General features: G+C 46.3%; 2 protein-coding genes and 1 pseudogene across 3 annotated transcripts; 2 read left to right on the top strand and 1 right to left on the bottom strand.

Moving 5' to 3' along the window:
• Positions 1 to 19,073: 19,073 nt before the first annotated feature.
• Positions 19,074 to 33,960, top strand: ANHX (anomalous homeobox). Of its 2 annotated transcripts, XM_040251515.1 has the most exons (9): positions 19,074 to 19,322; positions 21,523 to 21,650; positions 24,979 to 25,102; positions 25,847 to 26,063; positions 26,462 to 26,582; positions 27,716 to 28,008; positions 31,452 to 31,599; positions 33,519 to 33,603; positions 33,874 to 33,960. In XM_040251515.1, exons 1-9 carry the CDS (start codon positions 19,074 to 19,076, stop codon positions 33,958 to 33,960), a joined length of 1,452 nt encoding a protein of 483 aa, XP_040107449.1. The 2 variants fall into 2 exon arrangements, with proteins under 2 accessions (XP_040107449.1, XP_040107450.1); XM_040251516.1 differs by lacking the exon at positions 27,716 to 28,008 and having other exon boundaries at positions 31,471 to 31,599.
• A 4,141-nt stretch (positions 33,961 to 38,101) lies between these two features.
• On the top strand, positions 38,102 to 44,078 carry LOC120871381 (annotated as a pseudogene).
• Positions 44,079 to 57,345: 13,267 nt separating this feature from the next.
• On the bottom strand, positions 57,346 to 57,897 carry MBD3L1 (methyl-CpG binding domain protein 3 like 1). Its single transcript, XM_040251520.1, has one exon. The coding sequence runs from the start codon at positions 57,895 to 57,897 to the stop codon at positions 57,346 to 57,348; it is 552 nt and encodes a 183-aa protein (XP_040107454.1).
• Positions 57,898 to 71,149: the final 13,252 nt, after the last annotated feature.

Raw genomic sequence — 71,149 nt, 5'->3', positions numbered from 1 at the left:
AGGCAGGTCAGGTGGTCTGGTATTCCCATCTCTTTCAGAATTTTCCACAGTTTACTGTGATCCATACAGTCAAAGGCTTTGGCATAGTCAATAAAGCAGAAACAGATGTTTTTCTGGAACTCTTGCTTTTTCCATGATCCAGCGGATGTTGGCAATTTGATCTCTGGTTCCTCTGCCTTTTCCAAAACCAGCTTGAACATCTGGAAGTTCATGGTTCACGTATTACTGAAGCCTGGCTTGGAGAATTTTGAGCATTACTTTACTAGCATGTGAGATGAGTGCAATTGTTCGGTTGTTTGAGCATTCTTTGGAATTGCCTTTCTTTGGAATTGGAATGAAAACTGACCTTTTCCAGTCCTGTGGCCACTGCTTAGTTTTCCAAATTTGCTGGCATATTGAGGGCAGCACTTTCACAGCATCATCTTTCAGGATTTGAAATAACTCAACTGGAATTCCATCACCTCCACTAGCTTTGTTCTTAGTGATGCTTTCTAAGGCCCACTTGACTTCACATTCCAGGATGTCTGGCTCTAGATGAGTGATCACACCATCGTGCTTATCTGGGTGGTGAAGATCTTTTTTGTACAGTTCTTCTGTGTATTCTTGCCACCTCTTCTTATTATCTTCTGCTTCTGTTAGGTCCATACCATTTCTGTCCTTTATCGAGCCCAACTTTGCATGAACTGTTCCCTTGGTATCTCTAATTTTCTTGAAGAGACCTGTTCAGTTCAGTTCAGTTGCTCAGTCGTGTCCAACTCTTTGTGACCCCATGAATCGCAGCACGCCAGTCCTCCCTGTTCATCACCATCTCCCTCAGACTCACGTCCATCGAGTCTGTGATGCCATCCAGCCATCTCATCCTCAGTCATCCCCTTCTCCTCCTGCCCCCAACCCCTCCCAGCATCAGAGTCTTTTCCAATGAGTCAACTCTTCTCATGAGGTGGCCTAAGTACTGGAGTTTCAGGTTCAGCATCATTCTTTCCAAAGAAATCCCAGGGTTGATCTTCAGAATGGACTGGGTGGATCTCCTTGCAATCCAAGGGACTCTCAAGAGTCTTCTCCAACACCACAGTTCAAAAGCATCAATTCTAAAGCGCTTAGCCTTCTTCACAGTCCAACTCTCACATCCATACATGACCACAGGAAAAACCATAGCCTTGACTAGACGGACCTTAGTCGGCAAAGTAATGTCTCTGTTTGTGAATATGCTATCTAGGTTGGTCATAACTTTTCTTCCAAGGAGTAAGCGTCTTTTAATTTCATGGCTGCAGTCATCATCTGCAGTGATTTTGGAGCCCCCAAAATAAAGTCTGACACTGTTTCCACTGTTTCCCCATCTATTTCCCATGAAGTGATGGGACCAGATGCCATGATCTTTGTTTTCTGAATGTTGAACTTTAAGCCAACTTTTTCGCTCTCCTCTTTCACCTTCATCAAGAGGCTTTTTAGTTCCTCTTCACTTTCTGCAATAAGGGTGGTGTCATCTGCATATCTGAGGTTATTGATATTTCTCCCGGCAATCTTGATTCCAGCTTGTGTTTCTTCCAGTCCAGCATTTCTCATGACGTACTCTGCATATAAGTTAAATAAGCAGGGTGACAATATACAGCCTTGACGTACTCCTTTTCCTATTTGGAACCAGTCTGTTGTTCCATGTCCAGTTCTAACTGTTGCTTCCTGGGCTGCATGCAGATTTCTTAAGAGGCAGGTCAGGTGGTCTGGTATTCCCATCTCTTTCAGAATTTTCCACAGTTTATTGTGATCCACACTTTCAAAGGCTTTGGCATGGTCAATAAAGCAGAAATAGATATCTTTCTGGAACTCTCTTGCTTTTTCCATGATCCAGTGGATGTTGGCAATTTGATCCCTGGTTCCTCTGCCTTTTCTAAAACCAACTTGAACATCAGGGAGTTCACGGTTCACGTGTTGCTGAAGCCTGGCTTGGAGAATTTTGAGCATTACTTTACTAGCATGTGAGATGAGTGCAATTGTGCAGTAGTTTGAGCATTCTTTGGCATTGCCTTTGTTTGAGATTGGAATGAAAACTGACCTTTTCCAATCCTGTGGCCACTGCTGAGTTTTCCAAATTTGCTGGCATATTGAGGGCAGCACTTTCACAGCATCATCTTTCAGGATTTGAAACAGCTCAACTGGAATTCCATCACCTCCACTAGCTTTGTTAGTAGTGATGCTTTCTAAGGCCCACTTGACTTCACATTCCAGGATGTCTGGCTCTAGATGAGTGATCACACCATCGTGCTTATCTGGGTCGTGAAGATCTCTTTTGTACAGTTCTTCTGTGTATTCTTGCCACCTCTTCTTAATATCTTCTGCTTCTGTTAGGTCCATACCATTTCTGTCCTTTATCGAGCCCATCTTTGCATGAACTGTTCCCTTGGCATCTCTAATTTTCTCGAAGAGATCTCTAGTCTTTCCCATTCTGTTGTTTTCCTCTATTTCTTTGCATTGATCGCTGAAGAAGGCTTTCTTGTCTCTTCTTGCTATTCTTTAGAAGTCTGCATTTAGATGCCTATATCTTTTCTTTTCCCCTTTGCTTTTCACCTCTCTTCTCTTCACAGCTATTTGTAAGGCCTCCCCAGACAGCCATTTTGCTTTTTTGCATTTCTTTTCCATGGAGATGATCTTGATCCCTGTCTCCTGCACAATGTCACGAACTTCATTCCACAGTTCATCAGGCACTCTGTCTATCAGATCTAGGCCCTTAAATCTATTTCTCACTTCCACTGTAGAATCATAAGGGATTTGATTTAGGTCATACCTGAATGGTCTAGCGGTTTTCCCTGCTTTCTTCAATTTCAGTCTGAATTGGTAATAAGAAGTTCATGATCTGAGCCACAGTCAGCTCCTGGTCTTGTTTTTGTTGACTGTATAGAGCTTCTCCATCTTTGGCTGCATAGAAGATAATCAATCTGATTTCGGTGTTGACCATCTGGTGATGTCCATGTGTAGAGTCTTCTCTTGTGTTGTTGGAAGAGGGTGTTTGCTATGACCAGTGCATTTTCTTGGCAAAACTCTATTAGTCTTTGCCCTGCTTCATTCTGCATTCCAAGGCCAAATTTGCCTGTTATTCCAGGTGTTTCTTGACTTCCTACTTTTGCATTCCAGTCCCCTATAATGAAAAGGACATCTTTTGTCTTTCCCATTCTGTTCTTTTCCTCTATTTCTTTGCATTGATCGCTTAAGAAGGCCTTCTTATCTCTTCTTGCTATATGCAGAAGACCTGGGTTCAATTCCTGGATCAGGAAGATCCTCTGGAGAAGGAAATGGCAACCCAATCCAGTATTCTTGCCTGGAAAATCCCATGGACAGAGGTGCCTCGCAGGCTATATGGTCCATGGGGTCACAAGAGTGAGACACGACTTAGCGGCTAAGCCACCACCAATGTACGGAAGTTGATGGAGTGGGAGGACATAGAATCTGCATCTCCTCACCACAAAGGTACCTAACCAGGCACTGTTGGGGGACCTTGATACCCACATGCATGGGAGCAACCCCCAAGTGATGGGGGTCAGACATAGGTGGGTGGGAAAGGGCAGGAGAAGTGGAAATATGACAGGTGCCATGTGGATCCTGGGGGTATGAGAGGGAGTTGGGAAGGAAGAGTGCAGCTAGACAGGGAGGGATCCTCAGGGACTGGAGGATCAAGGAGAATGCATCTACCATTTCCCCCCACTCTCTCTGCCTTGGGAGCCTGCTGAGGTCCCTCGCCTGATCCTCTGTACTTTGAAGCAGCAGGTACTCGGGTCCCCTCTGGGCTGTGTTGGGCATAGGCCCTGCCCCCAGGCCCTGCCCCCACCATTCCGAGGGCTTTTTCTGGCTGTACAGATCATGAGCCTACACCCTGCCCCTAAGCTCTGCTCCCTACAGCCAAGGTTTTTTTCCAGTAATTTTTTTTCTTTTGTGGTTCTGTTATAATTTCTGCTGGTTGTTTCATTTATAGTTTTGTTTTTCTAATATATCAGTTAATTTCCTAAATTTATTTCATTTTTTATGCTTTGATGTTGTCCCCCCCCTTTTTTTGTTTTGTTTGTTTTTATTTCTGTTTCATTTTGCCATGCTTAGTTCATGGGCCAGAGGTCAGGCCTGAACTTCTATGATTGGAGCACTGAGTCTGAACTGCTGAACTAACAGAACCTTAGACCACAGGGACTGTTAATTGAAGTGAGGTCTTCCAGAAGTATGCATCTCAATCCCTAGACCTGGTTCTGCCCAACTGCCTACAAACTCTAGTTCTGGAAACCTCAGGCCAAGGAACAGTAAGACAGGAACACAGACCCACTCAAAAAAAAAAAGAAAAAAGACAACAGAAAAGTATGTTACAGATGAAGGAACAAGGTAAAATCCTGTAAGACCAAATAAATGAAGAGGAAATAAGCAACGTACCTGAAAAAGAATTTATAATAATAATGATCCAAAATCTTGGAAATAAAATAGAGGCACAGATAGAGAAAATACAAGAAATGTTTAACAAAGACCTAGAGGAACTAAAGGACAAACAGAGATGAACAAGACAATAACTGAAAGAAAAATACACTAGAATGAATCAATAGCAGAATAATTGAGGCAGAAGAACAAATAAGTGAACTGGAAGATAGAATGGTGGGAATAATTGCTGAGGAGCAGAATAAGGAAAAAAGAATAAAAAGAATTGAAGACAGTCTCAGAGACCTCACTAAGGTCACTAACATTCAAATTATAGAGGTCCCAGAAGAAGAAGAGAAAAAGTAGGAGTCTGAGAAAATATTTGAAGAGATTATAGTTGAAAACTTCCTAATCATGGGAAAGGAAATAGCCTTCCAAGTTCAGGAAGTGCAAAGAGTCCCACAAATGATTAACCCTAAGACAAACACACCAACACACATATTAATCAAACTAACAAATGTTAAGCCCAAAAAAGTATTAAAAGCACCAAGGATAAAACAAAAAATAACATACAAGAGAATTCCCATAAGGCTACAAGCTGACTTTTCAGCAGAAACTCTGTAGGCCATAACGGGGTGGCAGGATATGTTTAAAGTGATGAATGGGAAAAACCCATAACAGATACTACTATATTCAGCAAGGATCTCATTCAGACTTGATCAAAAACCCAAAAGCTTTACAGACAAGCAAAAAAGAGAATTCAGCACTACCAAGCCAGCTTTACAACAAAAGCTAAAGGAAATTCTCTAGGCAGGAAACAAGAAAGAGATACACAAAAACCCAAAACAATTAAGAAAATGGTGATAGGAACATTCATATCAATAACTACCTTAAATATAAATAGATTAAATGCCCCAACAGACACAGACTGGTTGAATGGATACAAAAACAAGATCTGTATGTATGTTGTCTACAAGAGACTTCAGACCTACGGATACTGAAAATGAGGGGATGTACAGATATTCCATGTAAATGGAAATTTTAAAAAAGTTGCAGTAGCAATACTTGTATCAGATAAAATAGATTTGAAAAGAAATACTGTTGCAAGAGATAAGTAAGGACTAATAATGGTCAAGGGATTAATCCAGAAAGAAGATATAACAATTATTGATATAAACATTTATGCACCCAAGGTGGCACTAGTGGTAAAGAATCCACCTGCCAGTGCAGAAGATGCAAGAGATGCAGGTTGATCCCTGGGTCAGGAAGATCCCCTGGAAAAGGAAACAGCAACCCACTCCAGTTTTCTTGCCTGGAAAATTCCAAAGACAGAGGAGCCTGGCAGGCTACAGTCCACTGGGTTGCTAAGAGTCAGATGCAACTGAGCACAGCCAATAGTAGCACATCAATACATAAGGCAAATGCTAATAACCATAAAAGGGGAAATGGATAGTAATACAATAATAGTGGGGGACCTTAACATCCCTCTCATCAGTGGACAGATTATCAAACAGAAAATGAGTTAAAAAACACCAGCTTTAAATAACAAAATAGATCAGACACACTTAACTGATATTTATAGTATATTTTACCCCAAAATGGCAGAATACACTTTTTTTCTCAATTGTACATGGAACATCCTCCAAGATAGACCACATTTTGGGTCACAAAACATGCCTTGTAAAATTTAAGAAAACTGAATTTATGTCAAGCATCTTTCCTGACCACAATACAACACTATGAAATTAGAAATCAATTACAGAGGGGAAAAAAAAAAAAACTGTAAAAATGCAAACACATGGAGACTAAACAGCGTGCTGCTAAATAATCACTGAAGACATTAAACAGGAAATAAAAAATACATAGAAACAGATGACAACAAAAACATAACAACCCAAAACCAATGGACCACAGCAAAAGCAGTTCTAATAAGTTTATAGTAATTAAATCTAATCTCAAGAAACAAAAAATACCTCAAACAATGTAATCTTACACCTAAATCAATTAAAGAAAGAAGCATGAAGAAAATCCAAAGTTAATAGAATGAAATAAATCATAAAGATCAGAGCAGAAATAAATGAAACAGAAATGAAGAAAACAATAAAAACATCAACAAAAGTAAAAGTTGGTTCTTTGAGAAGATAAACAAAATTGATGAATCTTTATTTAGCCAGACTATCAGGAAAGAAAAGGGAGAGGACTCAAATTGATAAAATTAGGAATGGAAAATTTCTAATAAAGGGAAAATTCCTAAAATTTCTAAAAGGAGAAATTACAACTGACACCACAGAAATATGAAGGATCTTAAGAGACTACTATAAGCAACAATAGCCAATAAAACGGAACACCTGGAAGAAATCTACAAATTCTTGGAAAGGTACAACTTTCCAAGACTGAACCAGGAAGAAGTAGGAAATATAAACAGACCAATCCTAAGTAATGAAATTGAAACTGTAATTGAAAGTCCTCCAATAAACAATAGCCCAGGACCAGATGACTTCCCATGTGAATTCTATTAAACATTTAGAGGAGCACTAACACTGATCCTCCACAAACTTTTCCAAAAATTGTGGATGGAGGAACACTCCCAAATTTGTTCTATGAGGCCACCATCATCCTGATACCAAAACCACACAAAGATAAAACAAAAAAAGAAAATTATAGATCAATATCACTGATGAACACAACCAAAAATTCTCAACAAAGTATTAGCAAAGAGAATCCATTAAATTAGCAAAGAGAACACATTAAAAGCATCCTACACTATGATCAAGTGGGGTTTATACCAGGAATGCAAAGGTTCTTCAATATATGCAAATCAATCAATGTGATACACCATAGTAACAAAAAATAAAACCAATGTGTTCATCTCAATAGATGCAGAAAAATCTTTTGACAAAATTCAACATCCATTTATGATAAAGTGGGCACAGAGGGAAACTACCTTAACATAATAAAGGCCATATATGACAAACCCACAGCAAACATCATTCTCTAGCAAACATCATTCTCAAAGCTGTAAGCATTTCCTCTATGATCAGAACAGAGACAAGGATGTCCATTCTTGCCACTCTTATTTGATATAGTTTTGGAAGTCCTAGCCACAGCAATCCGAGAGAAAAAAAGGAATACAAATTGCAAAAGAAGTAAAACTGTCACTGTTTGCAGATGATATGATACTATACATAGAAATCCTAAAGATACCACCAGAATACTACTGGAGCTAATCAATGAATTTGGTAAAGTTGCAGGATAAAAAATTAGTGCACAGAAATCTCTTGCATACCTATATACTAACAACAAAAGAACAGGAATTGAAATTAATGAAACAATCCCATTTACTATTGCAACAAAAAGAAAATTCCGGGGAATAAACCTACATAAGGAGGCAAAAGACATGCACTCAGAAAACTATAAAACATTGATGAAAAAAATAAAAAATGACACAAACAGATGGAGAAATATACCATGTTCTTAGATTGGAAGAATCAATATTGTGAAAATGAATATACTACCCAAAGCAAACTACATATTCAATGCAATTCCTATCAAGTTACCAGCGGTATTCTTCACAGAATTAGAACAAAAAAATCTTACAATTTGTATGGAAACACAGAAGACTCCAAATAGCCAGAGTAATTTTGAGAAAGAAAAACCAAAGTTGGAGGAATCAGGCTCCCTGACTTTATACTACAAAGCTACAGTAATCAAGACAGTATGCTACTGGTACAAAAACAGAAATATACACCAATGGTATGGGACAGAAAGCCCAGAGATAAGCCTATACACCTATGGTCACCTAATATATGACAAAGGAGGCAAGAATATACAATGGAAAAAAGACAGCCTCTTCAATAAATGGTTCTGGGAAAGCTGGACAGCTACATTTAAAAGAATGAGTTTAGAACACTAACATCATACTCAAAAGTAAACTCAAAATGGATTAAAGACCTAAATGTAATAAGACTGGTCACTATAAAAACTCTTAGAGGAAAACATAGGAAAAGCACTCTTCAACATAAACCACAGTAAGATCTTTTTTGACTCACTTCCCAGAGTAATGAGAATAAAATCTAAACAAATGGGACCTAATTAAGCTTAGAAGCTTTTGCACAGCAAAGGAAACCATAAATAAGACTAAAAGACCACCCTCAGACTGGGAGAAAATATTTGCAAATGAAGCAATGGAGAAAGGATTAATCTCTAAAATATACAAAGAGCTCATTATCAAAAAAACAAACAATCCAATCAAAAAATAGATGGAAGACCTAAATAGGCATCTCCCCCCAAAAGACATACAAATAGCCAAAAGACACATGATAAAATACTGAACATTGCTAATTATGATAATTATATTTCTATCTTATGTTACTATAATTAGTATTATAATATACTAATTATAATTATTAGAGAAATGCAAATCAAAACTGTAATGAGGTATCACCTCACACAGGTCAGAACGGCCGTCATAAAAAAAACTACAAATAATAAATGCTGGAGAAGATGTGGAGAAAAGGGAAACTTTTTGCATTGTTGGTGAGATTATGAATTGATACAGCTACTGTGGAGAACAGTATGGAGGTTCCTTAGGAAGCTAAAAGTAGAATTACCATATGATCCAGTAATCTCACTACTGGGCATATACCTTGTGAAAACCATAATTCAAAAGGACACATGTATCCCAACGTTCACTGCAGCACTATCTACAGTAGCCAGCCACAGAAACAATCTAAATGTCCAATGGTAGGTGAATGGATAAAGAAGATGTGGTACATATATACAATGGAGTGTTACTTAGCTACTAAATGGAATGAAGCAGGGTCATTTTTAGAGATGTGGGTGTACCTAGAGTCTGTCATACAGAGTGAAGTAAGCCAGAAAGAGAAAAATAGATATCATGTAACAATGCATATATGTGAAATCTAGAAAAATGGTACAGATGAACCTATTTCCAAGTCAGGAGGAGAGACAGATGTAGAGAATGAACATGTGGACCCAGGGGAGGAAGGGGAGTATGGGAATAACTGAGAGATTAGGATTGATATATACATTGTGCTATGCAGTGCTTAGTTGCTCGTCAGTCATGTCTGACTCTTTGCGACCCTATGGACTATAGCCCTCCAGGCTTCTCTGTCCATGGGGATTCTCCAGGCAAGAATAGTGGAATGGTTGCCATGCCCTTCTCCAGGGGATCTTCCCAACCCAGGGATCGAACCTGGGTCTCTCACATTGCAGGCGATTTCTTTACTATCTAAACCACCAGGGAAGCCCAAGAACACTGGACTGGGTGACCTACCCCTTCTCCAGGGAAACTTCCTGACCCAGGAATCAAACCAGCATCTCGTCTCCTGCATTGAAGGCAGGTTCTTTACCAGCTGAGCTACCTGGGAAGCATTATATATACACTACCATGTATAAAGTAGATAGCTAGTGGGAACCTGCTACAAAGCACAGGAAGCTCAGCTCAGTGCTCTGTGATGGTTGGGGTGTGGGAAAGAGGTCCAAAGAGGGAGGAGATATATGTATGCATATGGCTGACCACTTCATTGTACAGCAGACACTAACACAACATTGTAAAGCAATTTTATTCCAATAAAAAACCAATGTAGAAGAGAATAAATACTACTGAAAATTGATCCTTTGATTAGTAAAACTCACTTCTGGTCAAGAAGAAGCAAGAAAGAGGAAAAAAGAGCCTTCTTGGTGGCTCAGTGGTAAAGCAACTGCCTGCAAATGCAGGAGACATGAGTTTGATCCCTGACTTGGGAAGATCTCACATGTCAAGGAACAGCTAAGCCCGCGCATGACAACTGCTGAGCCTGTGCTCTAGAGGCTGGGAGCTGCAACTGCTGAAGCCCACGTGCCCTACAGCCCATACTCTACAACCAGAGAAGCCACCACAATGAGAAGCCTGGGCATCACAACTAGAGTGTAGCCCCGGCTCACTGTAACTAGAGAAAAGCTTGCAGAGTAAAGACCCAGCATAGCCAGAAATAAACAAATAAAATTTTTAAGAAAAGAAAGAGGAAAAAATATATTTCCAATATCCAGAATGAAAATGGGGATATCACAATAGAATTTACATCAAAGTAAATGAATAAATAAATAAATTAATATAAAATATAAATGAAAGTAAAAGAAGGTTTTGTAATAGGCAAACACAATTGACAGTTTAGATATTATGGACAAATTCCTTAAAAATCACAAGTCAAAATGGACACAATAAGAAAAAAAACTAATTCAGTCCTAAATCTATGGAAGAAATTGGTTCTAAAAATAAAAACCTTTCCACAAGAAAAGCTTGATGCCTAGATGACTTCATCAGTGAATTCTTCTGACATTTAAAGAAGAAATAATTCCAATTCTATAAGCACTGGAGTTATTATTCCAGAAAATAGAAAAAGTTAGAGAGTACTTTCCCCAAATATTTGAGACCTGCATAACTTTGGTGCCAAATCCAAACAAGCACATTAGAAAAAATGAAAACGTGGACATTTCTTTTTTTATGAAGAGAGACTCAAAAGTCATAAACAGGTGTAATCTAGTGATATTTAAAAATTATATCATGAGAGATTCTTACAGGACATGGTAGGACCCTCTGGCTATTTGAACACTATAACCCAAAACACAGATATCACACCAAATCATCCAATTTACATTAACAATATGAATGACAAAAAAGAAGAAACCTCTGTATGCTCTGTTTTCTCAGTTTGGCCACGTGGTAGATACTGTGTTTTTAAAGACCGTGAAGATGAGGGGGCAATGATAGACAGGCTGGAGCTGCCAGAGATGCTCCACAGGGATTTAAGATCACATTGTCCCATGCCATGACGATAACCTATGCCAAGAAATAACATTTGGGATAACTGTCTCAGTTCAGTCACTCAGTCGTGTCCGACTCTTTGCGACCCCATGAATCGCAGCACGCCAGGCCTCCCTGTCCATTACCAACTCCCGGAGTTCACTCAGCCTCACGTCCATCGAGTCAGTGATGCCATCCAGCCATCTCATCCTTGGTCGTCCCCTTCTCCTCCTGCCCCAATCCCTCCCAGCATCAGAGTCTTTTCCAATGAGTCAACTCTTCTCATGAGGTGGCCAAAGTACTGGAGTTTCAGCTTTAGCATCATTCTTTCCAAAGAAATCCCAGGGTTGATCTCCTTCAGAATGGACTGGTTGGATCTCCTTGCAGTCCAAGGGACCCTCAAGAGTCTTCTCCAACACCACAGTTCAAAAGCATCAGTTCTTCGGTGCTCAGCCTTCTTCACAGTCCAACTCTCACATCCATACATGACCACAGGAAAAACCATAGGCTTGACTAGACGGACCTTTGTTGGCAAAATAATGTCTCTGCTTTTGAATATACTGTCTAGGTTGGTCCTAACTTTTCTTCCAAGGAGTAAGTGTCTTTTAATTTCATGGCTGCAGTCATCATCTGCAGTGATTTTGGAGCCCCCCAAAATAAAGTCTGACACTGTCTTTAAAGGACTGGTATTATTTATAGTTTTTGTTTTGATAACATTTGGCCAGGCCATTTTAATAGTTGGGGGGAGAGGGGAAGTGTATGTGAAATTGTTGAAAGGATTTTAAAAAAATTACATGGTCTTTGTTTAGCCTTAGTGAACTATGGACTGCAAAGGCCTTAATTTTGTACAATAAAACTTTTATTTGTATTCTGTAAAAAAACTATATCATGATCAAGTATGGTTTATACTCTCTATTCAAGGATGGTTTAATGTTAAAAAAAAAAAAAACACCACACAATCACTGTGATTCACCACATTTACAGAAGAAAGGAGAAAAAGCAACTCAAAATATGCAAAAAAAAGTTGATGAAATTAAACAGGTATTTAAAGCAAAAGTTCTTAAAACTATTAATAGGAACTTCTTTAATCTGATAAACTATATCTATAAAAAAAATCTTTCAGAGACACTTCATGATGCAAACACATAATTTAATTTTAGATGAAAATATGTACTATTCTCTTCTTACATATAAGAATAGAGAAAATTACAACTATTATCTCTTTAATTCAACAAGGAATATTGGTGTTCCTAACCAGTGCAATAAATTTTTTTTAAAGTGTGAGGATTAGAAAGAATGAAAGAAAACTAGTCATTCTTACACACTATATTTATGTACTTAGAAAACCCCAAAGAATCTACAAATAAACTCTTGGAATTAAGTGAATTTAGCAGAGCTGTTAGGTATTGACATAATGTCAATATACAAAAGTCAACAGTATTTCCATATCTTACAAAACAATTAGATAATGGAACTAACAGTATCATTGACAATAGCATCAAAAAAATTAGAAAAAAGTCTAAAGAAAGGTGAAAAGCCTCTATATACAAAACTACAAAATATTACTTGAAATTAAATAAATGAGATCTATTTTGTATTTGTGGATTGGAAGACTCAATATTTTTCTTAAACATTTCCCAAATTGATTGATACATTCAATGCCATCTCAGAGTCATAGTAGATGCATTTTTGTCCATAAGCTTATCCTGAAAATCATGTGAAAATGCAAAGGTTGAAGCATAGCAAAGATAAACAGGAGGAAAATTGAAGGATACACACTGAATGTCAACTTATCCCGTGATTAAAATTGTATAATTTTGTATAAAGCTAGACAAACAGAGCAATGAATGACGTATCTTTTGAGAATCCAGGAGACCCACACATGTACCATCGTCTGATTTCAGACAAAAAGTGCCACTTCAATGCAGTGGTGAAGACACCCTTTTTAATAAATGAGCTAGACCAACTGGGTTTTCTGTGGAGGGGAGTTGACACCTCTGTATATCATACCATAAACTAAAATTATTTCCAAGTGAATAGCACACCTAAATATAAAGGGGAAAAAGAGACCTTCTAGAAGGTTAAAGAGGGGAAACTTGTAGCTTTTGAGAAGGCAGGCCAAGTGCAAAAACAGGAAAAGCTAATGTTTGGTGACTTAAGTCAATGGTGTTTACTGTGGAGGGATAGTGACTGGACATGGGCATGAAAGAGCCTTCAAGCGTGCTGGAAGTGGTGAGGACAGTGCACATGAAAAACTCAGAGGTAAACTCTAAAGATCCACGCACTTTATGTAAGTTGTAAAGACAGAGAATCAAAAGATCAAGAACATTCACAATATGCTTTCATTTTCTTGGACTTGTATGTCTGTTCAACTTTTCACATGTAATATTATGTAAATCTAAAACTTTTTTGTTAAATAGGCTGTTTTTAAACAACAGAAATAAACAGATTGATTTCTTCATGCTCTACACAGAGTAGGGAATCAGCAACTCCTGAGAAGATGGGTTCCTCAAACACAGGGACATTCATTCGTCTGTGACGTCAGAGTCCAGTGTGGACCTGGAGCGTGACCAGCATCGGGAAGGGGGACTGAGTGGGAAGGATGCAGGTTACACCACGACTCCCCTCCTCCTCTCCCACCCTCCCGTTCAGGGTGCTGCCAGGTGACAGGACAACCACACACCTCAAACCCACCCTCTGCCAGTTCTGTGACTGTAGACCAGTGACTTAACCTTCTGATGGGTACCTTGTTTGGGCACAGCACCACTGCCCAGCCACCTCTGAGCCTGAAGCACAAGAAAATCAGTTCTATTCATCTTTAGAATTGTTTAAAAAATATCTTGCTCATCATGGATTCTCTGGCGAAAGTTGTGGTTTTTAAAAATACTGTGTTAAAATACTATTTATCTTGATGACTGAGTTGTTTGGTTCCTCACTTGCCTCCCCCTGGTGCAGGCATTATTTGGACAGTAAAGTTCTCCAGCCTGGGCCTTACAGATCCAGACTCCAGGGAGTGTCAGGCACCCACATGCTGGTCATGGCCCTGAGTGGTGATGCTGGCACCCAGGGTGATGAAGGAGGTACACTGCGGGGGCCCTGCACAGGACCCAGAGGAGGAGGATGTATAGCTTTGACCCCCTGAAAGACCTGTGGCAGCAGTGCAACTCTTCTGAGCTTGAAGGAGAACAGGGTCTAATCCCCTAGCAGAGTTGGCAGCCTCAACTGCGTTTGGCTCAGTGTGTGGGGAGGGTCTTCCTGTTCCCTGCCCCCATCTGCACCGGCCTTCTTCCAAGAAAGGAAGGGCAGCTCAGTCACTCTTGGAAGCTCCTGTTTACACTCTCTGTCCTTCACAGCATTTTACCCAGGATGTCAAGTAACCTCTCTCTGTCCAGCATTGCTTTCCCAGGTTGTTCCCCAGACGGCCTGCTCCCTGGACTTCTGTGAACCAAAGAACTGGTCTCCAACAGCTGCAAGCACTCAATATGCAGACAGACATTTAACAAATCTATACCTCCAGCCTACCCACTGGAGGTAGTTACTCTGGGGCCTTCTAGAAGGCATCCTAGGGCAGTGAGGGTAGGACAGGAACTCCATCAGGGGGACCCTGGGGATGAAGGTAATTCCCTGGATGGAAGAGAGGGGTTCAGGGTGAAGAAGAGGTTGTTAGGAGGTTGTATCTAGGTGGGCTTCCAGCCTTCTGTGAATCAGGGATTTTATTTGTTGCTGATTTGTTTTTGGCTGCACTGGGTCTTTGCTGGTACATGCAGACCCTCTCTAGTTGTGGTGAGTCAGGGCTACTCTCTGGATGTGTGCAAGGTCTTATCATTGCAGTGGCTTCTCTTATTGCAGAGCATGGGCTCGAGGTGTACAGGTTCAGGAGTTATGCCTTGCAGGCTTAGTTACTCCATGGCCTGTGAGATCTTCCCAGACTAGGGACTGAACCCATGTCCCCTGTATTGGCAGGTGGATTCTTTACCTGTGGACCACCAAGGGAGTCCCTGGATCAGAAATTTTAAAAAATTACTCAGGTAATCATTATGGGGAAAGTACATGGATGACCACAAAATTTCTGAACAGAAGTCATAAGAGGGAGGTTACCTAACCAGACTTTGAAATGTTAAAAATCAACAGTGTAGGTAAGAAACAAAATGATGAAGAAAATAGCACATGAGAGTATTGGCTCATTTAAGTTTTTCAATCCAATGAGCAAAGAAGGCCTGTTATTATTTCAAATAATAAACTTCACCAAAGAGAAGAGAAGAGAAGGTATAGATAGGGTTAAAGTCACACAACTTTAAGCTACTGAACTGGCAGTCCAACCCAAGTAGCCTGGGTCCAGAAGAGAACAGAAAATCTGGAAACAGCTGGTCATTATGCTTTAGAATGCATTATGTGGTAATGATTGCATTTCATACTAGAGAGCATGGAAGAAGGGAGGCAGCATCTATTTACACTGGATGTTGGATACTTCACACATTTTGGCCTACTTTTTGTTGGAAGGTCAGACCTCTATTAAAAATGAAACTTATGAAGAGTTTGCCCTGATTTAGAATGCTTAAAATTATGTGCTTAAGTTAAGAATGTAAGCTTTTGAGTCTTACATTTAAAGGAGGTCACTTATAGGTGGAAACTATTTTAAAATTCACTGGACCCATACTAAGAGAACATAAGAAGAGAACATAACTCTCACTCAGAGCGGGGTTGGGAGGCTCAAATAAGACAATGTTTATAAATAGTAACTTCTTATCTGGCAGCCAACAACAAAAACAACTGACTTTATAGAAACGAATTAGAATCATAACATTTGTTGAATTACATTTAAGTTTAATTTTATAATGTAGTTAGGTGGACATTTTGGGTTCCACTGACATTTTAACTCACTGGTGCTTAATGGGTGGATGGCAACCAGGAATGGTGTCATTGAGCTCTCAGCTGGCCCTGGAGAAAGGACCTGGGAACGCATTCCCACAGCAGCAGAGTTTCCTGCGGCAAGCCTCTTATTGCCTCTGTTCACCAGTGTCTGCTCTAGTATACTGCGAGGGTGGAGGTTGCTTCCTCCAACCCTGTTATCTGTGTTTTTTCTTTCACTTCTTGAAAAGAACCTTAAAAGGAGAAAAACCCATTATCTTTTTATAAAAAGTAGAAAACATGAATAAGCAAAAAGAAGAAAATTTAAAAGCCAAATAAAAATGATAAATTATTTGTCACCAGGTGGCAACCAATGTTTAACAATGTGGCATGTATCATTTCATGTCTGTACTTTTCAGATGGGCTCATAGCACTCACCTTGTTTTGTAACAGACAGTTTTTGAGAAACAATGTATCACTAGTAGAGGTCAGGAGGCACTCTTTCTCTGCACAACTACTAATTAACCTTCCTGAGCCCACCTTCTTTCTGAAGTTTGATGTATTTACCAAAAACTTCCACCAGATCTTGAATTGTTTCCAGATTGTGAACAAACACTGAAATGTTTCTCTTTCTGCCAAAGTCTTGCCCATAAGCTCTGGCGTCAGAGAATTTGTGCCTCCACCACCATTTAAAAACCAACTTACAGGACTTCTCTATTGGTCCAATGGTTAAGGATCCGGTTTGCAATGCAGGGGACACAGGTTCTATTCCTGGTTGGAGAATTTATATCCCACATGACGCAAAGCAACTAAGCCTGCCCTCAGCAACTACTCAGCCCACCTGCTCTAGAGCCTGCAGCACACTCTGAAGCCCTGGCGTCACAATGAGAGAATTGTTGTGCCAATAAATAAAAATTAATTAAAAAAAAAAACAAAACAAAACCTCGTGGGACTTCCCTGTCAGTCAGTCCAGTGGTTAAGACCTTGCCTTCTAATGCAGGGGCTGCAGTCCAATCTCTGGTAGGGGAGGTAAGATCTCACCTGCTTTGGGAGGCCAAAAAACCGAAACTTAAAACAGAAGCAATATTATAACAAATGCACTAAAGACTTTAAAACTGGAAAAAGAAAGAAAAATCAACATAAAGTCTTCCTGGTCTCATCTCTAGGGCGCCTTCCAGCTTGCTGTGCAAAATTCACAAGACTGTAACCTGTACTGGGCAGACGCCAGGGCAGGGATGGAGGCAGTTCAGTGATTTCCCCTGCCTGTGGACCAGGGGCGTGGAGAACTCGGGTCCTGAGGCCCCCAGGATCACAGGAGGTGGGCTCTACAGGGGCCTCCCCAACGATCCCAACTCATTAATCCCCCTCCCGCGCGACCCAGGCTGGAGTGCGGATCCCTCCGGGCACGAGGGGGAGGAGGGGAGTGTCTGTCCCATGGGCTTTGGCTCCGCAGAGCTTCAGGGGTTGCTTGGGGTCAGCCCAGGGTCACAGCTTCCTCCTGCTGCAGGGGTTGGGCGTCGTGACACCTTCTCCTCCAACTCGACCCTGCTGCTCTGGGGCCTCCAATGCCAGCTCCTCCCAAGATCTTGGCTTCCGTGCAGCCCCTCGCCCCCCCAATCCCATGGACCCTCGAGAACTTCTAGGCTAAGAACTGCCAGAACCACTAGAACCCCCGGCACCCAGGCTGATCCCCAGGCCCCCTGGATTTAGGAGGAGAGGGCGAGGCCAGGGTCGTCGGGTCAGGTACTCAGGGATTGGCCAAGGCCTCGATACTTTGTAGCAACCGCACCTCGGAACCACCTCCGGGTATTTGCGTGCTGAGCCTGGAAGCTGGGAACCCGGGCCTGGCTAGGGGGTGAGTTGGGGGCGTCTGGATGAAGGTGGGTGAAGAGGGCGTTCAGGAGGGAGTTTATTGGATACGGTGACTGAGTTCGCGGTCCTGGGTGGGGGCCCGGGAAGGCCTCTTGGCCCCCACGGGGAACAGGGCACCTGGAGAGGTGGGGCAGCGCAGGGCCACAGCCAGGCAGAGGGTGTCCAGGCAGAATGGCGCGATAGAGCCATCTATCCCCGCGCAGCCGGGTGCCCTTGGTGTTCCGGGTACACCTCCCCAACCCCAGGATCCTCTTCATGTGGGTTTGGCTCTTAGCCTCCTCCCTGCTCTTCCTGGAGCCCGGTGGGGGGTGGAATGGGGCAGTCGGCCCCAGAGGAAACCTGGGTCCCTCGAAGGATGCGAGGGCTCGGACCTCCTGCCCATCGTGCCCGGAAGAAAGGTGAGGCCCTGGGACAGGAGCTGGTGACAAGGCGCTGAGGTCCGGGAGCGGCGACGAGAGTGCGTTTTGCGTCCCTTTCGCGCGCGTTCCTGTAGGTGGTACAGGGCGGCAAGAGCTGGAAACAGGCCAGACCCTTTGCCAGGGAGCGTGGCAAGTCTGTTCAGATTCTCACAGCGTGTGTGGAAAGTGGTTTGGTAGCATCTGCTAAGTACACACCCTTTAATTTGGCTGCCATAGCCCTCAGGTAGTTGGAACACAGGTCTGGACCTTATGTTTGAGAAAGTGCTCACTAGTGTGGGGCTGGGGAGGTGGTTACAGTTCCTCCTTCCGCCGGGTCCTTTTCAGAACCCAGTGGAGACTAGCGGTCCTTCCTGCAGTGCTGCCAGACTAAGTATTGCCATAAGGAAGCTCTCTCCATTTGGTGTATATGCACACAGTCAGACTGTAGTTTTAAAATGTGAGAAACAGAGAGCTGGTGATGTGGGCAAGGGGCACAAAGGGAACAGAGGTTCTGGGAGTGAGGAGCGAGGAGGACTCTTGCAGCCACAACACACAGCCAGGATCTGGACTGTTGTGGGGACTCGTGGGAAGCTCTGCGGGTCCCTGATGCCCCTGCCTTCGCTCGCTGTTGCCACATTACAAGTACCTGTGACAGGAGAGGCCCGGCAGACTTGGCTGAATATAGACGTGCGGTCAGCTGATCAGCATGGGCAGGCTGTGGTCCTGACTTGTCGTCTTGTTTGCAGAGGGGCCCAACCCACCTGGCGATGCAGAGCTTCCTGCAACTGCTGAGGGGAAACGGGGGCTCCAGCCTGCCCTTGCCGGAGCTGGTGACCCTCGCAGGCAGGCTGTGCCGGGACCTCCAGGATGACCCCACCCAGGTGCAGCCCTTGGTCACAGCCGTGCTGGACAGCCAGTTCCGCCTGTACCTCTTGGACAATGCGGATGTGGCCCTGGTGTGCGCCAGCGTGCTGGCCCAGCGAGAGCAGCACCAGGCCGCTTGCCGGCTGTTGGAGGTAGAGCTGGTCTGTGAGATGGGGTTGGGGGATGGGGGTGTGAAGAGAGGGGAAGCGGCCACCACTGTCCTAAACACGACACAAATGCCCAGAGTCAGCAGGAGCTTGTGGAGCGGTGCCATAAACCAAGCTGGGATGGTCCACTCTCTCTCTACTAAGTTTTAACTGGCCTGGTAACTGAAGATGAGACTGTCCAGTTTTGGAATCTTCGTGGTCCTGGCTTGGAAAGTTGGCATCCCAGTTAGTGAGACAAGCAAACAGACCCAGTCTCTCAGTCCCCTGGCTGTGGGTCTGCATTCGGGAGCTCTGAAATCACAAGGATGTTTGTCAGTCCTCTGGTGACACTTTGAACCTCAAGTCATTTGGCATGAAAACCTGAGCTATGTCCACATGAAGCCAGTGATGTCTTCATCCTCTTTTATGTTACTGTGGTACATTTTACTACCCAAATATTGGTATGTTTGGTTGCACGATGCTGCCTGCCCAGATCATACTGGAGTGGTGCAAATTCTGTAGTGTATACCTGTGTCACTTCTTAACACATATGAAATTCTGAATTCCAAACTATGTGTGGCTCGAAAGGTTTCAATAAGAGGTTTGGGGGCCAGTGTTTCCCTTTTCCACTCCATAGGCATGTTGCCTGTACATCTATGCATAAGTCATACTGAGTTTACTTTCAAGATACTCAGTTCTTTCAGTTCTTTCTATTTCTGCTCTCTCTCCCCCAAGCCCTGTGGCATCCACCTTTCTTTCTCCCTTCCCTGCCAGCACCCCACCATGTTCTCTCTTGCTCCCTCCATCTGTTCCTCACCTAGCAGCCAGAGGGAGTTTTAAAACTGCAGATGGGACCATGGTGTGTGCTGAGGCGGTGGCCCCAGAGCCTGCCATCACTGCTGGCTTGCTCTCCAGCCTTTGGACCCCTCCTCCCCCGCTTTGTCATGCTGGCTTTCTTGCTGTTTCTGGAACTCCTGAGATCCTCTTCTTTTGAATTTTGCAGGTGTCATTTCCTCTGCCAGAGGCTGGAGCCCCGTTCTGTGTGGCTGGAGCTTTCCTACGTGTCTGGTCTCTGCTTTAAATGTCACCCTGTACAGCTAGTGCCTCCTTTATTGTCAAGGGTATAAAGGAGCTCTCAGCCCCCTCTATGGCTCCTTCCTCGGCTCATAAGTAGAAATCTGTTTATTTTTCAACCTGTGTTTTGTCTGCCTCCCCTCCTGCACTGCAGGCCCCAGGAGCAGGGGGCGCATCAATTCTGCTCATTAAAGGATCCCCAACACCTGAAACATAAGAGAACTCAGATTTCCAGCGATGTCAGACGAAATGGATGAACACACAGAGTTGTCATAGCTGCTGTGTAGGCAGTCAAGGATGAAATGTGATGCAAAACTCCCAGGAGAGGGACTATAACTCACTCGGGATTGTCTAGAAATGCCTCTGAGAAAGTGATGTGTTCTGAGACCTGAGAGAAGCCATGGGGCCACCACCTCAGAAAAGGGCGTTTCCTGCCCAGGGCCACTCATGCAGGTGGGAAGGTCCCAGGTGGTTTCTCTGCCCATAGGTTGTGCCCTGGGTCTGCTGCTTTATCCTGGGAGGAGACTGCAGGCTTCGACCCAGCAAAATGGGCTTTTTGTTGCTGTGGAGAGAAAGCTAAACGATTCTCAGCACCTCCCTCACCAACAAGGCCCTGAGAACACTGGGGTTAAAGCTCAGGGGCTGTGTCAGGCGAGGCCTGCCCTCCGCATCCTTGGCCATCTCAAAAGTCTGGCCACATGACCACGTCCCACTGGGTCTGGGAGCCATTAGTGGTGTGACCAAGGCCCCTTCATCCCCTTCAGCTCAGAATGTGCTCTCTGAGACCCAGGGACCCACCCAGCTGGTGGGAAAGGCCTCTCAAACAAGGCAAGGGTCACGCCTCAGGCCATTCAAATCTGATCTTTCATATGGTCCTTAGCGCAGCTCTGCCTCCTGTGTGATGTGGTCATAGCCCAGAGGTGGCTTTCCCCTTGCCTGCCCCTCACCTGTAGGGGGTAGAGGAGAACTGTGCCCCCCCCGGGGGCTCCCTGGTGGGGACTGGAGCCCAGCCATGGAGCTCATGCCCTCACCATTGGGCGCCAGTGAGTGGCTGGTCTTAGGGCTCAGGCAAGTGGACGACGGGGCTCCGGGGCAGGGGAGGGTGCGGATCTCAGAAGACTCTTGTCCGCAGGGGTGTCAGGTGCCAGGCGGCAGCCCCAAGCTGGTGCAGCTCTGGAATGACATCCACTACCGTCTGACCATGAAGAGGCTCGGTGTGTCCACGCTGACGCCGGTGCAGAAGTTCCGGTGCAGGAAGAGGTATGCGCTGGTCTTGGCGCTTATTCCAAGGGGCTCATGAGGGATTTGCCTTCCAGAACCATAGAAGGGCTGAGGTGAAGTAGAAGGAGGAAGGTGAGATGAAACAGTGATGTCAGTGCCCAACACTGAGCCACCTCTTCGCCTGCTCGGCTGTGGGAACACTGTCCCACCTCTGCCCATAGGGCAGGACAGAGAGCCGTTCCCAAGACCCAGACCAGGAGCTGCTGCCTGTCAGTGAGGACCTTGCAGGGAGGGAGTCAGCAGGTTGGCACCCTGACCTCACTTTCCTCCTGTGGGAGGAGGGATGGCCCTCATGTCAGCTAGTCCCCATGGTCAGGCTCTGCCAGTGGCATGGCTGAGATTTCAGCACAGCTCCTCAGGGCTGCTGCTGCTGCTAAGTCACTTCAGTCGTGTCCGACTCTGTGTGACCCCATAGATGGCAGCCCACCAGGCTCCCCTGTCCTTGGGATTCTCCAGGCAAGAACACTGGAGTGGGCTGCCATTTCCTTCTCCAATGCATGAAAGTGAAAAGTGAAAGGGAAGTCGCTCAGTCGTGTCCGACTCTTTGCGACCCCACAGACTGCAGCCTACCAGGCTCCTCCATCCATGGGACTTTCCAGGCAAGAGTACTGGAGTGGGATGCCATCGCCTTCTCTGCCTCAGGCCTGCAGGACCTTTTGAAGACAGATAAGTTGGAGAAGGCGATGGCACCCCACTCCAGTACTCTTGCCTGGAAAATCCCATGGATGGAGGAGCCTGGTAGGCTGCAGTCCATGGGGTCGGTAAGAGTCAGACACGACTGACAGGCTTCTTGCACTTTTCACTTTCATGCATTGGAGAAGGAGATGGCAACCCACTCCAGTGTTCTTGCCTGGAGAATCCCAGGGACGGGGGAGGCTGTTAGGCTGCCGTCTATGGGGGTGCACAGAGTCGGACACGACTGAAGTGACTTAGCAGCAGCAGCAGAGATGAGGGTGCTATAAGCACCATGTGAGATGTATGTAGTGCTTAGAACAGTGGTCCCAATCTTTTTGGCACAAGCGGCGGGTTTTGTGGAAGACAGTTTTTCCATGGACCAGTGCATGTGCAGGGGCAAGGGTGATGGTTTCGGGATGATTCAAGTATATTACAGCTATTGTGCACTTTACTTTTATTTACTTCTATTTACTTCTGATTCTATTGTGCACTTTACATCAGCTTTACCTCAGATCATCAGACTAAATTAGATCCCAGAGATCATCAGATGGGGACCCCTGGTTAGAAGACAGTCTGGCACATGATAGCTGCTGAACAGATGTTGATTAACAATCACCACCATGACCATAATCAGGACTAAGTAAACATTACTACTACCAGTTATAACCATCACCATTATCACCATTCATGAATGAGGACACCGAGACACAGACAAATTAGTGACTCACGTGGTTACACACTAGAGAGACGCAAAGGTAGGATTCCAGCTTAGACGTTGAGGCTGCAGAGCCTTAGTTCCTTATTTGGGTGTTCACCGGCCAGAAGGGGCTGCAGGTCTCGCTCTGAGCTCCTGAAAGCCCAAGTGACAGGCGTTGCTGAGCCAAGGGCCTGGTTGATGGAGGAAGAGATGGATGGATTCCTTTTGGATCAGACAGAATTTTTCTCACAGTGCCCACCAAATACGTCCTCAAAGCCCAGAAGTTAATCAGCCTTGAGGCTGTCAAGGGTTGCAGTCAGTCCCCTCCCTATAGGTTTTTAGGGCCTGCCTGAGGGTGGTTCAGCAAAGTGACTTGGGGAGCAGTGTGCCGTGTTTGTGAAGAGGCCCCTGGGGCTCTCCTGGAGCTGCACTTGCATGTAGATGACGGACCGGAGACCGGGGAACAAAGCAGATCCCCTAATTCAGAGCAAGGAATGCCAGACAGGACAAGCTCGGTAGAGGGCTGTGGCTCAGTGGTCCTTTGTTGTGGTGGGGACTGCAGCACAGGGCCACAGAACCTGAGCGAGGCCTGAGCACAGGGACGGCACTCTCTCGGCATGAGGAGGGGTGATACACATTACAGCTGGTGGTCAGTGCAGGAGCAGAGACAGGCGGTGCTTGGAGGTTCTGGGAGAGGCCGTGGCTGGGGAATGGGTTGTGTCAGGAGGAACTCAGGAGGATTTGCTGATAGGCTGAATGTATTGGGGAAGGTAAGGTAATAAACCCAGGCTCGTGGCCTGGTTGGCCGGGATGTGGTGTTCTCTCACTGGGACGGGCAGGACAGGCTGGGGGAAGATGTGAGAAGTGGAAAACTGAGCTTCACTGGGATGTATAGGGTGTGTTCTCAACTTTCATGGGGATTTTTCAGTTGGTATTTGGATATCAAATCTTGTAGAAAACCGGTGTTGTTCACTTACATGTCATTTAAAGAAAATTATATATTTTTGCCTCTGCTGGGTCTTCGTTGCTGTGCGGGCATTTCTTTAGTTGCAGTGAAAGTTGCTCAGTCGTCCCCAACTCTTTGTGACCCCACGGGCTTCACAGTCCATGGAGTTCTCCAGGCCAGAATACTGCAACGGGTAGCCATTCCCTTCTCTGGGGGATCTTCCAAACCCAGGGATCTAACCCAGGTCTCCCGCATTGCAGGTGGATTCTTTACCAGCTGAGCCATGAGGGAAGCCTGTGAATACTGGAGTGGGTAGCCTACCCCTCCTCCAGGGGAACTTCCCTACCCAGGAATTGAACCAGGGTCTCCTGCATTGCAGGCGGATTCCTTACCAACTGAACCATCAGGGAATCCTTAGTTGTAGTGATTGGGGGCTCCTCTCTGGTTGTGTTCTGCAGGCTTCTCATTCTGGCTTATCTTGTTGCAGAGCACGGACTTCAGGGTGCTTGGGTGTCAGTAGTTGTGGCTCCTAGCCTCTAGAGCACAGGCTCAGTAGTTGTGGTACGTGAGCAAGGTTGCTCCTTGGCATGTGCGTTCTTCCCAGACCAGGGATCAAATCCGTCTCCTAAATTGGCAGCCAGATTCTTTACCACTGAGCCACCAGGGAAGCCCCCTGTCATTTTTTCTTTTGCAAAAAATTCCATTATACAGTCAGTAAAGCAGATAGCATAACCCACCTCAATATCTTCATCATCCAGCTTCAGCAGTCAGGGCCACTGGTCAGTGAGGGGTGCTGGGAACCCTGATGAGAGTGTGGAGTGTGGGCCCAGGCACCACCAGGCCCCTCCCTGCTCAGGGCTTGGATCCAGGGCCTGCAGCACACGGTGGGGAGGAGGGTGGCTGGTGAAAGGAGAAGAGTCCAGGGGGGCACAACAGGTGCATCCAGAGGAGGAGGGGTCTGTTACCACCTCCTCAGTGTCGTCCTCTAGGAATCCACCACCTGCCTCCCTCTGCCCTAATGGCCTCAAGAGCCGGAACTTCCCCAGAGAAGTTCGCCAGAAGCTGGAGGACTTTGCCTCGGGCGTGAGCATCAACCCCAGCAAGGCCGAGCGGGTAAGAGCAGATATGAGCATGGCCAGGCACCCTCCCCTTCGCCAACACTCCCTGTCCTTAGGGGAGGCCCACCCTTGGTTTGTTCACCCCCGCTGTTAGGTGGGGGACTAACACCCTTGGGGGTCTGCCACCCTTAAGTGATATCACCACCTTAGGGGGTAGATCCACACCCTCCCTAGTGGCCTATCTGCCAGGGCGATGGTGGGCTCTGACCACCCTGAACTCCTGTAGGGATGGCACCCTTTGGCTGGCAGCCCCTGCATGTCTACCCTGCATAGGTTGGAGAGGGAGTTTTGTCACAGGCATCTTAATACCCCGTCAGCCGGTGTGACTTCAGGAGACACTGAGCACTTGCTGAGGCCGGGGCTCCAGCAGGAGGGGTGGAGGGGGGCACCCTCCAGAAGCAGGTGGAGGGGGCAAGAGTCTGCTCCCTCAGATCCTGCTGCTCAGAAAGCTGGCTTGCTCTCTCCTCCCCGCGTCCACCAGAGCAGGGCGCTGTGGCCGGTGGTGCCAGTTCACATCTGAGATGTGCCTGGTTGCAGGGTTGGTCATGGCCGATATGCTCTGGCACGGGTGGGTGGAGGGTCAGTAGTCGGGTGGCACCTCGGGAGGATCTGGTTTGCCAGCTGCTCGGAGCCCTCCTGGCTGTGAGTGACTGTTGGCTGGGTGGTGGCTTGCCCGCTTTGTGCCCCGGCCTCTTGGCTTGGGAGTGGGCTGGGGTAGTGGCGGGATGTTTTGGGGCAGGAGAACCTGGCCTCTGAGACGAACCTGACCACGGAGCAAGTCTACAACTGGTTTGCCAATTACCGGCGACGCCAGAGGGCCTTGATGCAGCGTGCGGCGCCAGCCCCAGACTCAGCAGAAGACCTCACGTCGGGGGAGGCTAGTCGGCGCCTCCCCCCGCAGCCAACAGACCACCCCCACCTTGGCTCTGGGCTTGTGGACAGGCCTCAGTGGTCAAGTGAGTGGCCCCTCTGACAAAACCTGTATCCAGGACCAGCCAGGCCCCTTCCTCCAGCCCCAGTCTGCACGTTCAGCACCTCACCCTGTGGGAAGTGAGATCACTGACGCTAAGGGTCAGGTTGGGCTCAGGGTGGTCCAGGTGGACTGCAGCAGCATTTTGCATTGAGAGATTACTGTGAGGTCAGGCCCAGGAGTCGGGGAGTTGAGCCAAGCACCAGAATTGGGGTGGCCTGGGTTCATAATTGTGAACCTGTGTTCATAATTTTCAGTTCAGACCAAAGACAGATCAAGGGTCAAAGAGCAGCAGGCAGCCAGCATGACTGCTCTCAATCTGCTGGGAAGGAGGCTGGGACTCCAAACATCTCCCAGCCTCCCTTCCTGTCTGATCGGTTTTAGCAGGACCTGAGAAAAGCGGGCCTCTACAGACCCTGGAGACCACCCAAGGGCCGTGGGAGCCGCTGCCTCTGACCCGAGACTTCTCTGGAGACGAGACTATGCCCAAGTCACTGGCTCCCAGGTACTGCCACCGCACATAGGCCAGGGCAGTTCAGTTTCCCACTCTCAGTGAGAGACCAGGAATGGAGTGGGCATAGGAACTCCAGCCAGACCCTGGGACCAGGTCTGTGATGGCTGAGGGCAGAGAGAGCTGTGACCCCAGGTAGGAGGGGGAGCCACTGACAAGGAACCCACATCATGTACAGCACACTTGCTTCCTAGAGCCTGACTCACAGCCTGACTTCATGTAGATTTTGGAGAATGGGGAAACAGACTTAGAAAAACACTCAGACCTATCTCCTAAAGGCAAATGGCCTTCCTCGTGGTTTGTTTGTCTCTAGCATTTGGTGTGGTTGGTATATCTCTAAGTCAGTAACTACTAAGTTAAATAAGTTCTTCCCACAGCCCAGGCAGTGTCTCACCTTACCTTGCAGCTCCTGTGACGATCACAGACTGCTGTGAGAAGAGTGCTGGCCAGCAGGGGGACTGAGTCTGAGCAAGGGGTCATGTTCATGCTGTATAAGCCAGCAAGCTGTGCCAACGTTTCCCTGTTACCCTTGTGTTACCCTGTTACCCTCATGACATAACCTGGGCTGACACCTGACATTCAGGCCAGCGCTACCCAGCCATGTGGCCTTAGGCAAGTTCCCATGACCTCTTGGTGCCTCATTTTTCTCATCTGTGAAATGGGGACAGTGATAAGCCCTGCCATGCAGGTCATCACACAAATTATAGACGTGGGGAGTTGTTAACAAAAGCCCAGGAGCGCCATCTGAGATATAGTGAGCATTTGTGGAATATTAATTTTTTGAATTAGTAACTTCTGTGTAATAGTCCTTTAAGATCTACCTTCATATAGTCACTCGACTGTTAGGTTGTTCCTAATCATTTTCAGCTTTCAGTATTGCAGAACAATGCTTCATTGAAAGCACTTGTAAATAAACTGCTAATGTATCTTAGGTTTCTAGCAGTAATATTTTTTACTCTTGCAGCCCCAGGGAGGATGGTGAAGGCAGCATGACTGGGAATGTGGTGGGCCCCACAGCCACCCGAGCCCAGATTCCCAGGCTGAGCTGGAATGTCCTCCCAGGCCCCCCTATCCCAGTCTGAGGGAGCCTCTGCCCACCAAGGGGTGGTGTTCCCTGTGTCCCCCAGGTCTCTGCAGGGTGGTGAGATACACCAGGAGGGACCTAACCATGATCCTGCCACTCTGCCCCCTGTCTGCTCTGGCCCTGGTCTCTGTCCTCTGGCTGCTGCCAACGATATGCTGGACCCCTCTCTGGCTGCCCCTGAGTCGTGGCTGATGTCTCTCGCGCTGGCATCCTCCAAGGAAGTTTCCTTCCAGACTGGGCAGCTGATCCACAGTCATGGGCTGGACCTCACCATGCGCCCTACAGACGCTGCTCTGGCTGTGTCTTTTGCCGCCCTCAGGGAGCCCAGCCCCACAGGTGGGTCCACTCTAGACAGACCAAGTGTTTCTCCATCAGATGCTTTGACAACTTGTATCTCATTTGAAGGGGCAGGATTTTGAGGGGCAAGGACTTTCTGCTTGAATCCCATGTAGTTCATTAGACCCACAAACCAGTGCAGTTGGAACAGTCTTTTCCCACGAATAGCTGGATGTTTTTTTCATTTATTTTTGTTTTCAAAATAAAATGTGCACATGACTAAAAAAATAGGATAGTGAGGAAAGAGTTGACATGAAATGGAATGGCTGCCAGCCCTGATCCAGTCCCCGTGACTAGCTTGTCCACATCTGCCAGCACAGAGGAAGGCTGAGCTGCTCGGACTTCTACCCTCTTGTCCTGGTTTCTTTCTTAGTTGTAACTGTAGCTATACGTACCCTTAACGAAAATGTATTCAGGTATATATTTTGTGCACCAACCATGACAGCATCTTGTGACCTCCATAAGGAAGATATTGGCACTGAATTCAGCCTGTCACCTAAATTTCTTAGTCTTCTGTGGTTATGCATGCATGCTAAGTCGCTTCAGTCGTGTCTGATTCTTTGTGACCCTATGGACTGTAGCCCGCCAGGCTCCCCCGTCCTTGAAATTTCCCAGGCAATACTGGAGTGGGTTGCTGTGCCCTCCTCCAGGGGATCTTCCTGACCCAGGGGTCAAACACATCTCTTATGTCTACCTGCATCGGCAGTCTTTACCACTAGCGCCACTTGGGAAGTCCTCTTCTGCGGTTATATATACGTGTGTCTTACTATAGTTTCTCGTTGGCTTTCTTTTTTCTTACATTGTCTGCTTTTGTCACGTCCTTAGCTTCTCCCAATATTTCAAGCATCATCTCTGAAGACTTGTTGCTGGGAACCTCCTTCTCCCTGTCCCCAGCCAAGTGCAGTCTCCCTAGGCCTGAGATGAAGCCATTATCTTGAGAGCGCCTGGGTTTGCTTCAGTGTTGAATCTTAGTTCCCCCACCAGGGATCAAACCCACGTCCCCTGTGTTGGAAGGTGAACTCTTAACCATTGGACCGCCAGGGAAATTCCACTTCAGTGTTTCCTTAATTGCAAGTCATATTCTTTCTTTCTTGACTATTGTTATATTAGAGAATGTCTTTAACTTTACAAGAAAGGGTGACTACAGGTAAATTTTCTGATTCCTTGCATCTTCTGAAGTTGTCTTTAATTTTCCCTCATGCTTGATTAACAATTTGTCAGGGCCAGAATTCTGAGTTTAAAACACTTTTTTTCTTAGAAATTTGAAAGCAACATATCATTACAGCATCCAGTATTGTCATTTTAAGTCAGATGTCATTCTGATTTTTACATGTTTTATGTATTTTTACTTTCTTGAAGCTTTTTATTTTTTAAGTCTTGGTGTTCTGAAATTTCACAGTGATGGTTCTAGGTGTGAATCTTTTAAAATCACTTTGTTGTTAAGCTTTTCAATTTAAAGAGAGAACAAGGTCTTCTTTAAGCTCCCGGCACTTTCTGTAATATTCTTTGATAGTTTCCTGATAATTTCCTCCTTCCAGTTCTCTCTTTACAGCACAAATGTTATTTGGATGTTGGAAATCCTGAGCCAATCTCCCAAAATGCTTACCTTTAAAAAAGTTGCTTTTTATTGTATATGCTTTTGTCTTAAACTCTATCTTCTGATTTTCTTTAAAAAAATTTATTTACTTATTTTTGCTGCACTGGGTCTTGGTTGCTGTGTGCAGGCTTTCTCTTGCTGCAGTGAGCAGGGGCTACTCTCTAGTTGCAGTGTATAGGCTTCTCATTGCAGTGGCTTCTCTTGTTGCAGAGCACAGGCCATAGGCGCACGTGGGATTCAGTAGTTGTGACTCAGGGGTTTAGTTGGCATGTGGAAAATTCCTGGACCAGGAATCAAACCCATATCTCCTGCATTGGCAGGCGGATTCTTAATCACCAGACCAGGGAAGTCTTATCTTCTGATATTATGACCATTATGTATCTTAAGAGAACGCCAAGCTCTGTTTTCTTCATTCTGATTTTCCTTTCTTCATAGATTGTGTTACTTTTTATAGATGCAATATCTATACCTCTCTGAGTATCCTGCTTACAAGTTTCAGTAAATATGCTTTGTTGCCTGAAGGAGGAAATGTTAGGATGGTGGATTCAGGTCCTTCCTTGGAAACAGGAAGAGGTAGGGCCTGAAAATGGAAGAGCCTGGAGACTTACTTTTCTGAGGCAGTTTTTCCTTCTGAACAGATTGGTCTTTGATTTCAGAGATCCTTTCCTGTCCATGTGTACTAACAAGGCTGGAGTCAGGACAGGCAATGGCCAGCCTCATACTGGGAAGAGGGGAGCTGGTCTTCACACCATGTCGAGCATATGCGAGGGGTGATGTTCTCTGGGAATTGGTGAGCTCCCTGCTGACCACCTAGCACCTCATTTTCCTTCCCTCTCTGCAAACTCCTCAGGATCCTTGACCCCTACTTACGCCCTGGCTTCCCTTCAGACACCCCACCCACCACCATGGCATTGGACGTGTGCCCTGCATCTGCCAAACACGGACACCTCCCACCTGCTAATTGCCCTTCCCAGGACACTCCCTTTGTTCTAGGCTCGGGGCTTTTTATTTCCCTTACTCTTAGAGGAAGAAGCTAGAACCCATTGATCTATTCTGTGTGAATTGAAATGTTCAAATTTGCACTTACCCATATTTCATAGACCTCAGAGTATCTTTGAAGTTCTGTGGAAAGAAGATACAATGGAGGTGGAGGCAGTCAGACAGCAAACAGTTTGGCCGGTCTGAGCAGCTGACAGATGAGATGGTTGCTCTGGCAGACAGGAGGGAGGACCATTGTTTGGGGTCTGAGATCAGGACGCTTGCTAGTTTTATTGGCCAGATGGACTTAGGACGCAAATGGACCTTCCTTCTTAGCTTACTTTGCTCCTAAATGTCAACCTGGAACTGATCGAGTCCATGTAGTTTTCCTTTTTAGAGTGAAAGGCACCCTGAGAGATTTTCTACAACATTTTAAGTAAAGAGAAAGGGTGGGGCAAGGGCGTAACACCTCACACTGCCATGAAGTCAAGGTGAAACCCAAGGAAAAAGGGGAGGGAAGCGGCGGGTGGCTGGGCTCAGCCTGTGGTGAAGCAGGGAGGCAGAGAGGAGTCTGTCCTCCCGCGGCAGCGGTGAATGTGGGCAGATTTGGATACTGAGTCTTTGTTGGGCTGGTGTGAGGTCTAGAATGACAGAAACTTGAAGCCAGTGAAATTTGACATTGTTTTGGTCTCTGGAAGCCTGAAAAAGCCACTGAGATGGACAGAAGTGGCTTCTCTTTCCTCAACGCGGAGCTGAGACCGGGGACTGGCAGACTGGACGCTGCCTCTCTGCGGACCTCTGTGTTGGGCTGCACATGGACTGTGCTTCCGGCTCCCAGCTCTGAGTTGTGGGGTTTCCTCCCCTGCAGGATTCGCTGACCCTCCCAGCATCAACCCCCAGGGCACACACCTGGAGGAGGATCCGGGTTCCTGCGGTAGCCAAGCAGAACAACAGGAGGGCAACCTCCGGGTGACCCAGCCCCTGGCACAGGCTCCCAATTTCATCCTCACCCAGAGGTAAGTGCAGAGCCACCGGCCTCAGGTGACACTTCCTACGGGCCATGCAGTGGTGCCTGGTCGGGAGACTCACCGTCTGCCACGGGGCAGATGAAGTCTTTTCCTTATGGATTTATGGAAACCTCAACAGTTCCCCCATCCTACATGATCATAGTTTTCCCCACAGACAAAAGAACACTTGGAAGCACAGGAGCAGATACAGGCATGTGGATGGTGCTTCCCCAGAGGTCTCCCTGGGCTCTAGCAGCCTCTTTCAGGCATTTTCTTTTTCCCAAAGATTGTTTCAGTTTCTGGACAGCATCAAGAGCTGCTTTTATATTCCAAATTATAATTTTAAAGGCGCTTTAGAGGGCTGTGAATAGGGGATGTGCTGCAGACTGTGGCATGGGGGCGTGGCAGTGGTTCACATTTCACGGGAGGAGAGTGATAGAGGGTCACAGGACGGGGTCCCCAGGGTTTGGGGTCTCCCAAATCTAGGAGCTGAAGATCAGGTGCCCAGTGGGGGCAGAATTACTGGGGGACGTGCAAGAGGAGGGGAGCAGCCTCCTGAGGAAACAGGCTCTGCTTGTGTAAACAGCCAGATGATGTGGGTTTGTGAGCAGAAGCCGTATGGAGTGGAGCAGCCACAGGGACCCCTCGGGGCTGCTTGGACTCTCCACTGGTTTTCTCACTCTTGGACTCCAGTGCTCCAGCTCATCTTTGTTCTGATCTGATAACCTTGATTCCTTATTTAAAAACAGCTTCACTGGGGCGTAAAGTAAACCAACATGTTTAGATGGTACAAATGACAGTTTTCTGAATGTGACTTATGTATTCATCACAAACCATAACTATTCTTTAGGTCATGGGCCACAGAGCTGTTTCCATCTGCCTCCACCTCTCACCCCCACCTCCCTAGGACCAAGGATCTGCTTTCTTTAGCTGCATTTTCTAAGAATTTCATATGAGTGAAATCATACAGCATCTGCCCTTTTTTTAATTATATGGCCTCCTTCACTCAGCCTGACTGCTTGAGACTTGTCCCTACTGCTGTGTGTATCAACACCCCACCTCATGTGTATATCAACACCCTTTCTTTTGTGTGTATCAGCTCCCCTTTCTCCTATGTGTACCAACACCCCTCCTCCTGTGTGTATTAACACCCTTTCTCCTATGTGTATCATCACCCCTTCCTCCTGTGTATATCAACACCCTTCCTCCTGTGTGTATCAGCACCCCTCCTCTTGCGTGTATCAACACCCCTCCTCCTGTGTGTATTATCACCCCTCCTCCTCTGTGTATCAGCATCCCTCCTCCTGTGTGTATCAGCACCCCTTCCTGTTTCTTGCTGAGTCCTAGTCTTGGTATGGATTGACATCACGTGCTAGAGGCATTTGGGAGCTCCTGGTTTGGGTTTGGTGTGTGCCTTGCTGCACACATGGTGGCCTGCACGTTTGCCTTCATGTCTCTGGGGTGTATACACCCAGCAGTGGGATGACTAGGTCACAGGGTAGATGTGATTTGACTTCAAGGACCTGCATGACTGTTGTCCTGAGTGGCTGCACCTATCTCCTGCCCTGCTCCCCCTGCTGCTCTCCTTGATTTGGTTCTAAGGACCTTTTGACCTCTTCATGCCTCAGGCCTGTCTCTTTGTGACCTTCTCTTCCTTTACATTTCTGCCCACCACCCCCTCTTCTGTGAGCTTGCCCTGATGTGCTTGCTCCCTGACTACCTGAGCCACCTGCTTGAGGTGTCCTGAGGCCCCTCCAGCATCCTGCACACCTGAGTGCCTTGCAGGAGGAGGCTGTTCCCAGAGAGCCTGTCACCTGGAAGGGCTTAAGACAGGTAGAAAGCTCTCCGAGTATGGGGCTCGCGGGGGACAGCGTTACCCTCAAATAGGGCCTGGCAGAGGGCCTGTCCTGACACCGTCCCTTTTCCAGTCCCTCAGACCCGACTCCGGCCCCACCAGACTTCCCTGGTCCCGTGTCTGCCGTGGAGCTGGGCCAGCCCCCTCCCTCCAGCCAGGTGAGACCCTCCTACAAGCACTGTGAGCTTCCTTCCTAACTCCTGGGTCCCCAGCTTGGGTCTTCAGAGTGACTGAAATGGGCAGAGCTGAACATGAGCCAGGGATGTCTGGAGGCCAGACTTAAAGGGAAGGGGAGCTGGGAGGCAAGGGTCCTGGGGCAGGGTTTCCTACTGAGTCCAGAGGGGTGAGTCCCAGGGTCGGGAGTGCCAAGTGGGAGGGCAGAACTGGCAGAGGGCATCTCCGTGTGTGACACTGTGTTGGCTTCCCAGGTGCAGTGGTCTGATGGGCAGACCTCCAGCGACGCCTTCTGGGGAGCCAGGATGCTCCTGGAGCTTTCAGCGGGTAGCCTGGGCTGAGCTGCCCCTTGGGAGCCTGGCCAGTGCTCCAGGGGAGCAGCTGTGGACATCCAGCAACTCAAGTAAACAGAGCTTTATCCCTACTGAAGAAGGAGGTCCCCAGAGTTTTCTGGGGGTTCTGCTGAGCTCCCCATGCCCTGTTTGAATAGTTTGGTTGTCAACTTTCTGTATTGGAAGAAGCATCTGAGAAACATTCCTGAAGTCAGAAGTCAAAGGTGGGTCTGTTCTATGCAGGCGGAAGCAGATTGCAGTCAGGTTCCAGGGTGGGTTCCGGGCAGTGAAGGCCTTTCTCAGAGAGGGGATGTTGCCCTTTGGGCCTCCCACCTGTCCTGTGACAAGGCCAGAGTTCTCCTCCCAGTAGATGTGGTGAGTGAGGTGTAGGCAACCTCTGGCATTTCTGAGTCTGGGGTTTGCACAGAGGCACGTGCACTGGGGGAGAGCCTGCCAGGCTGGGGGGGTGGTGCCTTGCCCAGGGTTGTGATTCAGTGTGTTTGCCCAGCAAATGTTCTGTTCAATTAAAAGTTTAATGTTCTGACTCCCTGCCCTTCATTCACTTAGCTGTCCTGTACACCTGCCTCTCTCAGGCCGGGACCACATTTCACAGTGTGAGGGCACTAATCCATGCATCAGGACCCTGGGGATGGACATTCAGATCCTTTCCAATGGCTCTGTTTTATCAGCAGTGTCACATGGGCATCTCTGCCCTCTGCCTCTCACCTGGTGTTATGCCCCGGGAATGAGAAATTGCCCTTGAGATGGAAGCAGTGGGCAGGGAAGCACAGGCCCCAGGGCTGGGCTGGCTGCAGCTCCTGGTCCTCCTGTGACACGCTTGAATGGGAACTTTGACAACTAGGACTGTCACCTCCAGGAACAGGCCCTTGACCCACCCTTGCCTTCCCATCATGTTGGTTGACAGAGGTAATATCGTGGGTAATAGAGTCAGGTTTGTGCCCTTGGGGCTCACAGGATAGTGAGGAGGCAGAGGAATAAAGGGGCACTTCCAGGTAGTTGCTGGAAGTGGGGTGAAGTGGGGAGCTGCTGAGAACCAGGGACACTTGAAGAGACCCTGTGAGCTTCCCTGGAGGGGACGTCTCAGCTGAGAGTGCCTGTGTTCAGCCCCCACAGCCCTAGGGCCCCCACGCTCACTGTTCCCCCCCGTAGCCCCATCCCATCCCATCGTCATCCCCAGAACCGCAGGGCCAAGTGTCAGGAGTGACACATGTGCAGCTCAGACGGCTACTCACCTTCTAGGTCCCTAAAACTAGGGCCTTTCAGTTTTAAAACATTTATTTGGAAACAGTCAAAAACTTAAGAAAATGTTGAAAATGGAAAACAGGTATCTTATTTTCTTTGAACCATTTGAGAATAAGTTACTGACCAGATGCCCGTCATCCCCCTAATGCTTCTGTGTGTTCCCTTCAGGTAAGGCATTCTGCATGTCCACAGCTCCTCCATCGAAATCTGGAAGTCAATCCTAATTGCTAGACCCGGAGCAAGTCCAGTTAGTTGTCCCAATATTGCCCTGAATGAAAGAATCCGCATCCACTCCACAACACGTGCTGCATTTACTCAGCAGATTTCTCAATGCCCTCCCGCCTGGGATGGTCCCTGATTTCTCCTGGACTTCCAGGACCTTGACTTGGGGATTACAAACCAGTTTCTGTGCAGAATGTCCCCCAAAGTGGCCATGTAATTTGGGGTGTGCATTTGGAAGGGATATCCTAGAAGTAATGCTTGGTCCTTACTGCATCCTCTGGGCCTCACGTGAATCTCGCTCACCCCGTCACTGCTGGTGTTCATCTCCATCACTTGGTTAGAGTGTTCCCAGCCAAGCTTCTCCACTATAGTTACTCCTTTTCTCTTTGTGTAAGTATTTTAGGGGGCGGTGCTTTGAAGCTATGCAAATATCTGTTTCTCATCAAAGTTTGTATTAACTAATTCACTAGTCTCCCTAATCTGCTTACCTAACTCTCAGAATTCATGAGCACTTTACTCTCATTTCCCAGTTCTAGTATCTCAAACATCACCAACTTGCCCCCACAGGCCCATAGAGTGTTCACGCCATCACCAAGAGTCACTCTTCAACTTTATGGTTTACCCTTCACCCCATGGTGGTTGGTGTAAATAACTGAGTTCCACGCGCATCATTAACCCACTCTTACCCACACAGGCTGTCCCCACATGAAGCACACTCTTTAGACTCACTCACCTTCATTCATCCAAATTCTGCACAAAAGGGCAGCACAGTTAGTGAGTATACTTTAGGGTTAGGGGGTCAGGGCTCATAACACCCTGTGCTGCTAAGGGATGTGCCACCCCTCAACTTTCCCAGGAAACACGCAGAGCTCTGGGCCTGTCCAGGTCTCTCCTATGGTCAGCAGAGCCTGGGTGCCCGGCAAGGAGTTACCTGTGTGGCAGCTGGTCACATTAGAGGCAGGACCGTGGTGAACAGGTTGCATGAGGACCTCCATGGCATTTTCCTCCTTCCCACCTTTGCAGACACTGGGCTCTATCCTGAAAGTCCTAGAGCCCTGACTTGGCAGCTGTATCATGTCTGTTTTGGAGAAAATGGACTAAAGTGTCTGGAGCTGACCCTTGACAGACAGGACCTCCTGCAGAGAGCCACCTATGTGGGGTCAGATCTGTGGGTGAAGGCAGGAGGCTCCTCCCCCTACCCTCTTCCACTCAGCACCTGGGGGTTTGGGGCTCTGCCTTCAGAGTCCTGCCAGTCAGGCTGCCTGCTCAACCACTTCCCTCTCTGCTTCCTGGCTTGACCCCAGGCCCCTCTGAGAAGAGGAATGTTGGCCCCACAGTCTGTCCTGCCAGCCTGTCTATAAAAGGCCATGGACACCAGTAAGACGCCATGCCCAGGCTGAGTGTCTTCTCTCTGTCTCCCCTACTGAGATCAAGACACAGCGGCTGTTCCAAACTGCTGATGGCAGGTGGAGAGGGCTGGAGGGAGGTGAAGAGTGGAGCTGGCTACTCCTGGACATTCAGAGCTCCAGAAGTGTGGGGATTGGGTGCAGGGTACAGTGTCAAGCTCCAGGGTGCCACCCCTGTTCCTCCTTGTCCTCATCCTCCTATGGTCCCCGGAAGCGGAGAGCTGTGTCCAGAAGTCCCAGCGAGTCAGGGCCAGAGGGCCCACTCAGCAGTGGGTCGGCCTCTCCCACCACCCACCTTGGTCTGGAGAGAAAGGAACAGAGCAGAGGGTGCTGGTGTCCATCCCTTAGGGCTGCTGTAACAAAGTACCGCAAGGAATTAGTTCCCTTGCGGTGCAGTAGGTAGGACTCTGAGCTCTCACTGCGTAGGATGCAAGTTCAGTCCCTGGGTGGGGAACTAAGATCCCACAAGCCATGTGATGCAGCCCGAACAAACAAAACCGCCCAAGGTTCCACAATTTGGGTGACTTAGAACCATAGGAATTTTTGGTCTCATGGTCCTGGAGGCTGGATGTCAATCTAGGTGTTGGCAAGGCCTGAGAGCACCAGGGGAGGATCTGATACAGGGCGCTCAGCTTCTTAAGAGTTCTTGTCTTAGGACAGCATAGCTCCAGCCCTCACAAGGCATTTTCCCTGTGTATATGTATGTCCAGGTTCCCCCTTTTTATACCAGTACCCCTAGGGTTAGGGCCAACTTGAATGATTTCATCTTGACTCATTTCCATATAATGTCATAGTCATAGGTACTGGGGGTTAGGATTTCAACACATGAATTTCTGGGGTTCATCATTCAACCTATAGTAGTGTTCTTGTCTCTGTCAGCGACCTCCTTCTCCCTACTGGCCCCAGATGCCATGGCCCTTCCTGGAGCAACCCTATCAGGCTTACTGGGGGCTCCAGGCAGAAGACCCCACCCCTCCTGGCTGCAGGACTTGGGTCTGGAGCTGGAATCCTCTGCTTAGTGAGGGCTGGGAGGAGACTGTTCTGGGTTGGAGGTGCTGAAGTATTAAAGGTGCTGAGCTAGAGGGCACCTCCCTGGGGGCTTCAGGGTCCCCTATGACCTGGACAGAAGGCACTTGCAGCTCTAGCCCCCCAAGGGGAAAGGAGGAGAAAGCCCCTCCTTCTGTCTGGGATAGGCGGCCCCTCCCATGTAAGCCTGTGGGGCTCTGGGGTGTGGTGGGAGTGTCAGCAGAGCTGCATCCATGTTGGTGTGGCCAGAGGGCCCAGACTGCGTTCTTCCTATCCAGAGAGTGGAGGGTGTGGACGGAAGTGAGGTGCAGAGACCATCAACTCTAACCCAGTATAAAAACACTAGCATGGAGCCACCACCTGTTGGAGCCACCCCTTGGAGCCACCCCTGGGGAGTCCCAGGTCAGTGTGTGTATAGGCGGGGCTTCAAGTGAATCTGGGCCCCTGCAAGGTTAAACCACTGGGAAGCCTGTCCTGTGTGGCCAGCAACGGTGTTCACTGGACTCTCATGCTTGGACCTTGAAAAGTGAAAGCGAAGTCTCAGTCACATCCAACTCTGCGACTCCATGGACTGTAGCCTAGAAGGCTCCTCCATCCATGGTATTTTCCAGGCACGAGTACTGGAGGGGGTTGCCATTTCCTTCTCCAGAGGATCTTCCCCACCCAGGGATTGAACCCAGGTCTCTGGCATTGCAAGCAGATGCTTTTACCATCTGAGCCACGAGGGGGAAGCTTGCTTGGACCTTGGTGGTGCCCAAGTGAGAAGTCACCCGAAGCTTCGTGGTTGTGGTTGTGGTGAGCCACGCCCCCGGCACGTGGGCCCCAAGACATCTCTGTGTCATCACCTGAGCAGGATGCTACCCTCCGACAGCAATGCTGTCCCAACTCAAGCTCAGGGACACGGGTGGGAGGGCAGATTGCAGGTGTGGCTCCTGTGGGACATGTGGTATCGGATGTGGGCCTGGGACCTTCGTCCTTGTGTTTTGCCCCAGGCTTCTCTTTACCTTTTCACTAGAATTTCAGCAGGACCACAGGCGACCCTTGAGTCGGGATTGGACAACCACCCTCTGTGGTCGTAAGGGAGTAAAGTCTTATGGTTGCCCTCCTGCTCCTGGATTCGCCTTGGCAGATCCAACCAACTTGCACTGAGTATCAGTATCAGTTCACTTGCTCAGTCGTGTCTGACTCTATGCTACCCCAGCACACCAGGCTTCCCTGTCCATCACCAACTCCCAGAGTCCACCCAAACCTATGTCCATTGAGTCGGTGATGTCATCCAACCATCTCATCCTCTGTCATCCCCTTCTCCTCCTGCCCTCAATCTTTCCCAGCATTGTGTAGTTCTTCACTATTTCCTACTGGAAAAAATCCACATGGGAATATATCGGAGCAGTTCAAACCTATGTTTTCAAGGGTCAACAGTATTTTACAAAAGCATCCCTGGTTAAGGTGTTCTTCCTCAGGGTGCAGAGTGGCGCTTCTTACAGAAGCTGTCACAGGGGTCCTCCTGCAGAGCTGTACATGCACACAGGGACAGGCCAGTCCCACAGCCCCCCGAGGGCCAGTGCCCCTGTGCTCTTGCTTGAAAGAGTATTCTCATGTTGATGCTTTTGGAAAAAGTTGACGCATTGAAAAATGTGTGTTAAAACTCACAATATTATTTAAGTTTAAATGTGGTTTTTACACCAAAATGAGAATATGTTAAATTTTTTTTCTGGTTTTAATGGAAGTAAACTCATTAACAACTTTTCCTTTTTGTTGTGAGAGTCACAGTTTAATAGGCAGTATATTTGTAATACTACATAAAGTGAGTCTGTTTTGTAAACATGGACATCCTACACTAAATGAAATATGTAAGCATATCAAGCTTTGTTATTACAGTCAGAATTTGTTAAAGGTCCCTTAACACTCAGCTATTAACTGTGAACCCAAGTGGTCTGGGGTCTTTTCCAGTGGAAGATTTCTAAGCACCATCCCAAGTTTTTCTGTACTAATTGATCTATTTGTGTGTATGTGCTCAGTAGCTTCACTCCTGTGGTCTGTTTACATTGTCCTTATTTTTAGGTCTCCTTTGTTAATGTGTGTTTTTACCAGGAAACCATCGTTTTTATGAGTAAATCATCATTATTGTCTAGGTCTCCAATTTGAAGCAGTGGATTTCTCTTATTTGACTTTAATTTTTCTTCTCTTTCTGGTTTTCTACAGAATTGTTGCCGTTGATGAGCACATACTGATACATTATTTTGAACTGCAATCCATATTTTATTCAAGTTCCCTTCCTTGTACCTTTTTATGTTCCAGGATCCCATCCAGGGCACCACATGACATGCGGTCATCGTGTCTGTTCAGGCTTTTCTGGGCTTGTACAGTTTTCGAGACTCCCTTTGTTTTGATGCCCATGACCCTGTGGAGGAGGACTGGGCAGGTCCTTTGAGGCTGTCCCATACTGGGATTTACTTGGAGTTTCTCTCACGATTAGACGGGTCATGGGTTTTGTGGAAACAGATCACAGAGGTCAAGGGCTTCCTCACCACTTTGTGTCAAGGGAGCAGGCTCTCAAGACACTTATCACTGTTGATGTTAACTTCAGGCACCTGGGTGAGGTCCTTTGTTAGGTTTCCCGCTGCTCCCGTCAATCCTGACCACTCCCTTTTCTGAGTTTCCGTAGCTCTGATATTCAAATCACAATGTAGTCATCTGCCTCCTTCCTGTAGTATCTGTTCTCTGGGAATCACATGTCTGAGAGTCTCCAGAAAGTTGATAGTTTTGGGGAGAAGGCAATATTCTGCTGTCCCTCCTGCCCCTGGCTCAGCCCTGGACTCATGGTAGGAAGGCAACGTGATTAAATCAAGCTTCGGAATCGAGTTCCCCCAAACTGAGTTCCTCTGCTGAGTTTATGACCCCCCTTTCTACCCTTTCTTCTTCCTTTTCTTGTCCCATCTGTGCTCCCCTTAGGACTGAGAAGGATCAAAGAAAGCAGGAGGGGAGGTTGAAACCAAACAGGACTCTGCAGGGCCCTCCCAGGTACAAAAGACCCTCTCTGTCCCCCATTTCTTGTTTGTAGAGAAACGTTTATTCTCCTTGGCCTTTCCTGAGTATCAAAGAGCAGACACGTGTAGTTCCTAGTTAGGAAAGAGAGAATGCAGGCAGGAAGGAAAAGAAGACCCAGATAGTCTTAGAGGAAACAGCCCTCATAATTGCCATTTTTAATGTTTGTGTGTTTCACCGGTTTTCGTGTCTTCAGAGGCAAAACAGCTAGCAGAGAGGAGATGAAGAGGTTGGAGTTAATTGTCATCTTGTGATGTTTCTTAATCATAATTTTGAAGGTCAGAATGTCTCTGGGTTTGCAACCCTCTGGCCAAGTGGTCCATGGCTCGGGTGTAGGTGAGCTCACCTTGCTCTGGAGAAACAACCTGACTTTGTATGTTAATGATGAAACCTGCAACAGCACTGCTAGTCATCTGACCCTGGGGTGAGTGTTCAGTGGGCACAGGGTTGAGGTCAGAGGGGACAAGAAAGTGGGTGAAGTTTTGGATAGAGAGGTTAGTCATGAACTTGGCATGGGAGCTCAGTTTTAGGGGACATGGTTTCATGGAAGGTTGCTTCTGAGAACAGAGATTAAAGGGGGACTGACTGCAGCACAGGCGAGGGAGACAGGGATTCTGGTGGTGGGAGAGGAACTTGTAGATCAGAGAGCTAAGGAAGAGTTTGGAAGTCTGGCTGATGTGGAGGAAGGAATTTCCCTCCACCTCTTCTGGCTGGCCTTAGATTTAAGTTGATATGAAAACATTAACAGGAGAAGGTCACATAAAGGTTTAATAACAGATATACTTGGGAGAGACCCAAGAAAACTGTGTAACTCTCCAAAATGCTCTAAAACCTCACCTTTTCTTTTTTTTTTCAGAGATAATGCATTTATAAACACAGAAATGGTTACAACAGAGGTGGCCATATGAATGGGTATATATACATATATTAATTTTTATATATAAATCTGTCTGGTGACTGACTGTGGGGCTTAGGAAGGTAAGTCCAGTCATCGCATTTCCCCTAAACTCCCCCTTTTCTCCAGCGCCTCTTGTGCAGTTTCACAAAGAACCCACAGCTCCTTGAATTGGGAATGGGGAGATAGAGTACAGGGCTTCAGCTGACAGAGAAGGGGAGAAGCTCCAAGGAAAACCATAACCCACATTTCTAAGCCCCCTCGACCGTTTTGGGGATCTCCTGCAATCACGTCTAAGCCTTTGCCCCTTTACAGATAAAGGGCAACGGACTCCCCATCTCCTTCCAGCATTAGGTAGGAAGTGAAGTGAGATCATGAGGGGAGGACAACGGCTCCCAGGATGGGGGTACTGGAGGAACCTCTATTCTTTTTGCTAGCAAGAATAGAACGGGAGGCTGCTTGCAGTTAGGGCTCCCTCTTATCTGACATCTGGGAGGACCAGCCTCTAGTCCTTTCTCAGCCCGAGTTTGGAGCTTTATAAGGGTAAGGAGAGAGTTAGTGCCCATGCTGGAAATGTCTCTGTGAGGTCATTAGTGAACCCCTTCCCTGAGCACCAGCCCCCAATTTTAAAACCTTTGCTTAGGTGGAGAGGTTCCTGGATTACAACACCAGCTCAGAACTCTGCCCATCAGGAGGGCTGACGTTCCTTCCAAAGAGGAGTTGGGAAGAAGGATGGTATCCTGTGAACCAAGCCTGTGCCTGTGGCCCAGGGAGATGGAGCCATGGTCTGTCAAGAAGAAGAGGACTTTTCCCACCAAGAGGAGATGGGGAAAGAAGGGGCAAGGACTTCCTTCCCTTCTTCCCAGTGGACAGCAGCAAGGTCCCTATAAGCTTGCCAGGTGCGCCATCTGGGTGGGGCTGCAGGTGACAGTGAGGCAGACGTCCTTATGATGCTCCACTATCTTATAGGGGTTTAAGTCAAAGGAACACTGGAATGGAGGGTTGGGGTTGCTGTCCTCACATTCCCACCTTGCAAGACTGCCCCAGGGGACTGTTAGTTTGGTGACTGTGGCTACTACTGCTGTGGCAGCTGTGAAGCCTGGGGGGCCTGGCATGGGCCTCAGGACAGACTGAGAACATGATCTTCATTAACAAGATGCAGGATCAGCTGTTGCCAGAGAAGGCTTGTGGGCTGGCTCTGCCCCCTCACCCCACCTTGCTGACAGTGCCTGCCTTGGTGTCCCTGCTCTTGGGCATCAGCATAGACACAGAATCAAAGTCAGACCAGCTGATGCCACAGAATCCAAGACAGACCAGCCAAGTGTCCATTACACAGAACATTATGGTGGTCCCTGTGGCATCAACAGATCTGATGACCGCTGGAGTCTCCTGTTCTCAGAGGTGGAGAAGAGAAGTGAGTCAATCAAGTGTCCTGATTTGGTTATCACGTCCCTCTCAGACTCCCTTGTGAGCACAGCCTCGTCGGCTCAGACCTTCCCCATTTTAGCTCTCATGACTGTCTTAGCTGTTGCCCCAGCTCACAAGCCCTGCAGGTAGTCCCTGACCTCTCTAAGAAGGTAGTGTTGACCCCAGCAGAGGAAGGAGGTGGTGGTGGAGCTGGCACCGTGGCTGCCTCTGGGGCTGAAAGAAGAACCAGGTGCTGGAATCAGGGCTGCCTAAGATGAATGACCCATATGTCCTTTCCCCTAAGGATGAGGATGGTCATTAGAAAGACAGCAAGACCTTCAGGTGATGGATGTGCTCCCTGACTTTCTACTCAGGTCAGAGATGCAGATCCACTCCAAGTCACACACTGGGGCCAAGTCCCACAAGTGCCCACCCTGTTTCAAGACCTTTGCCAATAGCTCCCACTCAGCCCAGCACATCTGAATCTACTCAGGGGCCAAGCCACCTCAGTTGTAATTTCAGTGGGAAATCCTTCTGCCAGCTCTCTCACCTCCAGCAGCACACCCAAATCCACACCACGGACAAGCTGTACAAATGTGCATACCCAGGCTGTGAGAAAGCCTCACACAACTCCAACCTGTAACCCCGCAGGCTGCAACACAACAAAGCTAAACCCCTCGGGTGCCACAACTGTCACCAGGTGTACACAGTCGCAACCCCACTGGAGGGGCACCTGTCCACACAGTGAAGTAGCCCAAGGTGCACTCTCTGCACCCTATGTGTTGGAAACGTACTTGATGCAACACGTGCACAAACACAACTCTCCTGATATCCAGCAGCAGGTACAGCAGTGGCAGTGACCGTGGTGGCTCAGACCTTCTCATTAAACATCACCTTCAGCTAAAGACAAAAGAGGAAGTGTGGGGGATAGTGGTTTGGGACCTCAAAGGGGAGGAAGGCAATTCCCATGCAGATGGAAAAGCAAATGTTTGGTAAACAAATTGTTGGGCTTCACCTGCAGGCCTGCATGCCCTGTGCTTGCCCAGCCTCAAGACAAGAGAAAAAGCCTGGAGTCAGAGATGGCCACAGAGACATCAGTGGTTTAATGGATGGGGGATCTTACATATGTGAAGTGAAGCCCTTGAGCGACACCCCACCATGTGTGGTAGAAGGCAAGCAGGACAGCGCAGCAGTCTTCCCTATCCGGGAGGAGTGAAACCATGTATAAGCCCCATTTTCTTGTTTTTTTGGAGTTAAGGCTGATTCAAGAGTTAACAAGTGGGAAATGTGAAGATGTGGAAACAAAGAATAACTGTTGAGCTGTGGAACTGGTAACAATTTAGACTATAATTCGGGAACATAGAAGAATTACCCAACTCTAAGTTCCCTAAAAGATACAGATAAAGGCCTGACACAAATGCCCAAGTTGTTTTTACAGGAAGCAGACTCTCTCCCAACTGCAACACTGTAAACCTAGACAGGTTGAAATCGGAAGGTTGATGATGCTTCAAACTTTACCTTGATGCCATCCAATCCGAGGATTGAACATGGGTTGTTTATACCCTGCTCTGTGAACACTATAAAACTCCTCACTAGCCCCTCCAGGTCGATCACACAGTCTTGAGGTCATTAGCCTGTTGTGAACCCCTTTGCCTGGCTTAAAGCAATAAAAGCTACTTTTTTCTACTTCACCCAAAACTCTCTTGTTTCTATTCGGCACCAGTGAGTAGAGGCTGAGTTTTGTCAACAAGTCTTGATAAGCACAGATTAAAAACCAGTAATATTTTAGGCCCCCCCCCAAAAAAATTGTTTTTCAACTATATTTATCAGCTTACTTAGTCCTATATAATTAGGTTTTTTTTTTTTTGGACAGTTTTATGAAATCAGAGTTTCCATTAGACTTTTAAAATATCTTGCCTAGTTTAGCAGTATGATTTAAAAGTTACCAGAAATATCCTTTCAATGACCCTTCTTTTTTAAAAATTTATTTGCTTGTTTGTTTATTTTTGGCTGCTTTGGGTTTTAATTGCTGTGCTTTCTCTGGTTCTGGTGGCTTCTCTTATTGCAGAGCACAGGTTCTAGGTGTGTGGGCTGAGAAGTGGGGCACATGGGCTTAGTTGGTCTACCTTATGTGGAATCTTCTTGAACCAGTAATCAAACCTATGACCCTACATTAGTAAGTGGATTCTTATTTACTGGACAGGCAATGAAGTCCTCTGTGACTCTTTTTGAAGATATGGCAGTTTTGCAAAGCATCAGCTTAGCTGCCTGTGGATGATAAAAGTCTTTAAAAGGCAAAGGTTAAGATCTGATTACAATTCTTCTTGGCAAAGAAGCTTATCCAAGTTGTGACATGCAACATTTTAAGATAACAGCTAAAATTATAACATTATACCAGGACATATACAAATATCAGGAACTTTAATTTCTAGTGTACATATTAATAACATTTATTCATATTGCATAATCTGAAGAGGCTTATCATTCATTTGACAATGCTTTCTGTGCAACTTAACATACCAAGAAATTATAGTCAATTCTATATCTATATAATTTTTTTTCCCCCTGAGATGCCTCAGGAGCTCTCTGAAGCATCCCAAAGCTAGCTGAAGTCAAAAGAACTGTCAGGTAGTTAGTATAGGAAAAATGAGTTCAAAATGGCGGTGACTAAAAGACAGACTGGAAAACCTGTGAAAGTGGAACAAAAAATCTGCAGACTGGCGTGAGACCTTCAGGTGAAACAAACACACCCCCTTCTTGGCTAGCCCAATTTTCATAGGGCAGGCTCAAGGGGAAGGAGACAAACATATAAAAGGAGGAAGCCAAGATGGATTGGGGCCACTCCTATGGGGTCAGTCTGCTTTCACACCTCGGGGGTGTACTTTCCTTGCCTGCCAAATAAAACTCTGAGCTGTAACCAAGCTGTGACACTGGACCGCTGTTTCAAATCTTTGCTGTGGTGAGACAGAACTGAGGAAATTATACTCTCCCCCAACATATCTTTAATTAGAATTTGATAGCAGTTTGTAAGAAATATTAAAAAAAAGTTTTTAAAAAAATTTGGTCATATAGAGTATTTAAGAACAAATATAAATCAGTTAAAGGCAATATAGTTCAAACAATCTGTTATCAGACACAGCATTCTAAGGAAACTTGTTCTCTTAGCAAAGAGGGACCAAGTCTGGTCCTGCATCAGTCTACTATTAATAACAAAATCTATTTACCAAGTTGAGTGTAATCTAATCTTAGCCTGACTATGTATAAAATTCCTTTTTTACCCAAAACATATCCCATTTTCCTACTGTATAATGAAATGTTTTATTATTTTTAGTAGCTTTAATTGCATATTTAAATTAGAATCCCCAACTCTTAAAAACCTTAATTTCTAGTGAAAACCAAGAGGCAAGTAATAGTTAACAAAATCTGGAGAGATTGTTTTAGATTATTTGAGAACACAATTATTCCTATGGAATTTACCTAAAAGCTCTTATCTTGTTCACTTTTAAAGTTTTACCATATCAGGTTTTTTTCTCTCTGACAAATTTGCAAAAGATATAATCAGATTTCATTTAATTTTTATTAAACCTAGGTGCAGTAAAAGTATTATACTTAATGTTGACAACTCTGAAGACATGTCTTTATTAATTAGATCAACAAACTTGAACATTAATACCATGTATTAATTTAATAATGTACGTTTCCCAGTTTATGTACTTTGGCCACCTCATGCGAAGAGTTGACTCATTGGAAAAGACTCTGATTCTGGGAGGGATTGGGGCCGGAGGAGAAGGGGACGACAGAGGATGAGATGGCTGGATGGCATCACTGACTAGATGGACGTGAGTCTGAGTGAACTCTGGGAGTTGGTGATGGACAGGGAGGCCTGGGGTGCTGCGATTCATGGGATTGCAAAGAGTCGGACACGACTGAGCGACTGAACTGAACTGAACTGAAAATTCATTTAGCTTAATTTCTCTTGTATTTAGAATTGTCTGCTTTATAAATGCTTACTTTTCTTTAGGTCAATTAAATAGGGCTAATTTACAAATTAACTTCAGCAATGTTATCCAAAGACAAGGACATATATAAACATACAAACAGACCTCATAGTTCTTGTTTTATTTTATTTTATTTTTTTGGAATTTCTTTAGACATGAGGTAGCAATTATTTATTGGAACCCAGGCTAGTTCTTGTTTTAAAATGTCAGCCTTATAGTCAGGTAAAGCAATGTAAAATCCATCAGTTTACAAAAGAAGGTGGATTAAAATTAGGTTTCTGGCAGATAGAACAAATAAAACTCACTTGTCTAGATAGATAAATATATACTTATGATTTCTATTTAACTTTGATGAGTCAATTTCTAAATTACTTCACCCTCTTTTCAAAATTTGCATTTTAAAAAGATGACAGAGGTAAGAGTTCCTGAGAAGGCCAGGTGGGACATTTGCATCTCAAAGGCACAAGCAAGCTCCCCTTAAGATGACTTTGCTTCCCCTTTGTTTAATATTTACAAGCCTCTTAAGATAAATAGGGAAGGTTTGTTGTTGTTCAGTTGCTCAGTCAAGTCCACCTCTTTGCGATACCATGGACTGCAGCATGCCAGGCTTCCCTGTCCTTCACCATTTCCTGGAGTTTGCTCAAACTCATGTCCATTGAGTTAGTGATGCCATTCAACCATCTCATCCTCTGTCATCCCCTTCTCCTCTTGCCTTCTATCCTTCCCACATCAGGGTCTTTTCCAAGAGTTGGCACTTCCCACCAGGTGGCCAAAGTATTGGAACTTCAGCTTCAGCATCAGTCCTTTTGAAGGAGGAAACAAACAGAACAGGCTCCATCTTGAAAGCAGTATTTGATATTGAGCTGGACTGTGGACTTTGAGCTATATGCTTAGATATGGAAATGACATACCAATGGAAAACCAGACCCCCTGGATGAAGGAGCCTCAGGACTTGTACCTAGACTCTCCGATGCCTAAAATAATATGCTAATTATCTCTGTAACAGAACAAAGTCATAAATCCCATTATGTTTATCGGGGTATGACTACAGGCCTATTGATAAATGTCCGCTGTTTAACTATCTGGGCTTATGACACATGAATCATGGGTTAACTTTGATGGTATCTCTCTTTTACCTTGTCCGGACTAGTTTCAAGGAATTTGGGGAGGTGGGTTTGAGCACGTACACTTAGGGTATATAAGGTTTTCACAAAAACTGGTCAGGGTCCTTGGCTAAGAGGAGACTCTGCCTTGGGCCTGCCAGTATAATAAATTGCACTCTAATATCTGCATTGTCCTTCTGAGTGAGTTTGTTTCCCAGAACGCTTGGCTACTTCCAATGAATATTCAGTATTGATTTCCTTTAGGATTGACTGGTTTGATATCCTTGCTGTCCAAGGGATTCTTAAGAGTCTTCTCCAGCACTACAGTTCTAAGGCATCAATTCTTTGGCACTCAGCTTTTTTTTTTATTGTTTAGTTCTCACATCTGTACATACTGGAAAAACCATAGCTCTTGACTATGTGGACTTTTGTTGGCAAAGTAATGTCTCTGCTTTTTAATATGCTGCCTAGGTTTGTCATAGCTTTTCTTCCAAGGAGCAAGCATCCTCTGATTTCTTGGCTGCAGTCACCATCTGCAGTGATTTTGGAGCCCATCAAAAGGTTTGGGGAGTGGTAAAAGGATTGGTCCCCTTCATGGATTACAGCCTTGTTATGCTGAAGGGGCTTGCATAACTCAGTGAAGCTATGAGCCACGCTGTGCAGGGACACCCAAAATGGATGAGTCATAGTGAAGAGTTCTGATAAAACGTGGTACACCAGAGGAGGAAATGACAACCCACTCCAGTATTCTTGCTTTGAGAACCCCATGGACAGTATGAAAAGCAAAAAGCTATGACACTGGAAGATGAGACTCCCAGGCCAGAAGATATCCAGTGTGCTACAGGAGAAGATAAGAAGGCAATTACTAATAGCGCCAGAAAAAATCTTTTTGCCTTTTCTACTGTCCATGGAGTTCTCCAGGCAAGAATATTGGAGTGTGTTGCCTTTTCCTCCTCCAGTCAATCATAAAGGAAATCAACCCTGAATTTTCATTAGAAAGACTGTTGCTGAAGTTGGGAGCTGCAATACTTTGGCTATTTGATGTGAAGAGCTCATTGGAAAAGACCCTGATGCTGGGAAAGATTGAAGGCAAAAGGAGAAGGGAGTGGCAGAGGAAGAGCTGGTTAGATAGCATCACCAACTCAATGGACATGAATTAGAGCAAACTCCAGGAGATAGTGGAGGACAGAGGATCCTGAAGTGTTGTAAGCTATGACATTGCAAAGAGTTTGACGTGGCTTAGAGACTGAATAACAACAACCAGAAAGAATGAAGTGGCTGGTCCAAAGCAGAAATGACACTTAGTTGTGGGTGTGTCTGGTGGTAAAAGTAAAGTCCAATGGTGTAAAGAACAATCTTAAAGAGGAACCAGGATTGTTAGGTCCATGAATCAAGGTAAATTGGATGTGGTCAAGCAGGACACATCAAGATTGAACATCAACATCTTAAAAATCAATAAACTAAAATGGACAGGAATGGACGAATGTAGTTGAGATGACCATTATTATATCGACTACTGTGGGTCAGAATCCCTTATAAGAAATGGAGTAGTCTTCATAATCAATGAAAGAATCCAAAATGCAATACTCGGGGGTAACCTCAAAAACAACAGAATGATCTTGGTTTGTTTTTAAAGGCAAACCACTCATCATCACAGTAATCCAAATTTATGCCCCAACCGCTAATACTGAACAATCTACAGTTGACTAGGTTCTATGAAGACTTACAACACCTTCTAGAACGAACACCAAAAAAGATGTCCTTTTCACTATAGGGGATTGGACTGCAAAAGAAGGAATTCAAGAGACCTGGGATAACAGGAAAGTTTGGCCTTGGAATACAAAATGAAGCAGGGCAAAGTCTAACAGAATTTTGTTAAGAGAACACGCTGGTCATACAACCACCCGTTTCCAGCAACCCAAGAGACAACTCTACACATGGACATCACCAGATGGTCAATACCACAATCCATTTGATTATGTTCTTTGTAGTAAAAGATGGAAAAGCTCTATACAGTCAGCAAAAACAAGATCTGGTACTGACTATGGCTCAGATCATGAACTCTTTATTGAAAAATTCAGGCTTAAATTGAAGAAAGTAGGGAAACCACTAAGCCATTCAAATCCCATATGATTTACACAGTGGAGGTGATGAATAGATTCAGGGGATTAGGTCTGCTAAGCAGAATACCTGAAGAACTATGTGTGGAGGTTCATAACATCATACAGGAGGCAGTGACCAAGTGGGCAGAGAAAGCCAAGGTTTTGGTGGTAACCGTTGGAGCAGTGAAAGCCTTATTGCAGGGCCATGCAAGGAGACTAAGTGGCTCATGCTCTGAAAAGCCCCCAGCTCCCTGAGGGTTTTGGCAAGGCACTTTCATTTTTATTTTTTATTTTTATAAGTGTTAATGTTTTTATTACTATCTTAGGGCTATCATGCATTTAAGTAACTAATAGATAGATGCTGGTTCTCTTATGATCAAAGTTCATCTGAGAGACAAATTTCAGAAAGTATTATCATTCAGGGTATGGAAAGCTTATTATTCCTTCATGCATCCATGTATTCAGTTCAGTTCAGTTCAGTTTAGTCGCTCAGTCGTGTCCAACTCTTTGCGACCCCATGAATCGCAGCACGCAAGGCCTCCTTGTCCATCACCAACTCCCGGAGTTCACTCAAACTCGTGTCCATCGAGTCAGTGATGTCATCCAGCCATCTCATCCTCTGTCGTCCCCTTCTCCTCCTGCCCCCAATCCCTCCCAGCATCAGAGTTGGCAAGGCACTTTTAAAGGGTAGGTGAAGGGGGGTCGGTGTTGCAAGGTATATGATCAGCTTGTGCACAGTTCTCTGATTGGCTGATGGTGAGGCAGCAGGGTGGTGTCACAGTGGTTCAGATTATGAGTCTTTAGGCTCCAGGAGGCCTGGGGCTATGTGCTCATGGTCATCAAGTAGTTCTTCCATTTGGAGGTGGCGGGGGGTGGGGGTGGGGGGTGGTTCACATCTGCAAAAGAACTCAGGAAATTTGCATCAAGTACTATTATCTGAGAACTTCAGAGAATAGCTAAAGCAGAGGATAAGGGGGAAGGCCTGTCCTGGGTAGGCCCCACAGGGTCCTGCTGTTACACCTTGAGCTGGCCTCAGGTGTCTGATCTGCCATTGGTACTGAGCCCCGTGTGGGGAAATGATGGGCTGAATAGAAGAGATGGATTATCTTGGGGGCCTCCCCTAGAATCAGGGGCCCCTCTGGCTCTCTACTCGCCACTGCGCTGTGTGCTGCAGACCCTTGCTGGTTCATCTCATGTCTTTCAGCTGGGCCAAGAGCAGAGGCAGCCACTCAGAGCTTTCACAGACTGCACAACATCCCCTGAAGGTTTGTATTTTAAAATAGTGCCATCATCATCTCAGTGGAACAAAGCTAGTGGAGGTGACGGAATTCCAGTTGAGCTATTTCAAATTATAAAAGATGATGCTGTGAAAGTGCTGCACTCAGTATGCCAGAAAATTTGACAAACTCAGCAGTGGCCACAGCCCTGGAAAAGGTCAATTTTCATTCCAAACCCAAAGAAAGGCAATGCTAAAGAATGTTCAAACTACCGCACAGTTGCCCTCATCTCACACACTAACAAAGCAATGCTCAAAATTCTCCAAGCCAGGCTTCAATAGTACATGAACCATGAACTTCCAGATATTCAAGCTGGCTTTAGAAAAGGCAGAGGAACCAGAGATCAAATTGCCAACATCCATTGTATCACTGAAAAAGCAAGAGAGTTCCAGAAAAACATCTACTTCTGCTTTATTGACTATGCCAAAGCCTTTGACTGTGTGGATCACAACAAACTGTGGAAAATTCTTCAAGAGATGGGAATACCAGACTACCTGACCTGCCTCCTGAGAAATCTGTATGCAGGTCAAGAAGCAACAGTTAGAACCGGACATGGAACAACGGACTGGCTCCAAATAGGGAAAGGAGTATGTCAAGGCTGTATATTGTCACCCTGCTTATTTAACTTATATGCAGAAATGCTGGGCTGGATGAAGCACAAGCTGGAATCAAGATGGCTGGGAGAAATATCAATAACCTCAGATATGCAGATGACACCATCCTTATGGCAGAAAGTGAGAAGAACTAAAGAGCCTCTTGATGAAAATTAAAGAGGAGAGTGAAAAAATTGACTTAAAACTCAGCTTTCAAGAAACTAAGATCATGGCATCTGGTCCCATCATGTCATGGGAAATAGATGGGAAAACAGTGGAAACAGTGACAGACTTTATTTTTGGGTGCTCCAAAATCAGTGCAGATGGTGACTGCAGCTATGAAATTAAAAGATGCTTGCTCCTTGGAAGAAAAGTTATGACCAACCTAGACAGCATATTAAAAAGCAGAGACATTACTTTGCCAACAAAGGTCCATCTAGTCAAAGCTATGGTTTTCCCAGTGGTCATATATGGATGTGAGAGTTGGACTATAAAGAAAGCTGAGTGCCAAAGAATTGATGCTTTTGAACTGTGGTGTTGCAGAACACTTTTGAGAGTCCCTTGGACAGCAAGGAGATTCAACCAGTCCATCCTAAAGGAAATAAGTCATGAATATTCATTGGAAGGACTGATGCTAAAGCAGAAACGCCAATGCTTTGGCTACCTGATGTGAAGAACTGACTCATCTGAAAAGACCCTGATGCTGGGAGAGATTGAAGACAGGAAGAGAAGGGGACAACAGATGAGATGGTTGGAGGGCATCACTAACTTGATGGACCTGAGTTTGAGCAAGCTCTGAGAGTTGGTGATGGACAGGGAAGCCTGGTGTGCTGCAGTCCATGGTGTTGCAAAGAGCTGGACATGACTAAGCAACTGAACTGAGCTGAACATCTCAGTGGGGAGTGAGCATCTGGGCTGGCAGCAGCTGCATCCAGGGCCTTGGTAAAGCTTCAGGCTGAGTGTGGGCCTGGGGAGTTCAACAGCCAGCACTCTGGTCCCATCTCCATGCTGATCAGTCCTGCCACAGGGAGACTTGCTCAGCTTTCTGGGACTTGGTTTTCTCCTTTGAAACAAGCGATGGTGGCTGGATGCTGGATGGCAGGAGCAACTGGGGTGATGCTGGCTGAGCATTCAGCAAGGGCTTGGAGCACAGAGTGCAGAGTGGGCAGGGGAGCTGTGGTTCTGGGGAGGCCCCCTCAAGTTATATGTCTCCTCTACTCAGCAACAGTCCCCAGCACACAGCCCAGTTCCACTGGCAAATCACACTCCCCAAACCAGTTCAAGTGGAGCAGCATTGTCAGTGGTGGGGACAGAGCTGGTTACTTGGGGTGCACCAGACCAGACCTCCCACATGGATGAGGATCCTTGAAGACCAGGAGGGAGGAGACCTTCGCACCCCACCTTCCTGACGTTTCTACCCCTGCACCTACTTACTGACTGGGGAAGGGTAAAATTATTTGTTGTAAATAGTATGTACTAGGTTTGAATATTATATTAACATCCTGTTTCTTTCACAGCCTAGAGTTGTGATTTGGTTCTTTCACCATTCTGTGCTCATTGAAATGACATGCAGATTTTGACATTCTTCTTTTAATTAAGAAGTCTTGCAGGTTCATCAGCTTGTTGTGGGTGAAGGGAGAAGGGCCAGCTCTCTGGCTGGTGAAGGAAGCTCCAAGTCTCCCTCCTCAAAGGGCTGGTTCATTTCATGTCATTCAGCTGGGCCAAGAGCAGAGGCTGCCCCTCAAACTTTCACAGATCGAACAAGAACCCCTGAAATGTTTGTGTGTTTAAGTAACACCTCCTGGGACCGGGTCCTGCACCTGGACAGTGGCTGCCATCCAACAGCTCTGTGGGAAGAGGAGACACTTCCTGCTTCTCTTGTCAAGGTTTCTTTTGATCAAATATGAAGAATTTATAGTTTTCTGGTTTAATATCTTGAATTGCATTAGCTCTAAGTGAGGTAAACATGCAAAGAAATCAAGATGTGCAAGTAGATAGGATGAGGCTAGAGGAAGGTCATTTGTAGAAAAACTAAGGGCAATAGAACTCTCCATCCTCAGGCCCTGATGGGCCTAGATTCGAGTCCTCCTTGAGATCCTGTCCATGACCTTAGATTTCCTTTTCCCAATGATTTTCTCTTCAGAGGTAAAGATTTGTGATGCAGATTTTGAGGCTACAGCTGGACCTCGTTACATAAATATCACTGTTCCCTGTGACCAAGGATTTCCAGCATCCTTGCACTTCTGTTCTACAATCCCCTTTAGGGCAGGAATTCCCTGAAGGTTTGCCAGCCGATCAGCTATGTTGCAGTCACTTCTCCCTGGCTGGTCTTGATGGCTTCTGTTGAGCTCTCCTTCATAAGGATAACTGACTGTAATCCTGGCCAGTGTATGACCCCATACTTTCCTTGCTGTCCAGTGGGACTTCTGGGCCCCTGTGGTTCTGAGGCCTGTGATCTTGGACAGTCGCTATTTTACATACTTAGTCATGTTGTTACTAACTGGTCCTAATGGGGAAGCTAGGCCCAAGCCCATGAGCTTATAGCAACCCCCCCCCGCCCGGCCCCCCCCAACCCTCCCCACCCCAATCCCTAGGATGACTGTGTGCTTTTCCACAGTCTTGTTCTGTGTAGTGTGGACCTTTCTTATTGGACCTTTGAAAATAAGAGGCATGAGAGGGAAGCATGTGAAGGTCCAGTGGGGGAAATGCCACCAAACTGATGATCCACAGACATGCATAGATATAGCATTGATGATTAAAAATACAGAATGCTTCCAATATGGGTGGCAAACAACACTGCTCCAAGCTTACCTGAATACACACCCCATCTAGCATTTTGAACATCACCTCCTGGAAACACCCTTAAGAGCAAGGGCCAGATGTAGGAGGCTCAGCCAAAACACCTGGGTCTGTTACCTAGAAGAGATCTCCCTGAGTCCCCTTTTCTCCCATCCAGGGTTCACAGGGCTTGGCTGGAACAGAATAAAGCAGAGAGTTGGACACAGTTTCTGGGTCCTTTTTGACCTGGCTCCTGTCTAGTTCACAGGGATCCATATAAACATTATTCTCTCCATTAAATCTTCAAGGAAACTGTGACTTGGGTCTTGTGGATTCATGCCATGTCATCCCTCAGGGATATCAGGATTGGCGAAACAGGCACAGACATGGCCTCAAATGAAATTGAAATGTGCCCTCAAGGCAAGATCATCTCCCATCCCAGGAAACCTTGGAGCACATATGCCCCTGGACTCTATGCCAGCCGTGACCCGCATCACTGTTCCTCCACACCTCCACCCCAAAGCCCCAGCAGTCTCAAGCTGCCTAAGAGAGATTCCAGATCCATCTGCCTTGGTGCCTCCTCTCCCCTCCTGGGTCCCTCAAGATGGGAAACAGGCCAAGACAGGAGGAGTGAGTCATGAATATGGAGGCAATTACCCTACTTATTGGGACTTGAAACTGGAATGACTAGGTCTCTGGGAAGCATGAGTCCTGGGATAACACCAAGGCTATAAAAACAGTGTCTGTTTTGGATGTAAAGATGAATAAACTCAGGGAGGAAAATTTGAGGGAAAAACAAAGCAGTCTTTTTTCATTTTTTCCACACAGAATCCATTTAGACAGTTAAAGCAGAGGCTCCTCTACAAGTAGTACAAACATGCCAGACATAAAGCAAGCTGTGCTGTTTTGCCTTGAGTTTACTGAAGAGACGGCACTATCTATACACCTTATGCAGACAACCAGAGCTGAAGCTGCCCAAGGACTAACAATTAAAATTACACTAATGTCACCCATTCTGCCTTTCAGGCATGAGCTTCTGCTGCTCATTCTTAAGTAGTCATTCTCTGAAGATGGCAACAATGATGATAAGAGCTGTCTGCTGATGCTTGGTACCTGCTGAGCAGCATGATGGGCAAACTGCCTGCATCATTCGGTTGCGTTTTATTTCCATTTTATAGCTAGAGATATGGAAGTTCAGATATTAAGTAACTTGATGAGGAAGGAAAAATATTACTTAGAACCTGAATTAAACACTCAGTCAAACTGTCAGAGAAAGAAATAAACGTGTTTTTCAATATACTGGCAGACCCCAAGTTGATCTCCCTAAGGCCACCTGTGAAAGAACCAGTAAAGAATGTACATCATGATGGTGAAATGTGAACCCCCCAAAACATAAAAGGAGTCATAAGGAAGAGAAAAAAATTAGTGTATCTAAATAATCACTGGTTTTAAAATAAGGCATTCTAACTGAAGTCTCAGATGATTGCCACATGCTAGAGAAGATTCAATTTAAAAATGTCTCATTTTGGGGGAAGATACAAACAGAGATACTCTATTTAAAAAAAAAAATCTCTCTCTCAGAAATTGATAAATCCACCAGGAAAAAGTAAGTAATGATGAAAAGAATTTGAATAGTACAGCACACGTGTTCAGGCAAATAGACACATATATATATAAACAAGTCCAGGCTTCTTATTAATGATGCTGAAAACAGTCCCTCTTCATAGCATCACTTTCCCAAATGACATGTCAATTTTCATGAGTGAAATTTCAAACACAAGTAGGTCTAGAAAACAAGGGAAAGTCTGGTATTTCAGTACTTGCACTTCTGAATTCATATGCAACAAAACTCAGAAAAATGGAAAGAGATATCTTATTTGAGAATATAGATGTAAAATTCTTTTAATGAGATGTTTGGGAATCTATTGGGAAATATTACAAATACACACAAAAAATGTAATCCAGACTGGGGAGTTTATAACTGTGAGAGCAAAACTTTGAGTAATCTTATGACTTTGATGACTCTGTTAACTTTAAAATACAAATAACATACATAGTAATTAAAAATGAGAGAACTGAATTTCCCACCTCAAAAGGAAATCCTTGTCTATGTTTTCTGTCACACAGAATTTACAACAAAGGAAAGTATTAGTAGATCTTAAGTTTCAAGAACTCAAAGCAAGAACACTGCAAAGAGATGTTAATGAAGTGTGTGAGATTTCATGTGCATCATCTTCTCTTCTTCACAACATTGGCCCAGGGCATCCTTCTTGGCCCTACACTTTCTCTGCCTCGCCAGCCAGTCTGTCAGCAACCATTGCTATTGCCAGTCTCTCTCTTGCTGTCTTCACTCTCCTTTCCTGATTCCTGATATCCTCCTCAGTTACCAGACACTGTTTGCAGAGGAGCTGTGGGGTGCCAGAACCAGCTCCTGGAATGGTCTGTGACAAATCTGAAGACCACGCAGGGGTGGCCATGGGGGTGGAGTTTGGACCACCTGTACGTACCCCTGGCAGGGACTCACCTGGGCAACTTGGTGCAAATTTTTGCAAGGCTTTGGCTAGATCCAGAGGACTTAACAGTTCTCCTGCACTGCTGCAAGCCTGGAGTCCTTGCAGTCTCTTCTGCCAGTATAGCTGTTGGGGGTTGTCCAAGGTTTCCTCCCAGGGATAACATCTGACCTCATTGCTGGGATGGGATGTGATTCTAGTCACTGGTCTCTTGAATATGTAACTGGACATCCTCAAAGGGATTGAGATGTTTAAACCAGGCTTTGGTTTGGATAGTTTTCCACAGTCACAATGCTTCCTCTGTGAAGTCTTCACCATCATACTTCTTGTCCTTGTACCCTATGAAAATAAACCATGAAATTGGATCCAAATGATAAATGGAATCTGCCTTCTTGGACCATTATTTTGGCTCTTTTGTACTCTCAGCCTCTCTTTGTCCCACCAGGGTTAGATCAAACATCATCAAGCAGATCTGAGTCAAGAACAGAAAGCTCAAGGTCAAACTCAAGGTTACCCCAGCTCATTCCTCCTTCACCAGTTTGTAACAGCCCTTCCTTTATGAATATGACTATATTCTTTTTTGTTCTCATCACTCTCAACTGCACAAGTTCGGGTAGTTTATGTCACATGGTCTTCAGTCTTTTTCTAAATCCCAAATGTTTCAGTGTCATAACCCACTGACTTCTTCATAGCTGCTTTAGAGCTTAAGAATATAGTGACATTAACAATTGTCCCACCCTTAGCAACTCACCCATATCCCTGATGTTTACATTCACCCAGTGGGTCATGTTCTAAATAAATACTTCAGAAAACTTATTAACTCACTACTAATTTCTGATCTGTGATTTTTTCCAAGACTCCTGCAACAGATACCTGCTCCTTGAGATCCTGGTCACCTCGAGATACCAGATCACCATATCTTCATCTTAATTTCTTGCCTTCTACTCATATCACTCCTGGGTTCCATGGACTATGATCTCAGTAATTCTCTTGGAATAATCCAAAATTCCTTCCTGCTCATCACATCTGTCTTGCAAAACAAAACAAAACAAAACTTCAAACCTGGCACTTGACTGCCTTACCTACCACAGCTACTGCTGGTCTTATGGTAACTGCTAAGAAAAGCACACAACTTGATATTTTACTACCACTGCAAGTCTGAAATCATGTGCATCCATTGGAAAGCATCCATAATGCCTAGAAATTTCGTTTTCTTTTTACGTGTTGGCATATTTACTTTTGGATTTTCCCCAAAGTCTGTTTCAGGTTTTCTCCAGTTTCCTTTTTCTTTCACACACATCCCATGTCCCTAACTTGCCTGATATTTCACAGAGAAGCTGTTAACTACTACAATGAAATTTTACCACAGTAGTCTCCAAATCTGCAAATATCTCTAAGATTCCATTGTTTTCAAAGTTCCTTTAATTATATTTAAAGAAGCATCTTTTTATCTTCCAATGCTGATCCTCATTTCTTCTTCCTTCTTAGTAAGTTCGCCATCCCAATATATCCCTCTTTACTTTCAGCCTCTCCTTTTCCACCGAATCCTTCCTTCAGCATTTAAGTACCTACAAATCTCTCGAAACTACACAGAAAGCCTTCACCTAGTCTCCCCAGGAACTTCCTGAACCACAGTCTTTCTACTACTGCCCCTTAGTTGTGAACCACTGAGAAGGGTGATCTATATCATGTGTCTCTGCAGCCTCACCTCCAACCAACTCCTTAGACCTCCTCACACTACTGTCTGACTTCACCATTTTATGGGGGCTTCCCTTGGTTAGGTCACAATGACCACTTTGTTACTAGGACAAGCATGGAGCTTTTCATTATTCATCCAACATGGTCCTTAAGTGTAAAATGTTTAAGTATCTTTGGATCAATTTAAACACATGAATCTCATTTTATAGCTGTGAACCTTACAATCTAAATATGGAATAGGTATGTTGGATTAATTGTCTCACAAATTGGAATTGTGCTGCAAGTGAAAAGCACAAAATAAATTTCAGGAACTCAATACTGAAAAAGTAAATTATGTCATTATTAATTTTTACATTGATTGCATTCACAAATGAAAATATCTTTAGCTGTAATGGGTTAAAATATACAATTAAAATAATTTCACTTGTTTGTTTTTACTTTTTTAAGATGTGGCTACTAAAAATATAACGTGCTTAAAGCTATTGTTGGACAGTGCTGGTTCAAGCCGTGAGAAAAAATGAAGTCCACAGAAAGAGCTCAGCAAAGCTGTTGCCATGGGAAAGAGTCTATCTACCTCAACCTCACCCCAAGATGTAGCAGACTGTCTCATACACACACACTTTCTAAACCCAACATAATTCCTACCACTATGTCTCAAATGCCTTGAGGCTGCACTCTTACAGTCTTAACCAGAATAATCTCAAGAAAGAAGTCAGAAGTCAAGATAGTTTATCAATTATGATGAGTCAAAACCAGAGACTAAGGATAATTTTAGGGGGAATTTCCTGCTCATTGAATTCTGTTATTAATTCAATACTCTTGAGAAACTTTTCAAGGAGGGTCATTTTAAAAAATCACTTCATCTTTACTATGTAAAATATACAAGATATGTAAAGAATAATAACTGTAGCCAATAAATGAAATCAGGATGATAGGATACAAACATCATTATTAGTGAATCAGTCAGAGGACAGATGGCGTTAATTTGGGCCTCATTAGGTTGATTCTGATTGGATGACCAACACATCAATTGTATTATGCTGGTCCTCCTCCTAGTTAACCACCAAGCCCACCAACCAGACTAGTCCTTGCTGACAAATCCCCTGGCTCCACCCCTCTGATAGCACCTGGAGAATTTTCCCAACGTCACACTCTGTCACGTCTCTCTCCTTCCTGCCATAGGCCAGGGAAATATTTTCTCCATGGTTCATTCTCTGTGTCTGCCCAGTTGTCCCTCAGGTAAAAGAAAGGACCAGGGTGCAGACTCTGTGAGCTGCAGGAAATAGGACAAAGACTGGAGTATGCTCACAGAAGAGGAGAAAATCTTTAATGTGCTGGGTACGTACCCAGGGACAAAGAAGCCCCAGTGAATCCTGAACAGACTTGAAGAACATGGTGCAGGACAGAGCAGCAATATTTCGGTGGGTGGGATTCACTTTTTTTTAATATTTAAAAATTTAATTTATTTATTTAGGTTGTGCTGGATTTCATTGCTGTGCAGGTTTTTCTCTAGTTGTGGGAAGCGGAGGCCACTCTCTAGTTGCAGTGTGCAGGCTTCTCATTGTGTGGCTTCTCTTGTTGAGGAGCATGGTCTCTAGACACTGGAGCTTCAGTAGTTGTAGCATGTAGCCCTAGAGCATGAGCTCAGAAGTTGCGATACATGGACTTAGTTGCCCCGAGGCCTGCAGAATCTTCCTGCACCAGGGATCAAACCCTGCACTGGCAGGTGGATTCTTATTCACTGCACCACCAGGAATGTCCTGCTTTAATATTTTTTAAGTGTACTGTTCAGTGGTATTTGGCATACTCAGATTGTTTTGCAACCTTGATGACCACTGTCTCCAGAACTCTTTTCATCTTGCAGAACTGAGATGGTGTCCTCATTAAACATTCAATCTCGATTCCCCCTCCCCCAGCCCCTGCCACCCACCATTCTACCATTTCTTTAGGAATTTCACTCCTCTCAGTTCAGTTCAGTCACTCAGTCATGTCTGACTCTTTGCAACCCCAGGAATCGCAGCACACCAGGCCTCCCTGTCCATCACCAGCTCCTGGAGTTCACCCAAACTCATGTCCATCAAGTTGGTGATGTCATCCAGCCATCTCATCCTCGGTCGTCCCCTTTTCCTCCTGCCCCCAATCCTTCCCAGCATCAGAGTCTTTTCCAATGAGTCAGCTCTTCGCATGAGGTGGCCAAAGTACTGGAGTTTCAGCTTTAGCATCATTCCTTCCAAAGAACACCCAGCACTGATCTCCTTTAGAATGGACTGGTTGGATCTCCTTGCAGTCCAAAGGACTCTCAAGAGTCTTCTCCAACACCACAGTTCAAAAGCATCAATTTTGGTGCTCAACTTTCTTCACAGTCCAACTCTCACATCCATACATGACCACTGGAAAAACCATAGCCTTGCCTAGACAGACCTTTGTTGGCAAAGTAATGTCTCTGCTTTTGAATATGCTATCTAGGTTGATTATAACTTTTCTTCCAAGGAGTAAGTATCTTTTAATTTCATGGCTGCAACCACCATCTGCAGTGATTTTGGAGCCCCCAAAATAAAGTCTGATGCCGTTTCCACTGTTTCCCCATTTATTTCCCAAGAAGTGATGGGACCAGACACCATGATCTTCGTTTTCTGAATGTTGAGCTTTAAGCCAACTTTTTCACTCTCCTCTTTCACTTTCATCAAAAGGCTCTTTAGTTCCTCTTCACTTTCTGCAATAAGGGTGGTGTCATCTGTATATCTGAGGTTATTGATATTTCTCCCGGCAATCTTGATTCCAGCTTGTGTTTCTTCCAGTCCAGCGTTTCTCATGATGTACTCTGCATATGAGTTAAATAAGCAGGGTGACAATATACAGCCTTGACGTACTCCTTTTCCTATTTGGAACCAGTCTGTTGTTCCATGTCCAGTTCTAACTGTTGGTTCCTGACCTGCATATAAGTTTCTCAAGAGGCAGGTCAGGTGGTCTGGTATTCCCATCTCTTTCAGAATTTTCCACAGTTTATTGTGATCCACACAGTCAAAGGCTTTGGCATAGTCAATAAAGCAGAAATAGATGTCTTTCTGGAACTCTCTTGCTTTTTCCATGATCCAGCGGATGTTGGCAATTTGATCTCTGGTTCCTCTGCCTTTTCTAAAACCAGCTTGAGCATCTGGAAGTTCACGGTTCACATATTGCTGAAGCCTGGCTTGGAGAATTTTGAGCATTACTTTACTAGCATGTGAGATGAGTGCAATTGTTCGGTTGTTTGAGCATTCTTTGGCATTGCCTTTGTTTGGGATTGGAATGAAAACTGACCTTTTCCAGTCCTGTGGCCACTGCTGAGTTTTCCAAATTTGCTGGCATATTGAGTGCAGCACTTTCACAGCATCATCTCTGAGGAGTTGAAATAGCTCAACTGGAATTCCATCACCTCCACTAGCTTTGTTTGTAGTGATGCTTTCTAAGGCCCACTTGACTTCACTCCTCTAGCTGAAGCTGAAACTCCAATACTTTGGCCACTTCATGTGAAGAGCTGACTCATTGGAAAAGACCCTTATGCTGGGAGGGATTGGGGGCAGGAGGAGAAAGGGACAACAGAGGATGAGATGGCTAGATGGCACCACCGACTCGATGGACGTGAGTTTGGGTAAACTCTGGGAGTTGGTGATGGACAGGGAGGCCTGGCCTGCTGCGATTCATGGGGTCTCAAAGAGTCGGACACGACTGAGCGACTGAACTGACTGACTGACTGAGGGACCTCATGTAAGTGGAATCATACAGTATTTATCCTCTCATGTCTGACTTATTTCACTGAGCATAATGTCTTCAAGTTCATCAGTGTTTTAATGTATGTCAAAAATTCCTTCCTCTTTAAGGCTGAAAAATATTCTGGCAGTAGGTAGTCGGTGTAGCCAATAGGAGAGTGGCTGGCAGCTCCTTCCCTCCCTTTCCTCACCTCCCCCAGTCTGAGCCTCTCTCCCCTAGGGGCGGCTGATTCCCAGCATTCAAGGACCATGGTGGTCTTGGAACCAGGAACAGCCCTCCAGCTGCACCTGGGAGGTGAGGTCCTTCTCCTGGTCCCTTTGAGGCCTACAGCTCACACTCTACAAGAAGGTTTACCCTTTTAAGACATATGTACACAGATAATTCAGAAAAAGATGAAAGGTGAATTTCCAAAGTCAAAAGGAATCATTCAAAGTTCTGAGTCTATAGCCTTCCAAGCAGTTGGTGAAAAGGACCCTGTGGAGTCCTCTACCAAGGTCACAGGTGTTGAGCCCTGTACCAAGGTCACAGGACAAAATTATCCAGAACTGACTGAGTCCCATAGCAACTGTTTCCATGAGCTTCTCTAACCTAAACTGGCCTTTTTCGACTTCATATTAGGTAAAATATCCACCCTATAGCATCCTGACCAATCACCTAATGCTGCACTTCCAGCAGGAATTGTCTTTGTCTTGAGGCTATAAAAATCGGCTATTAGCCCACAAGAGGGTTCAGCTTTCCTTGAGCTGGCCTGTTGTTCTAACAGTATTTTCTGTTCTAACAAATTCTATTCTCCTCTCATTCTTCCTCATATATGCTGTGCCTCTCATTATCTCTGCCCTTTGTTTTTAATAAACTCACTCCCTTCTGAAACACTCCGTATCTGGAAATTCTTTTCCAATCCACATATAGACATGAACAGACCCTAAGATTCTCCTCCCAGACCCTGCTGTTCTGTCCAAGTAGTTGATGTCTCCTTCCTCCTTTTGACTTCCAGGCCTTGGGCTGTGGCAAGGGTCTGTCCTCGGCTCGCTGATTCTGTCCATCCCCTAGAAGAGGCTCAGATGACCCAGAAAACCACCTCCAGTCCCACCCAGGGAGTCCCCTCCCTACCCCAGAAGATCCCAGGAAGACTGACTTATGGCTACAAATCATGAAAAGCCCCTTCTCCCTCCAGATCTGGAGTCTGACTCAGCTCATCACACGTGTGTTGAGAGGCCAGTGAGGCATAAGATAACTTCACGCCTTCAACATATTGGTCATTCAAGTGTCCATCATGTGCTACGTGGTTCTTTCTACATTCATCCAGGCACTAGTCCCCACCCTCCAGAGCATGCAAACTGTTAGATAATGATAAACACATACTTATAACATATAGACACAGAGGTTGAGATGTACCAGGTGTTCAAGCATTTTTCAGACATTCATTCTTTAATGCTTTCCCTGATATTGCAGGAGGTAGAGTTAGTATTGCCAAGTATCAGAGAGAAAAACTGAGGCATAAACAACATTGCTCCCAAACCTTGTGTCTTCAGATGACACATGTTTCTGTGACTCAGGAATCTTGACACAGTTTAGCTGGGTGCTTCTGACTGACCTGCAGTGCCTCACAGGCTGGGGCAGCAATGTTAACTGAGGCTCTTCTGGGGGGATTTGCTCCCAAGTTCACTCACACGGGTGTTGTCAGGATTCTGTTTGAACTGACAGCCTATCTGTCTGTTGGATGCGACTTTCCCTTGATTTTCCCCGATGGGGTCTCCACACAGGGCAGCTCAAAGCACCTGTGGTTGTTCTCCCAGTTCCAGAAAGACCAAGTGAGAGAGACACAGAGAGAGACAGAGAGGGAGAGCTATGCTAACTGAGGAACAGAGGGAGAAAGGAGAACTCAAGAGAGCAAGTAAGAGGGGAGTGGCAGTTTTTATTGTAATGGATATGACATCCTATCACCTGGGCTGCATTCTGTTGCTCACATGAGGATGTCAGTGTTACATAGGTATGTACACACTTGGAGGCAGCTGTCACTGAGAGTCCTTGTGGAGCCTGCCCAGCAAATGGACCAAGAGGCACAGGACCTGATCTAAGCAGGGAGGGTTGGAAAGTTTATGCCAGTGGATGACAACATCTGAATCTCCTCTGATTTCTACCCTTTGAAAGTGCAGACCTGAAAATGAGAACAGTGGGCAGTGACTTTCCCAAGATCCCTTGGCTGGAACCCAGACCTGCTTTGAGAGGTATTCCCTGCAGTGTCCAACCCTTCTTGTAATAATGATCTGTGCTGCAGATACACGTGGCACCAGCACACAGATGTTGAAGGCATTGTTTCACATTCACCAATGGTGTCCCCAGGAAGTAGATGCCAGTCTGGTCCCCACTGTGCAGGTCTGGAGACTGAGGAGGACCCGGGAAGCTTTTCCAGGATAGAGAACTGCCTTCTCAAAGCAGGATCCTGGTTCCGTTCCCAAGAAGTGGTGGGGAGAGCTGTGTAGTCAAGATGGGGCTTTGAGTGGGTTTGAAGGAAGAAGTGACCTCACTTCCTCGGTGACACAGCAAAACAGAACTTGAAATGTGGTAACCCAGCAGCCACGTTCTAAAGCCAGCTGGCTATCCTACTCAGGTGACCAGAGGTGCTCAATGCAGTGACCTGTTCTCATATTGTGGCCTGACATTCTGGGTCCCCAGCTTCTGGAAAGCTGAGAGTGGGGGCCATTTCAGACACAAGGTTAGCCCTCACTTACGACACCTCTGGTCATTTGACAAGAGGCCCCTGAAGGTAACACAGGGCAGCCCTGGCCAGGCCTCCCAGGCCACAGCTGTAACTCCACATGGGCATCCCAACATATCTGGTCGGTTCCTGTGTGTGTTTGAGAGAGAGAGGTGGGGAGGGCAGGAGATGAGGGGGCAGGAGCAGGTTGTTAGGTGTTGGAAGTCTGTTCATCTGTCACTAGCATCCCAGGCCAAGGCTGGCAGGCTGGAAAGGTCAGCGCTGGGAACCAAGTTCCTCGCCCCCCATATTATCCATGCACCCTTGAGGTGTCATCTTGTTCCCTTTCTGGCTCAATTCTGTGCAGATGGTCCTCTGCCTGACCTGGGGAGCAAAACTGTGGTGGAGGCACCCCGTAGTGATAGCCAGGCTTACTCCTGATGCCTCCCGGCCTGGCTACCTAGCCCAGGAGATCCTGGAGGAGCCGGTGGATGCTTCAGCTACTCCATTGCCCTGGCCATGGGGCAGGTGTCCCAGGCCACCAACCACTGGGGCCAGTCTGATCTGAGAGTGGTTGTGGAGGGCCTGAGATGACCAGGGTGGGCCTGGAACCCCATCTGGAATATGAAGCCCCCTGGGGCCCTGCCAGGGTTTTCCAACGAGAGTGCCCCTCAATCTCACTCCCAAGGGAATTGACATCCAATCCTCCCTCACTAGCAATGTCAGAGGGTAGAGAGTCACTCTTCACAAATTTGTTGGATAGTAGAGAAAAAAAATATTGTTTTCACTTAGCACTGGGCCATATGTATCTTTGCTTTTTTGTCCCTTTGCTGAACCTGGGATCTATATAAGGGAAGTCTCAAAATTCCCTACAATATGAAAGAAAACCCAAGTCTTTATTTGAAATCAGCAGGATTCCCATTGATTACATCTGCCCTGTTCACTGTCTCCTAACTGGGAAGGGAGGAGCTTCACCCAGCCCTCTCCTTCCACTTCAGGGCAGATCAAGCCTCAGGAAGCTCAGAGGGCAAGGCAAGCAATCCACTCTCCGGAGGGTCCTCAGCTCTGACCTCATGGCCGTGAGCAGCCAGCTGACATCACCAAGCCTCTGTTTTCTCAGCTCAGCGGGGCTGTTTGTTGAGAATTCATTGGGATAACGGTCTTAGTGCTATTAACGCAGGGAGGCCTGTTGTTCCTCAGATAACAAGGTGCCTAGACTGCAGTCATTATATCACCCTTCTCTGTCCCCACCAAACCCAAATGGTCCCTGTAAAGCCCGCAACCTTTTCCAGTGCCTGTGCTCCTGTCACTCCTCCTGGCCATGCCCCTGAGGGGCGGGGCCTCCTGGCTGAGCTCCAGGTCTCCACCCTCCTGCTGGTTCAGGTGGTATCTCTCCTCCTCTCACCCAGAGTGAAGGGATGATGTGGTATCTGGTCATTAACTTATTCTCAAATGATTCAAAGACAAAAAGATCTTTGTTTTCCATTTTCAACTTTGTGTAAATTTTCTATCTTTTCAAAACAAAGAAACACTTTAAAACTGAAAAGTCTGAGTTTTAGGGACCCTAGAAGGTGAGTGGCCATCTGAGTGGCACGTCTGTCGCTCCTGACGCTCAGCCTTGAGGTTCTGGGGATGAAGATGGGATGGAATGGGGCTGCCGGGGGATGGGGTGGGGGGGTAGGGGGAAGCAGTGAGCCTGGGGACCCTTGGGCTGTGGGGGCAGAGTAAGGTGGTCTTAGCTTAGATTCCCCCTCTGGGGAAAGTTGCCAGGGTCTCTAAAGGGGTCTTAGGTTCTCAGCAGCTCCCTACTTCACCTCACCTTCCAGCAATTACCTGGAAGTGCCCCGTTATTCCTCTGCCTCTCCCACTATCCTGTGAGCCCTGAGGGCGCAAACCTGGCTTAGTTTCCCGCTGTACCACCTCTGTTGACCAACACGATGGGGAGGCTAGGGTCAAGGGCCCATTCCCGGAGGAGACAGTCCTGGGTGTCAAAATCCTCACCAAAGGGGGTTAGGGGTGCTGGGAGCTTCAGCCCACTCAGCCCCAGGGCTTGTGCGCTAGACACTACTGCTTCCATCTCCAGGGAAATTCCTCAATTCTGGGGCAAAACAACCAAGTGAGGAGCAGAGGGCAGAGATGCCCACAGGATGCTTCCGATAAAACAGAGCCATTAGAAAAGATTTGAGTGTCGATCATCAGGGTCCTGATGCGTGGATTAGTGCCCTCGGGCAGTGAAATGTGGGCCCAGTTTGAGAAGGGAAGGTGCCCAGGATAGTTAAGTAAATGGAGGGGCGGCGTGGCTCAGAACATTAAACTTTAACAGAACATTTGTTGGGCAAGCACAATCAATTGCCATCCAGGGGAAGGCACCCCGCAGCCAGGAGGCTCTTCTGCAGCTCACATGCCTCTGTGCAAGCCCCAGACTCAGAAAGGCCAGAGGCTGCCCACACCTCACTCACATCTATTGGGAGAAGTCTGGCCTTGTCCCAGGACAGGCACAGAGGGTGGGGCAGTGCAACACCCTTTTCTCTGAGGAAGGCCTTCACTGTCAGGAACCTGCCCTGGAACTTGCTGTGCTCCCCCCACCCCTCCATGCTCTGCGCGTGCTCCCGTTGCACCGCAGAGGAGCTGGGGAGGTGCAGTCACTACAAAGTATCGAGGCCTCAATCAATCAGTGTGTCAGCTCGGCTGGACAATGCTGGCCTGTGACCCCTAAATCCTGGGGCTTTGGGGGCCCACTTGGGTTCACAGGGTTCTGGTGGTTCTTGGTGAGCCGAGAGGTTCTCCAGGGAACGTGCGTGGAATTCAGGAGGGCTGCCCGAGAACTGAGAGTTTGGCAGTGAGTCTGTGGCACCATCCAGCCTGGGTCTGCGTATCCTTGGGCCTCAGAAGCAAGGGAGCCTGAGAGTCATGGGCTGGGGTGGAGAAGAGGGTCCCATGATCCCCACCCCTGCAGCAGGAGGAAGCTGTAATCCTGGACTGACCCCACAACACTGCCCTGGAGCTCTGTAGAGCCAAAACCCTGCTGGGGTCGCAGCCTGTGGGGCAGACACTCTGATCTCTCTTGTGCCTGGGTAGATGCGCACCCGCTGGACTGTGCGGGAGGGAGCACCTTCAAGGAGCTCAGGTCGCAGCAGACGCCCCCATGGATCTCACCCCTGTGGGATCCTGGGTGCTCAGCTCCGCGGGGTGGAGAAGCCTTTGTGATGGTGGGGCCCTGGGGACCTGAGTTCTCCAAGCCCCTGGTTCACATGCAGGGGAAACCACAGAACTGCCGTCACCTGCTTGGACAATTCTGGGGTCTCCCCTGTGCAGGTTACAGTCCTGTGAGTTTTGCACAGCAAGTGGAAGGTGCCCTAGAGATGAAACCAGGAGGAGTGTTAGTTGCTCAGGGACTCTTTGTGATCCCATGGACTGTAGCCTGCCAGGTTCCTCTGTCCATGGGATTCTCCAGGCAAGAATACTGGAGTGGGTTGCCATTCCCTTCTGCAGGGGATCTTCCCCAATCAGGAATCAAACCCAGGTCTCCTGCATTGCAGACAGATTCTTTACCATCTGAGCCACTTGGGAAAGCCCTATATATACATTTATTTTTGTCTGTGTGTGTTTGTGTGTCTTTCTTGATGCTGGGGCCTTTCTTTAGTGGGAGAGGAGGGGAAGGCTGGGGGTGCAGGGCTGCAGAGCACAGGCTCTAGGTGCAGGGACTTCAGTAGTTAGGGCTCTGGGAACTCCAGAGCGTGGGCTCAGTGCTCAGCTGAGGCACAAGGGCTTAGCCGCTTCATGGCATGTAGGATCTTCCCTGGTCAGGGATTGAACCCACCTTTTCTGCACTGGTAGGAGCATTCTTAACCATTGAGCCACCAGGGAAGCCCCTTCACATTGGTTTTTAAATGATGGTCTAGGTAAAAATTCTCTTGAAGTCAAAGCTCATGACTAAGCTTATGCAACACTTTGGGCAAAAGAGAAACATTTCATTGTCTGTTTTCAGAACAATCTGGAAACAATCCAAAGATCTGGTGGGAGATTTGCTAAGTAGATCACACTGCAGAAAGAGGATGAGCTCCTGGAAGATAATTAGTAGTTGTGCCCAGAAAGATGCTTCCTGACCCAACTTGTAATACATTGTACCATGAAAACAGCCTGTTACAAAAACAGGGTGAGTGGTACAGAGCCCATTTGAAAAGATAAGACATAAAATGATATATACCACATTGTTATTTTGTTTTTATTTATTATTTTTATTTGGCTTTAAAATTTTCTTTCTTTCTTTCTTTCTTTCTTTCTTTTTTTGCTTATCCACGTTTTCTAATTTTTATAAAAAGATAATCGGTTTTTCTGTTTTAAGGTTCAAGAAGTGAAAAAAACAAACCACTGACCACGGGGTTGGAGGAACCACACCCCCCCTCCCCCACACCGACTCAGTATACACAGGGGATGTGGGTGAACAGAGAGGAAATGAGAGGTTTGCTGTGGGAAACCCTGCCGCTGTGGGAATGCTATCTCAGGCCCTTTCTCCAGGGCCGGCTGGGAGTTCAGTGACAACTTTTCTGGTTGCTCTCCACCCATTAAGCACCAGTGAAGTTAAAACCTCAATGGAACCCCAAATGTCCGAATACCCATATTATAAAATTAAATTTAACAAATGCCATGATTCTAATTTGTTGCTATAAAATCAATGACTATTTTTGGCTGCCAGGTAAAAAGTTACTGTTTACAAACGTCTTATTTGAGCCTCCCAAGCCTCCTCTGGGAGAAGGCAATGGCACCTCACTCCAGTTCTCTTGCCTGGAAAATCCCATGGATGGAGGAGCCTGGTAGGCTGCAGTCCATGGGGTTGCTAAGAGTTGGGCACGACTGAGCAACTTCACTTTCGCTTTTCACTTTCATGCATTGGAGAAAGAAATGGCAACCCACTCCAGTGTTCTTGCCTGGAGAATCCCAGGGACGGGGGAGCCTAGTAGGCTGCTGTCTGTGGGGTCTCACAGAGTCGGACACGACTGAAGTGACTTAGCAGCAGCAGCTAGCCTCCTCTGAGTGAGTGTTACGTTTCCTTGTTACTCATAAGGGAATAGATCTAGTGAATTTTAAAACACTTTCCACTACTAAGTGGCTTCTTTACCTGTCAGATTCAAAAGCTTACATTCTTAAGCACATAATAATTTTAAGCATTCTAAATCAGGGCAAACTCTTCATAAACTTCATTTTTGATCGAGGTCTAACCTTCCAACAAAAGGTAGGCCAAAATTTAAGTATCCAACACCCACTGTAAATAGATGCTGCCTTTCTTCTTCCATGCTCTCTAGTCTGAAATGCAGTCATCACCACATAATGCATTCTAAAGCATACTGACCTGCTGTTTCCAGATTTCCTGTTCTCTTCTGGACCCAGGCTACCTGGTGTGGACCCCCAGTTCAATTGTTTAAT

The sequence above is a fragment of the Oryx dammah genome, unplaced genomic scaffold, assembly GCF_014754425.2.
Source record: "Oryx dammah isolate SB20612 unplaced genomic scaffold, SCBI_Odam_1.1 HiC_scaffold_12, whole genome shotgun sequence".
NCBI lineage: Eukaryota > Metazoa > Chordata > Mammalia > Artiodactyla > Bovidae > Oryx > Oryx dammah.
The sequence above is the reverse complement of the archived record's forward strand: the minus strand, read 5'-3'. Positions and strand labels throughout refer to the sequence as shown.

Excerpts from the sequence above, each read along its gene's own strand:
- ANHX (XM_040251515.1), top strand. The coding sequence starts at position 19,074 with ATGCAGAGCTTCCTGCAACTGCTGAGGGGAAACGGGGGCTCCAGCCTG. Across the intron at positions 26,583-27,715 it reads CCCAAGTCACTGGCTCCCAG|GTCTCTGCAGGGTGGTGAGA; the intron begins GTACTGCCACCG and ends TGTGTCCCCCAG. Across the intron at positions 31,600-33,518 it reads AATTTCATCCTCACCCAGAG|TCCCTCAGACCCGACTCCGG; the intron begins GTAAGTGCAGAG and ends TCCCTTTTCCAG.
- MBD3L1 (XM_040251520.1), bottom strand. The coding sequence starts at position 57,897 with ATGGTGAAGACTTCACAGAGGAAGCATTGTGACTGTGGAAAACTATCC.